The sequence below is a fragment of the Sturnira hondurensis genome, unplaced genomic scaffold (genome assembly GCF_014824575.4).
Source record: "Sturnira hondurensis isolate 20B ecotype Veracruz unplaced genomic scaffold, ASM1482457v3 Scaffold0010803, whole genome shotgun sequence".
NCBI lineage: Eukaryota > Metazoa > Chordata > Mammalia > Chiroptera > Phyllostomidae > Sturnira > Sturnira hondurensis.
The window spans coordinates 925,930-979,899 of NW_028083434.1; the positions used below are offsets into that span (position 1 = coordinate 925,930).

General features: G+C 42.6%; 2 protein-coding genes across 5 annotated transcripts; one reads left to right on the plus strand and one right to left on the minus strand.

The window, feature by feature from the left end:
• Positions 1 to 336: 336 nt before the first annotated feature.
• On the minus strand, positions 337 to 33,403 carry AIFM1 (apoptosis inducing factor mitochondria associated 1). Of its 3 annotated transcripts, none has more exons than XM_037059319.1 (16): positions 33,110 to 33,403; positions 24,311 to 24,441; positions 19,484 to 19,583; positions 18,146 to 18,270; positions 17,891 to 18,021; positions 14,991 to 15,081; positions 10,966 to 11,050; positions 10,031 to 10,107; positions 8,616 to 8,724; positions 7,744 to 7,851; positions 7,310 to 7,398; positions 6,736 to 6,876; positions 4,745 to 4,887; positions 2,920 to 3,044; positions 945 to 1,141; positions 337 to 603 (listed from the first exon to the last, which is right to left on the minus strand). In XM_037059319.1, the coding sequence occupies exons 1-16, from the start codon at positions 33,213 to 33,215 to the stop codon at positions 532 to 534; spliced, it is 1,830 nt and encodes a 609-aa protein (XP_036915214.1). In that variant the 5' UTR covers positions 33,216 to 33,403; the 3' UTR covers positions 337 to 531. The 3 variants fall into 3 exon arrangements, with proteins under 3 accessions (XP_036915214.1, XP_036915213.1, XP_036915215.1); XM_037059318.1 differs by lacking the exon at positions 24,311 to 24,441 and adding an exon at positions 25,620 to 25,762; XM_037059320.1 differs by lacking the exon at positions 24,311 to 24,441 and having other exon boundaries at positions 33,110 to 33,197.
• Positions 33,404 to 38,454: 5,051 nt separating this feature from the next.
• On the plus strand, positions 38,455 to 49,283 carry RAB33A (RAB33A, member RAS oncogene family). 2 transcript variants are annotated; one of them, XM_037059322.1, is made up of 2 exons: positions 38,455 to 39,207; positions 48,703 to 49,280. In XM_037059322.1, the coding sequence occupies exons 1-2, from the start codon at positions 38,950 to 38,952 to the stop codon at positions 49,156 to 49,158; spliced, it is 714 nt and encodes a 237-aa protein (XP_036915217.1). In that variant the 5' UTR covers positions 38,455 to 38,949; the 3' UTR covers positions 49,159 to 49,280. The 2 variants fall into 2 exon arrangements, with proteins under 2 accessions (XP_036915217.1, XP_036915218.1); XM_037059323.1 differs by lacking the exon at positions 38,455 to 39,207 and adding an exon at positions 44,980 to 45,312 and having other exon boundaries at positions 48,703 to 49,283.
• The last annotated feature ends 4,687 nt before the right edge of the window (positions 49,284 to 53,970 follow it).

The following is a 53,970-nucleotide window of genomic DNA, read 5'->3' on the forward strand; positions in this document are numbered from 1 at the left end:
GCCATGGTTCCGTCTTCCAGGAAGTCGCAGACCAGCAGGGAGACATAAACGAGGGACAGGTTTGGAAGGGTCAGGAAAGTCTTCATAGAGACCAGGACCTGCCCCAGAGGAGGGGAAAGGGGTCAAGCACTGTGGGAAGAGACTACAGCTGGTGCACACAGAGGGGTCCACAGGGACGAGATAGAAGTTCGGGGAAGTGAAAGGAGGTTGGAGTGTGGAACAGGGGATACTAGGCTGAGAACAATCATGTACATGGTAGTAGCTCCAATTTGCTTGCTCTCTGATACGCACAGCTTTTCTCCCTTCATCCACCCGCTCCCTTTCAAAGAGAGCAAATTTAATTTAGAAGAATCAGATTTTATTTAATGATGTAAACATTAAGAATTTGCCTACATCGTTGAAATACTCACAAAGGACATGACCATTCACACTCATATACACAGAGGAACTCTGCTGAATAAAAAATGCTCCTTTAGTCATCCACACTGCTGCCAGGGACAGCAAATCGCTTGCCTAGTTCACTGGGGGGTTTCAGTCTTCATGAATGTTGAATAGTTTAGCTACTTCATTGAGATCTTCGTGTTGCTCACCGTCCTTAATGATCTGAGGGAGAGAGGAACAGTGGGTCACTAACACACCACCTGCATTCTGGCTGTGCTGAACAATGGGGCAGTCTGAGGCACAACGGGAGGGAGTTGTGGGAATAATTTTCTACTAACCCCAAACAAACGTAGGCCAACTCCCAGACCACCCAGCCAGATCCCAAGTGAAAGAGAAACGTTTCTGAGCCAAGGCTGTATCTTTGTTCTGCTCAGGTACAATTTGACCTGGGTGTCTGGTCAAATTATACCTGACCAGGGTATCTGATGAAGAACAGAATCCCAAGAATGTTATTTTTGGCCTGCTCCTTCCATCATCCTCTAAGAGCTCTGACAGGCACTTACCTTCCTTGCTATTGGCATTCGGTTGAAGATGTTCCACAGTACAATTCCCACCACCACTTTGTCCCTGAGGTAGAAGATGACACCTTTGCCGTAGTCCTCCCCTTCCTCAGGGACCTGGGGGACTGCCGAGTTGCTGGGAGGAATGGTGATTTCTGAGGCCTCCAACTCTGTCTCACTCTCTGATCGGATACCAGTCCCTACGGCAAACCCCCCCAAACAAAACAGTCAAAACGAAACAAAGTCAGTTCTTATGAGCTTAGCAAATTCTAGAAGGAAAGTGTTTTCCAATACCTGCTTTAAGCTGCTTCTAGATGATTTGTTTTTCTATGTTCTCTCAGTGAAAACTGGCCTTCAGCCTCTCTTCATTGTCAAAGGCAACAAAAGCTCTTTCTTGCCAGCTTGTGGGCACTGCATCAATCTGACTCAAAACTTCCCTCCCTTAGTATCTCATTTTAAATTTATGCTATGGATATTTCCTGCTTTCCGGATTTCTTCAAATGGCAAGACTTGCTCCTGTCCTCTGAGAAACATTCTAGAGTTACGTGGTCCAGTACAGTGGACCATGTAACTAGCCTAGTCAAATAACTAGTCTAGTTAAAATTAATTACACTTTAAAATACTTTAATTAAAATTAGGTGAAATGTAAAATTCAGTCCCTCATTTATACTAGCCACAATTCAAGTGCTAAATAGCCACATGTGGCTAGTGGCTAATGTATTGGACAGAGCACAGACAGAACAATGCTATCATAATGGAAAGTTCTGTTGTACAGTGCTACCATAGAGACACTCGGGCCAAGCAGGAGAAGGCATTTCCATGTGGAAAACCACAGTGGAGCTGTTTCCTCCTGTTGAGGGCAGGGACAGGAGGCTGCATGGGGAAGGGGCATCTTATCTTCTGAGAATGACCAAGTTCTAAGTAATGCTGTTCAGTGGACAGAGGAGTGACCTGGAGTTTCCAAGTCCCTAGGTTCCCCTCCTGGATCCACTTCCCAGGAGAGGTCAGAATTGAGGAGGAGGTGATGTGATCAACTTAGATTACACAGAAAAAGGACCTAAATATCTATATAATGTCGTTTTCTCCTTCCTAAAGAGCGACTTGTCCTTGAAATACCTCTGACAAGAGGACATGGGGGTTAAATAACTTCAGCCAAGGTCATGGAAGGGAGAGAGAATAGGCCTAGGAGTTAATGAAATATGTGTGTGGGAGAGAAATTCATTCTGAGAGAGGTGCCTCCCATCTAAAGAAAATCTGGCATTAAGATCTAATAAATGGAATTAGAGGTAGCTCAAGATGTACTCAGCCCACTTCTTCACTGCGCAGGGCCCATGGGGGATAGGAGGTTCTAAACTAAGGCTCTCAGGCTTAGTTTTTAGGGTTAGCAGGAAGAAGGGGAAAAAAAGCAAAACAAAAGTGAAACCAAAAACATCTAATAAGTCCAGGTTTCCTTTATCACGTAGGTCTTCCTATTCCCTAGAGACAAACTAAACAACAGACTAGCTGAGCTGGCCACTGTCTAGAGTCTAGGATGGAGACCCACAATAGCTGTGCCTCTGCTTTGACCAGGATACCTCATTTTGCCAGCTCTCAGACCACAAAAGAGTGGGACTTTGGGTTAGGTTTATTTTATTTTTTTAAGATTATTTATTTTTCGAGAGAGGGGAAGGGAGGGAGAAAGAGAGGGAGAGAAATATCCATGTGTGGTTGCCTCTCATGCACCCCCAAATGGGGATCTGGTCCACAATCCAGGCACATGCCTTGACTGGGAATTGAACCAGTGACCCTTTGGTTCACAGACCAGCACTCAATCCACTGAGCCACACCAGCCAGGGCAGGTTTGGTTTATTTTAAAGCACGCATGAAGAGACACTTTCACTGACAGTCCTCCCTGGCCAATACAGAAAGCCCTTGTTCAGGAGAATGCGGACCACTGCTTCTCAACACTCTTCCAAGGGAAGTGGTTGGTCTTCCTTACCTGACTGCTCTGTGGCAGATCTTGGGTTGTCTTGTGCAGAGGCTTTTGCAAAAACCCCAACTGTGGGCAAACTACTGTCCACAAGACCAATAGCTTCATAGCCAACTTCAGGGCCCAAATCACTCCTAAGGAAGGAGAGAAAAGAGGGTGTTCTGTCATGGGACTGTAAAGAATGACACAATAGGACACTTTTTTAAGACTCTTCACTTTTATGCTACCCAAAGAACTTTATGAGCTTTACAAGACAAACACCAAATTGTTCTGCATCCCCCTAGGGCACTTGGGAATAATTGTGAGAAAGCGTGATTCTCCTAAGCAACTTTTACTTTGCTTAAAAAGCCACTATAAATATCACATATCCATACAATGTTCTGCACTTTCTTCAATTTAGTCATGCTTTTATCCCATACCACGTTTGGGGAGCGATGGGTTCCCTCCATTGACTGTTCACAACTTCTCCTAAAACTGCCCTTTAGAAGCTTTAAAGAGTGATCCATATTTATGGAATTCAGAATCTGAAACATTTTATGGTTTCACTAACTGACAGTATTTCCTCTTAGCCTCCATTTTTCAAGGTCAGAATGCTTTCTATAAAGAGGTACCTTCACCCACTTGGTCATTTTATTTTAACTATTCTGGGAAAGTTTCCCTATCATCATCATCATCATCATCATCATCATCATCATCATCTTCATCATCTGTTCCTAATACGCCGCTAGGAACTTCACAGAATATTTACAGCACACACACACTATGGTTTTGTAATCATCTAGGGTACTTGAGCTGTTTTGTTTCTGGCGCTCTGCATTTTGTTATCTTCTTGGCCACAGAAGCACCTTGGACTGGTGTCTTCAAGGATGAAGTCTAGAATGACCTCTTGCTTTCTGTTCCCGAGACCTAGCTGAGAATTGCACAGCTATGGACTACTCTTTTCCTAACTGAGTTAGCTTATATGTATTGACCCTGAAATCTATCTGCTATGTTTTTGCTGCCCACTCATAAAACTGTGTGTGATCATCCTAAAATGTATTCTCAACAGCTGAGAATTTTCCTTAGAGGTTTCTGAAACCTTCCGTTTTTTTTTTTATGGAGCCCACCTTTCAAATCAACAAGATGAGAATGTGGCCAACAGGGCCGGCCCCAGTACTCAGGAATGTCTGCTGCTAACTTTTTGCTATCCAGGGAACTGCCTATATATCCCTTACTTTGAACTCTTGATCTTAAGGGTTACAAATGAGCGGGCTACCTTTTTTTCTTTTTTTAAAAAAATATTTTATTTATATATCTTTAGAGGGGAAGGGAAGGAGAGAGGGAGAGAAATATCAATGTATGGTTGCCTCTGTTGAGGACACACAATGTATCATGTGTCCCCTGCCAGGAAATGCAACCCAGGCATGTGCCCTGACTGGGAATTGAACCGCGATCCTCTGGTTCGCAGGCCTGTGCTCAATCCACTGAGCTACACCAGCCAAGGCTCTTTTTTCTTTTTTATCAGCATGTAAGGCTCATTAGGGTTAGCAGCAAAGAACAAATTAAAATACACTCTCTCTACCTAAGAGCACACTTTTGTACCCCCTACTATAGTTTGAACTCTGAGCTATGTCAACAGAAGTGCTGATGCCCTCTCCATTCATTCAGCTAGTCTTAAGTTATGCTGAATGGGACCCTTTAACCAGACAGCTGCTTGGGGGTAGAATGCGTGGACATGAGTTGGAATCCTACCCTCATATAAAATGAATGGACCCACAAGGAAACCAAACCATAACCCTGGTTCCATTAATTCTGTGTTCGAACCAGTTCAGTCCTCAAGGCACAAAACTATTACCAGAACATTGACTGATGCCAGTATGGCTTAGCAGCTCCAGTCATATTTTCTCCGGCCAATCTTCCACTCACAACAGCATGATCATGGTGCTCTACTCGCCTCCTACCCAACTTTATGTCATAGAAGCATGCAGCATCTCCTGCCTGCAGAGACATATACATTACATGAGCACGTGATAAAAAAAAAGCAAGTTAAAGACAGAACATAAACTTTTGGGGCTCGAAAACACTTGTGATGCCACCTAATTAATGTTTTCCATCTACAGGCCAGAATCATATATACGCTATCAAAATAGTTGAGATTCTATTTTTTAAAGATTTTATTTATTTAAATTTGGAGAGGGGAAGGGAGAGAGAAAGAGAGGGAGAGAAACATCAATGGGTGGTTGCCTCTCACATGCCCCCTTACTGGGGACCTGGCCTGTAACCCAAGCATGTGCCCTAGACTGGGAATCGAACCAGCAGCCTTTTGGTTCACAGACCCGCGCTCAATCCACTGAGCTATGCCAGCCAGGGTGAGAGTCCATTTTTTAAAAAAACTATTCTATGCTTCCACAAAGCTAACCTAAATATTCTATGCTCTAGCTCATAATTATTTCTTCTCATTTTGCCCTTAACAGAGACAGGATGTTTAATAACCATGATTTGCAGAATATTCTTTCCTATGTGCGGAAACAGTTTTTAGACATGAATGCCTCTTATCTAGAACTCTTTTCCAAGATAAGATTTTTTTGTGTTATTCAGTATTCATTCATTCAACAAATATATAGAGTACTTATACTATACAAAGCATTATACTGTCTGAGTTGCTTGCCCCAAGGAGTGTATAACATAGCTGAGGAGGGTGCAGCATTGTTCCTCACTGCAGTGCAATGCAAACAAGAAATGTGCCATTGTACAGGTACAAATTAAGTGAGCTCAGTGTTTCAAAGAGAGAGAACCTACGGCTGCAGGTAAATAAGGCCAGTTTTGTGAAGGAGGTGGTATGTGAGCTCTCCAACCCTTTGCTCACTTTTGTGGCTATTCAGGTTCCCCCAAAGACGTCCCTAAAAATTCGACACATGAGCAATAGTGAAATAAACTATAAAATCCACTTATTAGAATAGTATACAGTCATTACACTGTTTAGAGAATCTGAAGCAATGTGGAAAATGCATCATAATGTTAAGTGAAAAAGAAAAGAATATAAATATTTATACATAGTATGCTTGCTGTGACTGTCTCCAAAAAAAAAAAAATTTATGCACAATAAAATGAAGGGAAGGAAATACACCAAAAAAGCCAGTGGTTACTGCAGGTGATTTCTAGGTGATGTCTCCCTTTCTCCTTCTTGTCTGTCTACCATACTGAGCATGTTTTTCTTTTATAACAAGTTTTTTAAAAAATCCAGTACATTTTATCTAAGAAAAAAAAGCTTTAAATGAAAACACCCTTCAAAGTTTCTATGTTCTTAGCTGTAGAGTCCACAAACACAATACACTTGTAATGCTCTAACAATGGAGAAATTACTTCATGCTTCCGACATACTATATAGTCTTGTTTGTATCACATCTGATTGTTCAAAACAGCTAAAAATAGTTCTCAAGGAAAATGAAAATGGAGTAACTTTCTTTCCTAGAGAATGTCATAAAATTGCCTCATCCTCTAATCCCTGGACTCACGTTCAGGCAGAAGGAACAACAGATGTGTCTGAAAGCTGTGCACACGCCCACCAGGATCATGCTGATGGCTGCTGCCAACAGCAGCACTGGAAGAGCTCTAGTTCTGTAGGCATGTACAATGCTCATTTCCTTTTGCACTGGCTTACAGTGGGAGACCATACTTGATCTTGTAAATCAAGCAGTTCATAAGTATCTGTTCTCTACCCATGGCTTCCAAACATTCTGACCCTATCATGCTAAGGTACTAAATGAGCTTTAGCACCCCACTGGGTAGACTTGCTCTGAAGCTGGGGACAAGGAACCATGCTTGGTCTTGGTGTAGCATACTTACCACCCAGATGTTAGAGCGTGCTTGGAGCTCTGCATTTACCCGGAAGCCACCAAAATCTGAATCTATCTCTAGTCCACCAGTCTTGGCCAAATCAACATTGGGCTCTAGGCCCACAGCTGCCACTATGTGGTCAGTTTCTACCTGAGGGAAAGAAAATAAATAATTCAGTCAGTCACCACAGTTTCCCTGTATGCCCATGGACATAGCAACTGCACATAATGCCATTAAGAATGGGACTTTGTATTTTTTAAAAAACCATTGCTTCATTGACCTCTGGTAAAGTCTCCTGCTCCACACACTCATACCCCCTATCACTTGAAGAGAAATCTGTCACCTCCGGTCTCAAAAATCTGCGATAAGATAGTAAAGGGAGACGGAAAAGTGGGTCACAGGTGTCCACTCTGGTTCTCATCATTCTTATTTTAATGCAGGGACAGTTCATTCAGAAAATCATGACAGGTTAATGGTGGCTGCCAAGAAAACTAATCTACTGGTATCAAATGAACAAGTAAGAATGAGGAAGGGGGAGGGGAGGGCTAGAAGGTCATCTGGCAGCCTTTCTCCCTCTCCTTACCTTCCGGCCATCTTTCAGCTTGATGAGTAACTTGCCACCGCTGACTCCAACTGATTGCACAATAGCATTGGGCAGCACCTTAACCCCCTCTGTGAAGGCAAACAAGACCTGAGGCTGAGCCTGTGAGCGTACCACCTTCGTGAAAAGTAGGGAAGCTGACTAGAGGCACCCCCTCTGAAAACCACTAATCGCCCATATGCAGGCAACCTTGGGGCACCGCAAGGACCTATGCATGTAGTTCATTTTCAGCACTTCTGGGAGTTTGGTGCGTAAGATTCAGAACACCTACATGAACTTAGCTGGCCGGAGAATGGTGGAAACATTTCAACCACTGGGTGATATCGCTTATGTCAAAGGGGTTCGCAAAGAAGTAAACATGGCATTAGGCCTAACTCAGAGGAAAGAGGGGCAGCATATGGAAAGAGTCTCTCTACCTCGTCTGACTTTTTCCATGGTCCAGTTGCTGAGGTATTCGGGGAGGACCTTTCCCATATTTCCTTTTTCAGGAAAGAGTTGAATCACTTCAGTGCCTAAGGCTTGAGCTGGGAAAAAGAAAAAGAAAGAGTAGGGATAGCTGGGGGCGAAAGCCGGTCCTAAAACAGGAAGAGAAGTAAAGGAGTGGCAGGCAGGCAGGCAGCCATCTACTATGGCAAGGACAATGTTCTGACCCAGGTGAAAGCTCCCACTTGTGGGGCACTGGGGCATGAGGGCATTCACAAAAGCCAGCACGACAGCTGCCAGAACTGTTGTCCCTGGCTTAGAATACATATTGTGAACTCAGGCCTCACCTCAGGTTTACACAAGTGCCGTGGCACCTCTGAATAGTAAGCACCCCACTGAGAAGGTACCCCGATTTCACATAGCTTAGGAGAAGTGGGTGCCCTGAAACATTCAGACTGGAATTCACAGATGTGTCAAGCTGGGAACCATCATGTGTCTGAAGGAAGTCTTTGACTTTTACAGGGAGCAGCAGTTCAAAGATGCGTCCACTTCTGTAGTTTACACTGCCTTTACCATCTTGATAACTCACTTTCCTTATTCTTTTATTTCTAAGGCCTCTTAGCCTGGAAGCTAGAGAAAAGGAAAGAAAGCACTGCTACTCAGTTGCTCAGATAGCAGCTTTGTGGTCACTAAAGGATCCCTCATCGGAACTAAGCTCAGACAGAACTAGCTTCTTAGAACACCAACCTTAGTTGAACTTTTTCTACTGATCCTAGCAAATGCATCTCTGGAGTCTGTGAGAGCCCTGAAAAGCGTGTGATATCAGATCATAGGGTAAAAATCGAGGTCATTCCCCAATACTCACCTTTTCTGCCAAGAGCACAGGCCAGTTCGCTACCAAGGAAGCCTCCACCAATAATCGTAATCGACTTGACTTCCCGGGAAATCTTCTCTAAGGTTCTAAAGTCTCCAATCTGCAGGATCGCACCAGTTTAGTCCATTGATTTCCCAAAGGGGCACAGGATGACAATACCAGGAACCATCTCCTGCTAAATCTTCGACAACGGTGATTTGCACATACAATCTCCTTATATAAAGTGGCTCAATTATAGCTCATGTGTTATTTTTAAGAATTAAAGTAGTGTTTTCATTTTAATACCTTTTGTATCAAAGAATGACATAGCTTATGGGAGGCACTGGCTTCTCATATAAGTAAAGCTGGGAACGTTTGTTTCCAAAAAATAGGTTTTGTAGCTGAAATGCCTGAGTTTGAAATCCAACTTAGCCATTTATTGCCCAGGTCACTTCACCAAGCCACTTACCCTTCTCTGCTTCAGTGACATCTACTATAAAATGAAGAAAATAAACTGCAATGGCTGAGTTTTTTAATGAAAGATAAAATAGATGATACATAAATAAAGCATCTCCTAACACAATGGTCAGAAAAGGGAACCCTAGAGAGGACAGGTGACTTGCTCAAGGTCCCACAGCTTATTAGTATCTTTTAACTACGGAAGTCACATTTTGGGACAGCCCATGATATTAGTGTACATTTCTTTTTCCACTATCACACTCCTAGCAAAAGTGGTTTTCAACTGGGGGCAGTTTTACCCCTTCACCCCATGGGACATTTGGCATTTTGGGCTGTCACACTGGGCGTGGGGAGGTGCTGCTTGCAGCTAGTGGGTAGAGTTCAGGGACACTGCTAAACATCCTGCAAAGCACAGAACAGTCCCTCATAGCAATCACCCAGCCCAAAATGTCAGTAGTTCAGAGGCTGATAAACCCAGTTCTGACAAGAACTTAAAGGACGGTACAAATCTTTTCAAATACCCATAACAGTGGCTAGAAAATTTAACAGTTTTCATAAGCAAAGCACGGTGATAAGCAACCCCCCTCTTCCTTCCTCACTTAGGTACTCTTATTTTTTCTCCCCAAAGTCTCCACTATAGAACTTGCGATGAAAAATGCCAAGAGACTATAAGGAGTTGCAATGACTCAAATGCATCAGGAAAAAATAACATAGAAGGGCAATCGGAAGGAACTATAGCAAGCAATGAAAATACCAAATATATTTTTCTCCTAGGAGCTTAAAACCCTTGAATGAGGTATTTGAGGTGCAGAGAGAGGAAGTGACTTGCTCAAGGCGAAATAACCAGTCTGTAGAAGAGCCATAAATAGAACTCAAATCTTCCAATTCCTGGGTGGGTACCTGGGGACCATAAATTTATGCTACCTCTTCAAAACCGACACGATGAAAGCACTAAAGCAGACAATTACCTTTCTGAAAAGTGTTGTTCTACTCTTCACCTCTGCTCCAGCCCTATCAATGGCAGACAGAGTTCTTGGAGTGCCTCCTGGAAATAAGAGGAGGAAAAGCCTTCAGCCCAAGCTGAAGCAAGAGCTAGCCCAAATTATCTCCCCCACAAAGGTGATGCTGTGGTGTGTGTATTCCTGCTGGTGCTACAGCCATAGGATTGGAGGCTTTGTTTTGCTGCAACTTGCAGCAGGCTTCTGTCAATTTCCCTTGAGAAGCACATTCCAGAGTATCTCTTCAAAGGTCCCCCACTTTCCACACATATGGTCACAAGGCCTCACTTTCTGCTTCCCTCCCGGTTCTCTTTCACTAGTTTCTCACCAGACAGCATAGCTACTTTGTCTAAGAACTGCTCCAGTCTCTTTTCTTGATTTCTGATTGGCACTGAGCAATGAACGCACAAGGCTATATCACTTTCTGGGCACAGGGCAGCATGTAGGGGTTAAGCAGGGAGCGTAAAAAAAAAATGCAATCCCCCTTAATATCTATCCATGCTTTTTGGGGGAAAGAACAGCAAGGATAACCCCAGAAGGGCTATTGATGGGATGCCTAGAGGTAGCTGAGCTTTGTACAAAGATAAAGAAATCCACTTCAGAGAGTCTGGGTTTTGGTGTCCTTAAAATTAAGTGATACTGCCCTGGCTGGTATAGCTCAGTGGATTGAGCACTGGCCTGCGAATCAAAGGGTCACTGGTTTGATCCCCAGTCAGGGCACACACCTGGGTTGCGGGCCAGGTCCCTGTTTGGAAGTGCATGAGAGGCAACCACACATTGATGTTTCTCTCTCCCCCTTCCCCTTTTTCTATAAATAAATAAATAAAAACTTAAAGTGTACCTTCTATATTGACACTTGAATGAGCTATATATCAGGGAAGAAAGGCATGTCCAGAAATACTCACCTGTTGCAATCAAGCACTTCTCATAGGTTATTTGAGAGCCATCATTAAGTTTCACCAAGTTGCCTCTCACATCCAGCTGTACTACCTGGTCCAGACACGCACATACACACGCACACAAAAGATTTGAAGATAAATTAGCTTCAAGCCATTTTTATTGAGATATAATTCACTTAACATAAAATCCACCACTTTAAAGTGTACCATTCAGTGGTTTTTAGTATAGTCACAAGCTTGTGCAACCGTCACCACTATAATTCCAGACCATTTCCACTGCCCCCCAAAGGAATCCTGTACCTCTTAGCCATCACCCCAATGGGAAGAATTAGTTGTTAACCTAAGATAATCAATCTTTCAGAAACCATTTCTGGGTAATCACTGGCACCACAGCTTCTCGTACCCAGTTTCCTGTGGCCCTTGTCCCCTAAGCAACCGACATGAGAGCAAGTCCCTACAGTCCCAAAGTTCCTACTCAATTTGTGGAGATGAAGAACAGGGACAGACTTTTGTGTTTGGTGCCTTGGAACCCTGACTTCCTTGTTAACAACTCTCCTACACTGTTGCCATTTTTACAGGATGCTTTGTCCAACTTCTAGCCCTCAATAAAACTTAGATGCCTCCCAAGACTTCTTATCTTCCCCCCAACTCCTCCCTGTCACAGGGCCAGGAGGGGCTGTTGGCTCCTGCTGCTTCCAGATCCTGGTGTCCTCATCTCCTTTCGAGGGACAACTACCTGTATCCCTACAAGACACTGTTATCCAGTCACCCCCTAGCCACTCCTCCTCATTCACTGGAGACCTCTGAACCTGTACTGAGGTCTCATACTTTACCTCTGAGCCACCTCCAGAATCTTGTTATTGCTTGACCTCTACTTCTACTTCAGACACCCCACTCTTTGGTCACAATTGTCCATCCTTCCAGCTTCCTGTCAGTCCCATTGTCATCTATACTTGCTTTTGATTTTCTCTGTTCATCCGGCAGGTTATTCAACCTCAACTGGGCTAGTGGTAGATCATCCAAACTGCTCTCTTGCCAGACCCCTACTTCCCTGTACCCTATTTCTTTTTATTGTGAAAAGCTTGAGCTTTGGAGTCACAGAGACTGGGGTTCCAATTTCTGCTCCACTCCTTACTAACTTTGACACCATTCATTCAAGATATATTTATTAAGCACCTACTACATGTCAGATATTGCACTAAGTGCTGGGGGTACGATGGTGAGAAAGACAAGATATGTTCCCTGCCTTCAGAGTCTAGTAGCAAAGACAATTTAATGAGCACTACAAGCAAATATAAGAAATCAGCTGAGAAATGCTGTTATAAGGGCAACAGAGATAGTTCTAGGAACATAGAACAGGCACACTCAATCAAGCTTTCTGGAGGCAATGACATACACTGAGATGAGATGGATGAGCAGCTTTTTAGCCCTCTTTGTTTTGTGGTGGGTGAGCTCCCTCTTCAATCCAACCCCTCTACTCAACCTTCACACACTTCACTCTCGCATAACCACCTGGCATCCTAGTTTATTGCAAAGACAAGTGAGGCCCTTAGATGTGATCTGTCTCAGCTTCCTATAAGGTTCCCGCCTCCCAACGCCCAAATAAAGACCATACTTTCTTCTGGCTTCTGGAATGAGTTGTCTTTTCCATTCTGTTTCTGTGTCTGACCCCCATTCCTTCCTTTCTTTCCCAGAACCTTCCCCTATTAGTCTCCCATTCATTCCCCTAAGTCTGTCCCATCCTGAAAGTCTCACCTTTGATTCTAGATCCTCCTGAAGCTTTTCTCCAACTGCCATCACCCTGTTCTCATTCAAACCTTTTGAAATACTAGTTTATCAACTCTTTTCTAACTTCACAATGATATCTGAGCCACTAATCAAATGGGCCATTTTATAATTCTTTTCTTACCAAATTCCTTTGTTGAAGTAACATCGTACACCACATCCTCCTCCTTGAAACTCTCTCTGATCTTGGCCCCTGCCCTGGGCTCTCCTCATACTGCCCTTTAACTTCTTTCCTAGTCTCCCTAGCGGACTCTTCTTAAGCCCGCCTCTGAAAAGTTAGGTTCCCAGGGTTCCATCCTTACGCTCCTCCTGTTCTGACTACAGAACTCTGTGGGAGACCTCACCCACTCTCATGATTTCAACTCCTACACATATGTGGATAATTCTTGAATCTCTGTCTAAGCCTAGAACCCTCCTCTGAGCATCACGGTCATATATCCAACTGCCCACAGAACAGCTCCACAGACACTCTACTTCATACTTAACAGCCCCAAACTGAATTTTATTTCTCTGCTAAGCTAGATCTTCCTCTTGCAATATCTCTCTTGGCTGGGGATATCTGAACACCTACCACACAAACTGGAAACCAGAAAGCCATCTTTGCCTCCTTCCTCTCCCTCATGTTCCACCTTCAATCTATCGCCATGACTGTCCAGTCTGCCTCCTAAGCATGTCTACAGGGTTCCCCAACTCTTCACCACATTGCTGCCAGGAAGCTACACATTGATGTTGGTAAGAGCTTGAGCTCTGCAGTCAGAATACTGCAGTCAGACAGATCTGGGCTCAAATCCGGTCTCTACCACTTATTAGGTGTGTGATCTTGGGCAAGTTATTTAACTTTTTAAAATCTCAGTGTCTGTCTCTATAACATGGAAATAGTAACAGTACTTACCTCATAAGATTATTGTGAGGAGAAAATGAGATAATACGCATAAAGTGTTTTGAACTGTGTTGACTTCATCATCACCCCTAATTTGGGCCCCCATCATCTCTCACCCGGACTATTGCAATAGGGCTTTGAAATGGTCTATCTCTAAATAGTCTTGTCCCCCTGAAATCCATCCATGCTCATCACAGCCCATGGAGTGGTTACTGAAAATTCAATCCAATGGTATTATATCCTCATCTAAGACCCAGCAGCTCCCCAGTACCTATGGCACAAAGTTCAACCTCTTTCACACGACAGAGCTCTCTGGGATCAGGCTCCTGCGTGACTTCTCAGTTTCATCTCTTGCCATCCCTTAACTTGTACTTTCTGCTCTCTCAGTACCTACGTGCTTGTTTCCCTGCACCCAACATGCTTTTCCATATCCCCGTGCCTTTCCTTATGCAGTTCCTTTTTATTTGCATGCTCTTCACTCTCATCTTGTGAATGCCTCTTCATTCCATAATATTTCCCATTCTATAAGACCTCCTCCTCCAGGAAGCCTTCCCTGAAATCATCACTATACTGAGCACACTTCCCAGTATAAGTCCCACAATATACTGTGCATATCTTTCATATTCCATATCTGTTTGCTATGATTATCTGTGCATATTTCTATGCACAGATAATCATGTTAGCCCCTACAGGGCAAGGGCCTGTGTGTTATTTACACATAGGGGATACTTTATGCTCTGGATCTCATCTAGTCTTGTCTTTGCTCTTGATAACCCTTCCCTCTCAACTCCTCTCAACTGGAACACTGCCATTAGTTTACAAATATACTCTAGTACCTCCCATCAACAAAAGTGAAACATAACACAACAATACAAAACCTTCCCTGCACCCCACAAATGCCCTCTAATACCTGCTCCCATTACTCAGACGCTTATCTTTGTAAAGTCTGACAATACTTCCATACTGACCCATGCCTGAATTACTTTACTATCTGGAATACCCACTCACCAATCTCTCATCACCAATAATCCCAAGGAAATGTTAGTGTGCAGAAATAGGAAGAAGGGAGAAGGGCAGAGATGCAAATCAGGAGAGGGACTGGCTTCAGGGTCATGGCCCTCAAATGATCTGACCTCCCTGGGAAAGGTTAGTTGGCATGCTACTCTAGGTTCAAAGGTGCTTTTCCCAAGAAGACACACTAAGCATTGTAGACTGACAATATTAATCCTAAAATGATTCAATCCTTCTTTGATAAACTACAATGGCAGGGCAGATGTAAACGGCACTGGGAATACAAGTCACCATACTCACTGCCCACATGGGCACATACGTGGAGCCTGACAAAGGAAGCAGCCTACTAGCTCACCTTCTTCCCAGTGAGGACAGCCACACCACCATTCTCAATGTGAGGCAGGTCATGAGCAGAGACATAGAAAGAAGGTGGCTGGAAGTATATGCTGTACAGAGAAGAAGGAAAAATGTTATACACATATGGAACTGCCATCAACTTCCCCCATAAATGTAGTAACGTTGTTTCCATCATGAAGCACTTTTAAACATTTTCCAAAGTAAATCTCCATGGTCACTAAATCTTGGTCGTGACTTATACATACAGAGGTATTTTAGAGCGGTAGTTCTCAACTGGGGGTAATTTTGTCCCTCCCCTGGGGCAAGTACATTGGGTAATGTCTGGATATATTTTGGCTCTAACAGCTTGGGTGAAGGGATGTATCTAGTGGGCAGAAGCCAGGGATGCTGCTGAACGTGCAATAGTCCATAGACCACCCCCATAACAAAGAATTATCCAGCCCCAAATGCCAAGTACTGAGGCTGAGAAATGCTGCTCTGGATATAGGTTCATTTCAAAATGAACTAGGTTTAGCTTCTGAGATGATTTTGCCTCAAACAGTAGGCAGTAACTATGAAATATTAATTAAGGGATGGTAAGATAGTTGGAAGTATGCATCCTGCTTGAGAAAGGAACACGATAGTGAGGGTGAGGGAGGTGGGAAGATTTATGAAATCTGCTCAATATCAAAAGGATCACTAATGACAAAAAAATTGGGACCCAAAGTACATGGTAGAAAGAGATCCAAGTCATTCCTTAGAAGAAAAATGCTTTCTAAGTCTCTTATGTAAACATTTAAAAAAATATTTCATTTATTTTAATCAATAGGAGTTCCAGCAAAGATAGAAGCGTAGGTAGAAACCCTTTGCTTACTTGCACAACCAAAAGGAGGATGACAACTAATCTGAAATCAATAAACAACCAGAAGTGCCAAAAAATCAAACTGCATGGAACTCTGACAACCAAGGAATTGAAGAAACAGTCACACAGAACAACCAGACGGGGAAGGCAGCAGATAGAGAGAAACCGCTGTGAGGAGGTGGGGCTGGCTGTGGTGAGAGGGCAGGCTGCGTGAGCCGGGTTGACTTAAGGGGAAACTGAGACTCAGAGGTGGCAGTGAACTATGGTGGTTGCCGAGGTGGAAGAAACTCCCAGTCTCACATGAGAGAGCTCACTGAAAAGTGTATTAGAGATGAGCAGGCGAGCTGCATTGTTCCCTCTCTGCCCCCACCCCCCCCACCCCCCGCCAACAGGCAGTGCCGGGTAACAGTGCAGCAAGCAGGGTTACTCTGCCCTGGGTGAATACCTAAGGCCCTGCCCCCTTATTACTTAACAGGCGCCCCAAGCAAAGAAATATGGCCCAAATGAAAGAACAGAGCAACCTCCAGAAAGAGAGCTAAGTGATGAGGAGATAGATAACCTATCTGATGGGGAGTTCAAAACCCTGGTAATCAAAATGCTCGCAGAACTGACTGAGCTTGGTCACAAAAGGAAAGAACAAATGAAGGCCACCCAAAGTGAATAAAGCAAAATATTCAGGGAACCAACAGTGACAGGAAGTAAACCAGGACTCAAATAGATGATTTGGAACAAAAGGAAGAAATGAACATCTGACCAGAACAGAATGAACAAACAAGAATTCAAAAAAGTGAAGAGAGCCTTACCCACCTCTGGGACAACCTGAAATGTTACAATATCCGAATTATAGGAGTGTCAGAAGGAGAAGAACTAGAGCAAGAAATTGAAAATTTATTTGAACAAATAATGAAGGAGAACTTCCCCAACCTGGTGAAAAAAATAGACTGCCAGGAAGTCCAGGAAGCCCAGAGAATCCCAAAGAAGTTGGACCCAAAGAGGAACACACCAAGGCACATCATCATGAAGTTACCCAAGATCAAAGATAAAGAGAGAATATTAAAAGCAGTAAGAGGAAAGGAGAGAGTTACCTACAAAGGCGTGCCCAAGAAGGGGCTGGAAAGAAGTATTCAAAGTCATGAAGGGCAAGGACGTACATCCAAAAATACTCTATCCAGCAAAGCTATCATTTAGAATGGAAGGGCAGATAAAGCGCTTCTCAGATAAGGTCAAGTTCAAGGAGTTCATCATCACCAAGCTCTTATTATATGAAATGTTAAAGGGATTTGTCTAAGAAATTGAAGATCAGTGTACAACCCATGGGCATAAACTAAGGGTAGGGTGCTGGAGGGTTGGGGGTGGAGGAGGGATAAAGGGGGAAAATTGGGAAAACTATAATAGCATAATCAATAAAATATAATTTTAAAAGATTTTATGTATTTATTTTAGACAGAGGAGAAGGGAGAAAGAGGGAAACATCCATGTGTGGTTGCCTCTTGTACGACCCCTACTGGGGAGCTGACATGGCCAGCAACCCAGGCATGTGCCCTGACCAGGAATAAAAACCGACGGGAATCAAACTGACGTCCCTTGAGTTTGCAGGCTGGTGCTCAATCCACTGAGCCACACCAGCCAGGGCTTGTGTAAAAATTTTAATAAAGAGGTTCTTCTTTAAAATGTGCCTTCTCCACCCCTACAATTCTGAATATCTGCTAGGATGTGAAAGAAAGTTTTATAGAACAGTGTCTTAGAAGTGACAACATAGGCTATAAACTGATTATCCCTGGAAAAACCTAACGTAAAAGTCCTAGAAACAGGACCATTAGTACTTCAGAGGCCAACATTACACCTTCAATTGTTGGTAGATTTGGTAAGAGAATATAGGGCTTCTACCACTGTAACCTGTTGTCCCTAAGCTGTACCAAGTGTGTACCCGAGCAGACTCCTGTGTGCAGCCATGCTATCCGTCCTATGCATTGCACATGGTCCATGAAAAATCTTGACCTACTCCCTCTTTTTAGTTGAAGTTGGTAGTCAGGCCCATTCTACATAGGCGAACACACCTTCTCTCTTTTCCATTCCACTGTTTGAATCTTAGTGTCTTTGTGACATTTGGATCATCTGAAAACCACAGTTCTTTTGAAAGAGGAGGTCGCATGTACGGCAGTTCAGGATCTTCAGATACAATCAGTACCTTTAGACACAAAATAATACTTTTCAGAACCAAGTCATTTCACAGGCAGATGTCAAAGTGTTCATATTGGATAAGTGCTTGCAGACTATACCCTCTGTGACAAGCAAGACAGTATGTGCCTTACCCTGGCCCCAGGATCCCGAGCCCGGATGGATCTGGCCGCAGCAAAAGCAGCAGTACCTCCACCAATGAGCAGGAATGGAACATGACTTGGTACCCTGACCTGAGGAACTGATTCTCCTTCTAGAGCTGTAAGCAACAGACCAGACACGGTGAATTTTCTTAAAGTCTCAGATGACTCCTTGCCACCTCAAAAAATAAACCACCTTATCTCAGTCCTTTACATAATGCTCGCAAAACACTGTATGTACACATTTTTCGTAACAAACTTCTCAACATCATGATGGGCCAGGAAAAGCCAGTATTCCCTTCATTTCATAAGTGAAGAATAACCGAAAAAGTAATGAATGGTTAAGCCAATGTCATTCATTTATTAAATGTCAGAACTAAAACCTAGCTTACATGTTTAGCTATTTCTAAAATCTATTAGAGAGTATATATTAAAAGGTTTCTGTCCCCTTTGGACCAATTTCCTAATGACTAACAGGGAAATATCAAGTTCAGTTTCACTTTTCTAAAATCCTAACCCGAGGATATGTTTGTTGATTTTTTTGTGGGCACAACAGAGTGTGTGTTCGTGTATTTTTATTATGTAAATTTCTCTCTTTTTGGATTTAATCTTTATTGTATTCCTTGATTTTTAGAGAGAAGAGAAGGGAGGGGAGGAAGAGAGAAAAACACCAATCAGCTGCCTCCCACAATGCCCTGACCAGGAACTGAACTCACAACCTTCAGGGCCAGTTTCACCTTATATTAGCAATAAAGGGCGAAAAACCCAGAAGGTCAACTGGGGATTATTATACAATGTTCAAGAACAAGGATGTGTTAGTGATGAAAGCAATGTACATCGCCCACCCAGGGTTGTGGGGCTTATTAAAGGATTAAAACATTCCTCTCTGAAAAACCAAGCCAGCTGTGTGTGATGGAAGTGCCAGCTAGGGTTATGTGCTTTAGAAAAACAAATGCAGAACAACTGAAAACTCCAAAGACTCAAAAGGGTAACAAAACAGACCAAAAGAATTTTGTCACTGAAAAAAAAGGCCTTCATCTCTTTTCCAGTAACTTTCCTCTCCAAGCTTGCCTTTTTAATGTCAAGCTTGCCTGTTGAGAGTCTCATATGAGAAAAAAAAAACAACCAATCATGGTCATCATTAATTTTATTCTCAAACACAAGTTCCAGTCAAATACTTTAACAAGTGGCTGCTGGGCCTGGGGTAATACCACGGTCTCTGGAAGCTTACAATAGCCCAGCATCAGCATTGCCTATAAGATATGCACAAAGCATAGAACCCAAACTGTTTATAACTTTCCCTTCAGCTATGGAGCCTCAAATCATAGTTACCAGGTGATGTGGCCATTTTCTGTTTCTCTTCTGGCGTCAGCCCTAATCCTGAAATTCTTTCATTATATCTTTTTTGGTCATCTCTTATATGCTTGTAGACCTGTAATCCAAACATGGAGAAAATTGATTTCCTTACAGAGCTAGATCATACCATTAGTCATATCATTATCTCCCAATTAAATGAGAAGCTTTTGTCTACATGAAGTAAGTTCTTCTGTGAACATCACCAAGGCAAAATTATTTTCTGAATACATAAAAAAATATTAAGTGTGTACACACTTGGTGTGGAAAGAATACAGGTTAAGAAGATGAAATTGTTCTAGTTTCAAATTTCCTTAGGGTCTATGTGAAGAATTTTCCTCATATTATATTTTAATTCTGAAGGTACAGATAAAGAAATCAGAAAAACATTTTACATTAGAAGAATAAAGTGCTAGGAAGTACTGAACTTTAAAAAAGGGATTTTGGACTTTGCTGGATACTGGTTGTGGAACCAATCTGTGTAATCGAGGGTTGGAAGCTGGGCCATAAATTTCCCTGACAAGTATTCTGAGTTTGGTCCCTGAAACATGATCACCTGTATCCTAGAGTGATGGATTAAGTAATCACTGCCTCAGTGGTCTACCCTTTCATTTCACTTAGATATTCATTATGGGTCAAACACCTTGCTTAAGTACCTGTGGTATTTTAAAAAAAGACTATTTTCTCTATCTTTTCTAATTGATGAAGGGTACCTTAGCATTATGACTAGTGTTTTTCTTTTTATGTACAACATCAGAATTGGAAAAAATTTTTAAAAAGCAATAGGCAATCATGACTTGTTTTTAATCATAGTACTTTTGCTCTTTTGTATCCCACAGGGTCAAGAAGACAGAATTTAAGTGACACTATGTCAATTGGAACCCCAGATTATTAGTTAACTGGAGAAAGTAAGCAAAATCAGAGGAAGGGTAATTAAACATTTTTAAAAGACTTGCTTGTTTACTTTTAGAGAAAGGGGAAGGGACGAGAGGGAAAGGGAAGGGAAGTAAAAGAGAGGGAAACATCAGTATGTGGTTGTCTCTCGAGCGCCCCCTACTGGAGAACCTGGCCAGCATCCCAGGCGTGTGTCCTGATTGGGAATTAAACTGGTAACCCTTTGTTTCAAAGGCAGGTGCTCAATCCAGTGAGCCACACCAGCCAGGGCTAAAATATGTTTTAAGACTATTTCTACAAGCCCCTTACAGAGCAGCCTATGAGGCAATGTGCTGCAATAAAGGACCTGGCCCCTGAGACCTCAACGTTTAGCAGCCCCAAATCTTCTAACACATGATATGGATGGTTTAGAAAATTAAATACTGTATGTTAAAAGACCATGGATATTCCTTGAATTTGCCACTAAATTCAACAAATAAACTGAATTCAGCTAACATTAACTAAGAAAGTTTTTTTAATCTTGGCATTAGATATTATACATGAATCCAGTATTTGCCCATTATATGTACATATTTTTTTCTTTCTTTTAAGAAAGGGACTTTTACCCAAAAAGATGGCTTAACCTGGTCAACATGAGTGAACAGAGAAATAAACTGGGGTCATGTTCATATTGAGTGGGACAAACAAAAATAGCTTAGGCCCTGTCATACCTCCTGGAAGCTTCACACATTGCCAGGAAGAACGAACTAAGAAATATCTTGAGGTTTAGTGGGGAAAGGACAAGAATGAAGTTTGTCATCTATTTATAACCTTATTTATTTATCTTTTAAGTAAATGTTCTGATACAAAAACAAGTTTGCAAACACACTAGTTAAAAATTTATCTTTCCCCCAAGTGTTTCTGTATTCCCAGTTTGCAATGATTTCTAATTAGTGGCATGACTGTATATGTAAGGTTAAGAAAAACTACAATATGAAAAATATTAGTGGAAACAACTTTTTGAAGCATATGAATGTGCCAGCATTTAGTTAACTTAGAGGAAGTTGAAGGAAAACAGGTCATTTTCTTTGTGAAGCAACATGATCCTATCAGTTGAATAATGGCAAGGGGCACAAATACCAAATCTCATTATATATTCTTTTTTAAAAAGATTTATTTATTTATTTACCTTTAGAGGGGAGGGGAAGGGAAGGAGAGAGGGAGAAAAATATCAATGTATGGTGGCCTCTCATGAGTCCCCTGCTGGGAACTGGCCTGCAACCCAGGCATGTGCCCTGACTGGGAATTGAACTGAGATTGTTTGGTTCACAGGCCTGCGTTCAATCCACTGAGTTATGCCAGCCAGTGCCCTCATTACATATTCTAAAGGCCACTTAGCTCTGTTCACTGATAAATAACAGCACTGAGATTAGGGATGTGCCTGTGGTCCCAGAGAATGTCACCAGCGAGAGAGGGAGGAATGCTCACATCCATGCCAGTCAGGAATTCTTATCTGCAATTTAAGCTGAAGTGTTGTCCCAATCAGTATTTTCCAAACTGAGGTTGTAACCTAATAAAGAGCCGTAAAGTCAAGTTAGTAGGTTATGACCAGTACAAAAAAAAATAGGTGCCCTGGTTGGTATAGCTAAGTGGATTGAGTGCAGGCTTCGAACCAAAGGGTTGCTGGTTCAATTCCCAGTCAGGACACAACCTGGGTTGTGGGCCAGGTCCCCAGAGGGAAGCACATGAGAGGCAACCACACATTAATATCTATCTCCCTTTCTCCTTCCCTTCCCCTTTTCTCTAAAAACAAATAAAGAAAATATTTAAAAAAATAGAATAGAAACTATTGGAGTCTATTACACCTAGTAAGTATTATTTCGAAATTTCCAATTTTACATATTTATAGTTATATAATGGTTGCAAGATAAAATTTATTTCTTCCTGTGGATTGTAGTAAAAGTTTTTTTTTTTTTAACCCACTAGTTTAAGGTATAGACCCCGGGCAAACATTTCAGAAAAACCTTCCTTGTTCTTAGTACTACTCCCTTATTTTTGGACGGTGGAGTGGGGGGAAGGTAAAGGGCTCCCCACTCAGAAATTGCTAAGGTAGTGCAGGAACATGTCCTCTCAGTGTGAGAGAAAAAAGTTGTAATGAAACAATGTTGTGGACTGAATGCTTATATCCATCTCAAATTTGTATGTTGAAGCTCTAACCCCCAATGGGATGGTATTTGGAAGTGGGCCTTCTAGGAGATGATCAAGGTTAAATGAGGTCATAAAGGTGGGGGTCCTAATCCCATAGGGCAGGGGTGTCCGACTCATTTTCACTGGGGGCCACATCAGCCTTGAGGTTGCTGCGTTCAAAGGGCGGAATGTAATGTTAGGAATGTGTAAATGTAACTACTCCTTAACAGTTAAGTGAGAGCTGAGCACCGCCTCTGGGCAGAAACAAGGCGCTGGGCCAGATAAAACAAGATGGAGGGCCGGATTCAGCCCGCGGGCCTTGTGTTTGCCACCTGTGTCACAGGGCTACTGAAGGGGAAGAGAGAGCTCACATTCTTTTCCCCATGTGAGGACACGGGAGAAGGTGGCCATCTGCAGGCCAGAAAGAGTGCTCTCATCAGAACCTGACCATGCTGGCACCTTTACCTTGGACTTTCGATTGTAAGAGAATAAATTTCTGGTGTTTAAGCTTCCTAGTCTGTGATATTTTATTATGGCAGCCAGAGCAGACTAATACAAACACTAAACCACTTGCAGCCATATCTCATTAACTCTGATGTCTGATTTTAACAATTCTCTGTAGACTAATACCAGTTTCAGAGAAAAATATCTAAGCCACCTCAGATCACATTTTCAGTGATTTAAAACCTAATATAAAACTCTACCAAAAAAAGTTAGAAAATGACTGTAGGTAGACAAAAGCTTATCATTTAACCTGAAACCACTATAATATAGTAGCTTTATTATTACCAGTGTTGGATAAACACAGAGGGCAATGAGGTATTTAACTGAATGGTTTGAGAGGTACCTGTGCTTCATAGATATTTCTAAGGCAGGAGAAAGCAACAGTGACTGGCCCTGTCTTTTGGCCTGGTATCAACAGAGTTGCCTGGCCAGCTACCTGGAGGCCATCCAACTCCGGTACAGCAACATAAAGCAGAGATTTAATAGGTTTAAATTTTACAAACATGTCAGATGCAAACACTTTAAATCTATTTTTGAGTGAACAGAATGGAACTGATAAGAAAAGTTGAGAGAACTATGAAATGGAAAAGTTAAGACTTAGAGGGTATCTGAATTATAAATGAGAGGCATCTAAGATAGTAATCTACAGGAACATGTTAGTTTATAGCACTCCAGTCACTCGTTTGACTAAATTAGAGATCACAAAGGGACACTGCCAAATGAATTGACTTTGCAATAGAAGCTGGGGGTGAGTGGGGAGGAATTCTATGGCTTTTTGGACCTCCTCAAAAGCATTCAGTAAAATGCCTTTTAAAATTGATTGTTTCCCAAAAAACACATCATTTTACCTAAAATGCTTCAAAATGGATGGTATTCAAGTTATCTTTATTTGCTTAGTCAACGTTTACTCTTGGAGACTATCTTCTTAGATACGCAGCACTAAAGCACAATATAATTTGGCATCATAAAACATAATTATGAAATTGAGAAAAAATTTTAAAGGGTTGATGATGAGTATTTATAATACTCATTAAATGTGTGGCTTTAGATACATCCAGTAGGAGTTCAACATTTTGAAGAACGAGATTTGAGGACTCCCTAGTGACTGACAATGTCCCTTTAACAAATAGCTAGAAAGCACATGCTATGAATACTTCATTGTATTCTACTGGATCAGGTTTTCATTAGTGCCATAGTCTCACCCACCATGCCCCCAAATATATTTTAGTGTAAGCATCTTACATAATGAACTCCTGCCCCAGTGACTGTTGCTCCTACAATTAAGAAGTATACTAGTCTGCTGCCATCTTTCCCAGAAGCACCTGTAGACGCTAGTGATCTAGAAGGGGATCCTAGGTGATGACACGGCACAACTGTAGGTAAAGATAAGGCCAAGAAAGAAACAAAAGGAAATAGAAAAAGAACTAAGTATCAATGAAGAAACATTCAACACAAAGGCAGGGACACATGTTTGGTTACCCTGTGCTAAAAATGGAAAAAAGAAAAAAAGCCGCTCCAGAATTGGAAGAGAAATGTGTATTTCCTTAAAGTCTGTTCCTGACAGAGCTTACCTATTTTTTACTTTAATTTGACTCGCAACTGGCAAGAACTACCTACTTTTCTTGTACATTTGGAAGTCAGGTCATGGTATGAAGATCTAGATAACTTCAAACAATTTTCATGTCTCTTTTTTTAACCTAGTGATCAAGAAGCAAGACAAGTCTGCTGTCTTACCAATACAGAAAGAACTAAAATTGTAATGGTGTCCGACCATTTCCTCTCAGTAAGTAAAACAAACAGCTTCCTTCAATCGAGGGTGCTGTTATCTAAGTTGGTTTTCTCAACTTTATATGATCCAACTTTAGACTGATTTGCTAATTTATACTGATCTACTTAGTCACAGTAAACCCCACTGAGTTAAAAAAATGTACAAAATAATTCTTGTGTGACCAACTAAGCTGATCAGAGTTCATTTAAGGAAATATAATTGTGCTATAACCATGTAGAAGTTAAAACCATACTTCTTACCTCACACAAACTCCATTCTAAAATTGGAGATACTAGGACTACTTCTATAATTTAGGCTTTCAGTGAGATTCAGGGGTAGTTCAAATTAAGAACACTTAGTATTTGAATTGAAGGCTGTTGTTTTTGTTTTTTATGTCTATCCCAAGCTGAGGAGAAAGAAAATATTTGACAAATGGGTCAAAACAAAATGCTGTGCTAAGGAGCTGCAATGAATTTCGACCTTAATCAATATCCAAGAGAAAAGGTACAATTATTGCTACTTGGTCAAACCTAAGAAAACACAGTGGCTTTCAAGTAAAAAGACAAGTGAAAAGTGCAAAGATAATCAACAGGAGATTACATTTCAGTCATTCCCAAATTGGCTCTCATAGGGTATCAGACAGTAGGCATGTTAAAAGCTTATTGGAAATTTTTTCAAAAGGAGAAAGGGCAATCAGTTGCAGAAGTTTTAAATCAGAGTAGTACTGAGTCTATTAGTGGAAACTGTTTGGCAGCTTCTTCACACAAGCTGCTTTCTACTTACATATGCACCAGCACCTATTGTTGATAAGCCCACAAAAAGGACTAACACAGAATTATCGATTTTGCCCCCTGATGCACCAGAGCTAGCCATTTGTCTTGTCATCTGGAGTTCTAGAGGAACATGCCATCGCTGGAACAAGTTGCCTAAGGGATACAATTTATTAAGACACACACACATATAAAAATAAAATAGTTAATACATATTTATGACTGAATGTCAATGCATTGTATAAGTCAGGACTTACTGCCCGCTGGCTGGATGACATTGCTGTTAAATGACCATGAAAAAAGACATCAACATTGTACACGCAAATATAACAGATATCAGAATGCACATTCTTTACATGGTTAGTGTTCTTAAGAATGCTGCCCGGGGAAGAAAGTCATAGCTTCCAGAAAGGATCATGAAAAACATACGTGCAGTTCATCAAATACTTCTCTTTACTTCTTCACCATAAATGAAGTAACCACGGAGAGATGACTGGATAGATATAAAAATTACAGGATACCTAGGATATTATAACAGCCACTTAAGAATACATCTAAACAGCTGGTTCAAACCTTGCACAAAATAATAAAACCCTGCCACAATCTAACCAAGACACAGTTCAGTCTTGCATGAAAAGTATTATGTCTCGGAAGACAGAAATGTTCAAGCTAGGAAGAAAATCAGGAAAAAAATTAAGTGTATTTACTCCCAAAGAAATGAAGAATTTTGAACTATGACGTATTTTATAGAATGACAAAAATAGAATATATCCACCAACTACTTGGTTCTTAGTCCTCTTAAATAATACAAAGTGATGTTGATGTAAAATTTTGTGTAGCTATGCAATGATCTGGTGATCATAACAACTCTAATACAGAAATGTCAAGAGTTTTGTAGATTTCTTTGTCCAGGAGGATACTGGCATTATCAGATGAAGGGAGCTCTCAGAATATTCTATGCTTGTGATATTTCTTGTGTTAACTATTGACCTAGAGCAGGAATTCACACACTTTCTCTGTAAAGGACCCATAGCAAATATTACAGGATATTTTATGGACTTTTTTGCTTTGCAGGATGTCCGGTCGCTGCTGCAATCCAGTTGCTGCTGCAACTGTTCAATTCTGCTGATGTTGAGGAAAAGCACCACAGGCAATATAGAAATGAATGGATGTGACTGTGTTCCAATAAAACTTAATTTATGGACACTAAAATGTGAATTTTAAATCACTTTAATGCATCCCCAAATATTCTATTTTCAATTTTTCTCCAGCCATTCACAAAAGTGTAAAAAACATCTTAGCTCAAGGAGTCATACAAAAGCATTCAGGTTTGGCCCATGGGCAGTAGTTTGCCATCCTGATCTAGAGTAGTGGTTATAAAACTTGCATCAGAATCCTATGAAGGGTTTGTTAAAGCACAGATGGACAGAGACCAACCCCCAGAGTTTCTGAGTCAGGGGATCTGGGATGGGGCTCACAAATTTGCATTTCTCACAAGTTCCCTGGTGATGTTGTAGGCCTGCACTTTAAGACCACTGGTGTAGAGGCAAGTAGATATGTTCTTGGTCTGATCAGGCTGCAGGAGACGAACAGAATGGGTACTTGTCATAGCATTCCATGTACTTACAGAGATCAAAAATAGGGAGCTTTCTCCTTTGCTTTCACAATGTTGGGGCACAGAGGAATAAAAACACATCCAGCATAGGTCTGCAGTCTCTTACTTGAAATTTTTAAAAAGAATTATTTCCTTTTTTAAGATGTTATTTATTTATTTTTTAGAGAGAGGGAAAGGGAAGGAGAAAGAGAGGGAGAGAAACATCAATGTGTGGTTGCCTCTCGCACACCCCCTACTGGGGACCTGGCCCACAACCCAGGCATGTGCATTGACTGGAAATGGAATCAGAGACCCTTCGGTTCACAAGCCCTCACTCAGTCCAGCCAGGTGAGCCACACCAGCTAGGGCTCTTACCTGAAATCTTTAGGAACATGTGCATTGCAGAACTGCGAATTGTTTAGTCTTAAGGATATAGTGCATATACCATATAGTAAATAGGACCCAGCAACCCACAGTGACACACATTCATGTTTCTATGACCAATCACACAGAGTGAATAAACAAAAGATTCCAAGTAGGCTTGCCCCAGCTCAGGTCAGGTTTTACTGGCAAATAAGTTACAAAAACTTGATTTTTTAGTCTATTTTGATGTCTCAATTATAGATAAGAGACTATGGACGTATATTCTTAAGGCTAAAAACATATTTTTCACTGTTTTTATTTCTTACCTGCTTGAGAATCCTTTATTACCTTATGAAATAAAACAGTTTATATTTGGAAATAACAAATCATGAAAATAAAATCACGTGCAAGGGTAGAGTAGCTTCTCTCCATCTGGGCAAGCTCTAGATATTCCAAAGTCCATAAAATGATGAAACATGAGTAGAAACCGAAAACTCTCAGAGTTTAGAAAGTGAAACTGGGTAGAAAAAGTTCCAGGAGGTTTAGTTCAATGAATACAAGTTTAGTTCAATTTCAGTGAGTTTTGTCTCTCACCCCCACCCCATTTGTTTACTGAAAATAGATGTTTTTTTTAAGTTCCATTTATTTCCCTAGAGAAGTCTAAATCCAGAAATTCTAACAACTTTATTTCAATATAACGGTAGTGTGTTTACTCTGTTTGCTTTTCACAAACTGATAAAATTAAGAGTGTTAGATTTGAGGAAGTTCAGAAGATTTTGCCTCAATATACCCCTAAAAAAGACATTTAAAAGTAAACTGATTTTTAAAAAGTAAATTGGTTAACATTTAAACTACTGCTTGAAAAGAAATATAATGCAACATTATTGTCATTGACAAACCAACTTTTAGCATACCTACAAAGTGACTTTAAACATTGTGAAAGGTGATAAGTATTGTATGGATGTTGATATTTCCCACCAATTTTCTTTTACCCATTTTCTTTTACTTCTACACCTCTCCCCATCCCTGGAGCTTCAATATTTTAGGAAATTTTACATCATGACTGAAACATGCCTTTTCACTTGTCTTACTAACGTGGGAAAGCCAACATACTCCTTGACTTCTCATTATTGCACCAGTCTACTTGTTTTAGATTTTCTTCAGTCAGACCACAGATACTTTCCTCCTCACACTCAGGATTCAATTCTTTTTTTATCTGATACATTCATATATTATAATTGCCATTGCAGTGATAGTTAGCGTCTCTATCATATCACATTATCATTTCCTTTTTAGTGGCTGGAATAATTAGGATCTAGTCACTTAGCAATTCTGATGATTATAATATAATATTGTTGTCTAAATTCACTATACTGTGCAAGGATTCAATTCTTGAATTGTTGTTACACAGCACCACAGTGCCTAACAAATAGTGGGTGTTTGCTCAATAAATATCTGTTAAATTAATGAAGGAAGGAACTAGAAATTCTTCTGAATTCTAGTGATAAAGAATAAATATTTTGAAGAATTCTTTGCAAAGAAGTTTTAGCCATATCCCGTTTATTCCAGGTTAATAATAAATCAGTAACCTCAAATACCAATGACTAGCATTAGAATAGTACCTAAGTCATCACCAGTTCATTTCTACAGATGTCATAATCTCTTTTTTCCATATTCCCGGAAAGCCTTTTCCAGAAATACTTTCACGCAATTGAGGTACCTAGGAATCTCAAATAGAGCAGTCTATATACTCTTGAGTCTTGTCTTCTGAATGTCAAACTGACTTTTCTGATATGGATAAAATGCAGGACAGCATGAGTCTACATGACCTGTTCATTAGGCACCTCTTTATAAGGAATCCAACAACTACTTACCTTTATCAGCCTCTTTTTATTTTTTTTAGCATCAATTCATGGGATTTTACAAGAATCAGGACAGTAATAACTATAATAGAGTGTGAACCACTCTGAAGAAAGGCACCAGAAGAAAAATGATTCAAATGACAAAAAAGAAAAAGAAAAAGAAAAGAAAGAAAAAAAGGAAAGAAATAAATAAAAGAAATGTAACTGTTCTGCAAAGGTAAGTCTTACAGTACTAGGGTTCAGTCACTGAGAATTTACCCCATGATAGAGGCTGTACAAAATGCTGAGGACACAAAAATAAATAAGACATACTCTCTGTCCTCAGGTAGTGCATAATTTAGGAGGGGAGAATGGCTGCCACTACTCTGAATATCAGAAGATGGGCTTGAACCACACGATTGCGGTTCGATTCCCAGTCAGGGCACATGCCTGGGTTGCAGGCCAGTTCCCAGCAGGGGACTCACAAGAGGCAACCATACACTGATATTTCTCTCCTTCCCTCTAAGGATAAATAAATCAATAAATAAAATATTTTTTAAAAGAGCTTGATTGAGACACAGTCAACATAGGAAAAAAAAGAAGATGGGCTTGATACACATCATAAGAGACTCACTCAGTCTATTTTTTTTTTTAATTTTTAGGTGAGCGGAAGAGAAGGAAAAGAATCATTATTCATTCAAAACAGCATTTCCCAAACTTGCCGGATGATATGAATTACATTAAGGGGCTTGTTAAAATATAAATTTCCAGCCCTGGCTAGTGTGGCTCAATGGATTGAGCACCAGCCTGCTAACCAAAGGGTCACCAGTTTGATTCCCAGTCGAGACACATGCCTAGGTTGCCGGCCAAGTCAGGTCTCCAGTAGGGGGCGTAAGGGGCGTGCAAGAGGCAACCACACATTAATGTTTCTCTCCTCTTCCTTCTTTCCCCTCTGTCTAAAATAAGTAAATAAAGTCTTTAAAAACATATGTATATACATTTCTAGGCCCCTCTCCTGGAGATTCTCATTTGGTGGGTTTGGGGTCCACCCTCCCCTTGATTTATATGAATAGGCAACTTTAGAATGCTCTAGAAGAAAGTTATAACATGCAGTAACTCTTGTAAACTGTTAGAAAATATGACATTAATCAGTTGCAGAAAAGACTAACTTGCCAAAGATTTTCTTCTGGAAAATTTTGCCTAAGCAGAAAGAGGGGGTAGAAGGCTTTTTTTTAAATTTTAAATATTTTATTGATTTATTAATTTTTATTTTTCTAATTTTTAAAAAAGATTTCATTTATTTTTAGAGAGGGGAAGGGAGAAAGAGAGGGAAAGAAACATCCATGGGTGGTTGCCTCTCACGGGCCCCCTACTGGAGACCTAACCTGCAACCCAGGCATGTGCTCTGACTGGGAATCCAATCAGCGACCCTTTGGAAGGCTCAGCTTTTAGGCTTCAAAAAAACCATCACTGAGTCCAATTTCCTTTTTAAGGAGTTAAGAAGGATTCCAACTACAGAAAAATGTTCAAACATTTGTCCCTTAGGTCAGGAATCAGTGATCAGTTTGATCACATGGGCAGTATAATGTTTGGTGACCAAATACTACAGAACAGAAAATATCCAATACCTAACCTATCTGCTCTGCAGTGCCGAAGTGACTATTAATACCTTCAATCATTTCTGGAAACAGGCAGAACATCCAAATAAAATAAACAAATAGTAGCTATTTTGATTTTATGGAAAATGCAACATAAAATGGAAATGAACCTGACAGGGGTGACAGATGTGGATGAGATCATTTTAAGGTAGTCTTAGAGCTTGCTAAAATCCTGGCAAAGAATTGAGGGGGAAAAAGGAAAAAACAGAAAAATGGCATATAAACAAACAATGCCTTTTCCTCACTGATGCAAAAATGTATGGTTGATGTGACTACATGAAAAAGAAATCAGATTAAAAGCTATTTGTAATCAAGCAGCAAAATAGGGTAAATTTGTAGTGACAGAATTGTTTCTTTTTAAAATATTAACCTCAGCCCCACCCATTTCTTATACTCTGGTGCTTGGCCAAAAGACAAAGAATAAGTGTATACAAAGAAATGGATGGACATGTCAAAAGATGTCAGAACATATTCTACAGTGTACTACCTTCCTACAAAGTTATGCAATGGGAAAAATCATTTTGAGTCCGTAATTTTTCAGTACTAGTTCTAATGTCACCAACCACCCTCAAATGTCTAAAGTCAGTATTAGTTTAGAACTTTTGGTCAGGCTTCAGAATGCTGGTAAAAGTGTGAGTTTTAAGCAAAATAATTACACAAAGTTTGAAAGGCCAACGTGGATGCAAATTTTCAGCTTACCTAAATTTATGTGCAATTTGCATAGAGCAAACTCATTTCATTGCACAAACCCATACATATAGATGACATCATAGATGCAGTATTAGTTTAAAAGCCAAGGCAGAGGTTTTTAAGTTCCAAGAGCAATATGTCTCAGGACCTACCTCAGGTACATACCCATCAAGAAACATTTTCATGAGGCATAGCAACTGGAAAAACTTTTCAAATGCACATTCCCAAAGATAACAATATAAGAGGAGTATTTTCCACTTTTTATTTTTAATTCACTCAGGTGGTTCCACATTGGAAAGGTCTCAAGGATAACTTCTGACATTGCAAATGTTAGTGTCCTCAGATGGTCATTCCAAGACTATCAATTAAAAACTAAATAAACCTGCACCTCTTACGGTGGATAATTCCTTACCTGCACGAAACTGCTGGTTAAAAATGAGCAGGCACAAGACATGCTCAAGTAAATTCAGAGACAGCTGATACACAATGGGCTAAAGGGGAACTGGATACGTTATCAACCTTGAGGTCAAACTTTAGGAAGCAGAATGGAGTTGAGGCAAGGGTATTAGGGGCCTAGAGACAGGTACCCTTTCCTTTGCTCTAGCTATTATGTGACCTTGGGCAAGAAGTTTTCACCTCTCTGTGCCTTGGTTTATTATCTACAAAATGGGTACGGACTTTAGCAAAAAATCCCTTCCACCTCTAAAATTTGATGAAACAGCTTCAGAGAAAATACAACGCATTCTGCAAACTCTTTCTTTGAAGCATTAAAGTCCACCGAGAATTACACTGACCAGATACCTCAAATTAATCCTCAGTCAACTCACCTGGTGTCTGGTGCACAACGCACTGACTCCCTACTTGCAATGTACTGTTTCTGTTTCACAGGACACTCAAATCTATGGATCCCACCTGAGATTTGGAAGGTAAAGCAGGTAATACACTAATTTACAGATGGAACTAGGGCGTGGAGCTTAAATGTCCTGTTTCAAGTCTCACAATTGGTAAATGACAAAGTCTACTTGACCTCATTGCTCTAAAAAGGTGGACGAGGAGTGGCCAGGAGGTGGCATTGGACAATACTAGACATCCAGTTGTTCCGTTATCCCTGAAGAGCAAACCCTCCCAGGAAAAGGCCTCAGGCCAACTACTGGGTTCAATTCCCTTGAAGGTCAGGTCCATACTGCTTGCAAAACTCATGGTTTGGATCCTGCCAACTCGGAATTCACACAACTGTGAGTGTGTTAAGTTTTTTCCCGGGGGATGGGGGACGGGGAAAGCTGCAAGGCTTTGGGAGCCTAAGCATCCCAGGCCCTTGGTCTACCGAGGTGGGGGTTGCCTGGGATGGGACAGTCACCTGGAAGCCGGTTCCTCTGCCTCGGGCCTCGGACGCACATAGTCCGCACCAAGGGCGCCAGGTTCTGCTTCAAAGCACCCGCTGTCAGGCTTCCACACCGGAACATTTTGGTAACCACTACTCTGCACCGCTTCCTTCCTTTCTTCTCACGCACCAACAGATGGGTCAAACACCGTGAGCTCCGGCCCACTCCCTCCGTTCCCTTTACACGCACTCCACGCAGACTCCTCCTCCCAGCACGGAGTGGGAATTGGACAGCTCACCAGGCTCGCAGGAGCAGAGAAAGGGTAAGCGCGACCCGAGGCCTACTGCGCAGGCGTAGTATTCAGCGTTGCATTGCGATTGGCCCGCCCGGGGAGAAGATATGCGCATGCACCTAGCTGCCCACAAGCTTGCGAAGTGCCCGCCGCACTTGCCAGTAAGTTTCCGAGGGTTGGAAGCAGTACGTTCGTGTGGCTGAGTGAGCTTAGAAAGCTTCCCAAGGTGGGCCTTGTGGGGGCGCTCTCCCTGGCTGTTGTGGCCCGTGCTGCTCTTGTGTCGACGGAGAGGAAACTGATAACAGCACTTCACAAAGCGTGGCTCCAGCACTGAATTTTGTTCTTTTACTTTAGACCACGAACCACTCAGCCTTTTGGATTCTGTGGCTGGACTCCACTTCCAGTCTTAACCCAGGTTCCAGCAGGGGCTCCCAGCTGCCCAGTTTCAGATTGGACTTTCGTCTTTTACAAATTGCTGGCACTTTGCCACCCAGCCCCTGTTTCCGGGGCAAGTATTCATTCCGTGCTTTTAGCTTTTATATTGTGCAATTCTGACTCCTACATGCTGTATCAAGGGCTGCAGATAGGATCCTGCTATTAATCTTACGTGCTTGGGAGCAGGATGCTGGCAAAAAGCGTTCCTGCTTCATAGACTTTCTGCAAGATAAATACTAAATAGGACTTTCGGAGTTGTGGGAGGAGTCGAGTGTGGGGCTGAGTATAAATAGGTGTTTTGACTGTAAGCCAAATTGGAAATTAAATTTTGGCCATATGCAAAACGTATGCCTTTTCTCAAAGTTTTGGGTTACATATTAATTTAACAAATATTTTAAAAGGCTTTTTAAAAAAGATTTTATATATTTTTCTAGAGAGGGGAAGGGGGAGAGAGTGGGAAACATCAATGCGTGGTTGCCTCTCACTCTTCCCCTTCTGGGGGCCTGGCCACAACCCAGGTATGTACCCTGACTGGGAATCAAACTAGCTATGCGATTCACAGGCTATCACTCAAACCACTAAGCCATGCCAGCCAGGGCTAATTTAACCCGTATTTGTTGAGCACTTGCCACTTGGCCTGTACTATGAAGGGAGGCCTGGGGGTTATGAAAAGTATAGGCCATGGTCACTGTCTAGTTGGGGAGACAAGATACAAGATCTAGAAGGTAACCAGCCATGTAATGAAAAATAAAGACATTTGCCCTGGCTGATGTTTAACTCAGGAAACTGTCTTTACTGAGGTGAAAATGACTCAGGGCTCCCTTACTCATTAAGAATAAAGTTTATCACTAGCCATCAGAGGGATGCAAATTAAAACCACAGTGAGGCTGGGATGGGAGTAAAAGGCAGAAAACTGTACTTGAACAATTAAAATAAAATAAAAAAAATTAAAAATCACTCCCCCCAACAATGAGATATCAGCTCACACCAGCCAAAATGGCCGTCATTAATAAATCAACAAACAACAAGTGCTGGTGAGGATGTGGGGAAAAGTACATCCCTAGTACACTGTTGGTGGGAATACAGACTGGTGTAGCAATTGGTGCAGTATGAAATTTCTTCAAAAAATTAAAAATGGAACTGCCTTTTGACCCAGTGATTCCACTGCTAGTAATATATCCTAAGAATCCCAAAACACCAATTCAAAAGGCTCTATGCAACCCTATGTTCATAGCAGCATTATTTACAATAGCCAAGATTTGGAAATGGCCTAAGTGCCCATCAGTAAATGAGTGGATCAAACAACTGGTACATTTACACAATGGAATACTGTGCAGCAGTAAAATAAGAGATTCTTACCTTTTGCAACAGCATGGGTGGAACTGGAGAGCATTGTGCTAAGTGAAATAAGCCAGTTGGTGAAAGACAAATACCATATGATCTCAAATATAAGAATCTAATGAACAAAATAAACTAATGAGCAAAATAGAACCAGAGACATCGAAACATGGAACAGATTGACAGCTGTAAGAGGGGAGAGGGGAAGTGGTTGAAAGAAAGTAAAGGGGTTAGTCAAAGAATGTATATGATGACCCATGGACATGGACAATGGTGTGGGGGTTGCCTGAGGGAATGGGAATGGGCTGGGTGGAGGAAGGTAAAGGGGGGAAATTGTGATAACTACAATAGCATAAACAATAAATTATTTAAAAATGTAAAAGAGAATAATGTTCAGAGCCCTAACCAATGTGGCTCAGTTGGTTGGGTGTTATTCTGGAAAGCAAAGGGTCATGAGTTTGATTCCCAGTCAGGGTCCATGCCTGGGTTGTGGGTTCAGTCCCCAGATGGGACAGGTATGAGTAAGAGAGGCAACCAATTGATGTTTCTCTCTCACATTAATGTTTCCCTCTCTTTCTCATCTTTCTAAAATAAATAAATAAAACATTTTTTAAAAAAAAGAATATGCTTCAGAAGTGCAGACAATAGGCAGCTTTTTTACCTAAGGCTGCTTTGGGGGATAAATATTGAAAATATCAACTCTACAATAAGGTAAAATTATCATATTTATTTAATATTTCAAAAGCCTTACAGATATTGCTATTGCTATTTTTGAAAGCTAATAATAAACATAGATTGACGAAGGTTAATCATATCTGTTGGTGAAAGAAGCATTGGAAAATACTATTAAATTGTGATGATAAGGTACCTATGAAAACAACCAGGTATATTTGGAAGGCAATCATTTAATGATACACAGTTAACAAAGAAAAGGCATTGTGTAGCACTTTTGATTTGTGCAATGAGGTAGTTTTCTTGTCCTTTTAATTTAAAATTACATTTCATTGTGGTTGTTTTTTTTTGTTGTTTTTTTTTGTTTGTTTGTTTTTGCAAAAGCAACTACACGCGTCAAATTAACTCCAGAAATGTAAGTGGAAGTTCCCCCCCAAATCTCACCACACAGAGGTAACAAATACTTTTTTATTAGGGCACGGAACACATTTTGAGACACCACATTTCCAGAAATTAATGTTTCTACTTTACAAATATAATGTGAACTCTCAGACTCAATGACAAGTTTTTACTGGAAGCATACATCTAAATAGTATTATTATGTGGATACTATTTTATATCCCTTGAGATTTAGCATTAATTCTGGCTGTGATTTGACAAAGCTTCTTTCCACTCTTACCTATTGGATATGCCCAATTAGTAGTTACTTCCCTCTCTTTTAAAAAATCCTCATCCAAGAATATGTTTATTGATTTTAGAGACAGAGGAAGAGAGAGAGAAAAATATTGTTGTGAGAGAGAAACATTGACTGATTGCCTTCCCCATATGTGCCCTGACCAGAGATGGAACCCACGGCATTTTGGTGTACATCATGACACTCCAACCAACTGACCCACTGAACCAGGGCGTGTCTCCCCCTTTTAATAGCTACTCTTCTGTAGATAATGATAACCAGATTCAGCTTCAAATACAGAGAGGGATGAGGCTGAAAACTATTACCTAGACATAAGCCAATCCAAAAGAAAAAAAAAACAAGATGAGTACTATTCACACCATACAATGGGAATTGATATTCGTAATGATGGCCTTGGTTTAACCAATTAAGATTAAATCCTTCTCAAGATGGTTTTGATATTGAATAGCATAATCTAGGGTTTTAGAAATGGGTGACCCATATATATGCTAAAAGAGTTAGCTATAAATATATCTGCTAACTCAACTAAAAAGCTTATTAACTAGAAGACTCCATTTCCCAAGCCACTTTGTGTAACTTGGACTTGACTGAGCAGCTGCAGTCCAACTTGCTTTCAGATCTATTACTGATACACTGAATTGTTTTTTTCTCATAGCAGGATGGATTTAGTCACGTTTGTCTCTTCTGCAGCTCAGCCTCACACACAAATGAGAAGGCAGCTCCAGGGTGTTGCTGGAATCCCTGACCTTGATGACATTAGCAAATAACTCTTATGTAGGTGCTATTAATACATGTTAATGTTACTCCTCAGAAAGATGTGGGAAGATGGGTAAAGTCTTAAAAGCAAACGCAGAAGGGGTCTACTTTATTGTATGTAAATTGTACCTCAGTAAAGTTATTTCAAACAAATTCTGAACCTGCAAAGTACTTTCAAGAGAGGGAATGCTGGTCTTGACCATGATGTGTGATGCTTAGTAAGATTTGGGAAGCTTCTCCCTAAAACCGTGAGAAAGTACTGTTCATTTATCATCTTCCAAGCATAATCTAGGCTTCTGGCAAATTAGACCTAACCACTTTTTTCTACATTCAGTTGCAGAGGGGTGAACCCTCCTAGGGGTTTCCAATTCCTTTTGAAACTCCACCATTCTGGAAGGGTTTAAGATTATATGGAGGACTCGTGAATGCAAGACATTGTGAGGTTTATGCCTTATCCAAGATCCCTCCACCTGGTCCTGGAATGGTTAGCCCCAGAAACAAAGTCCCCTTTTGCTGGAGCTGCCACCACTAGCTTCCCCCCTTCCCCTACGCCCTGTATGGCCCTCTCCCACGGCAGGCTTTCCCCATTGGCCAGTCAAACACAACCGACTGCAGCAGCCAATGAGAGCCACTCTCCTGAACATTCAGAGGATGGGTGCTCATGGTGTGATGAGGGGAGGTTGGCGCCTGGCACGCGCCCCCCTACATGTGGCAAGTCTGTAATAGAAACAGTAACCCCCCTACACATGCACACCGGTGCCCCCTGGTTCCCTCCTCTCAGCTACGTGGCCCTCACGACCCAGGGCGTATCTTGGCAACGCCCTCCCTGGCTCTTCTTCCTTGGGGCTCTCGAGTGGGGCTCTTGAATGGATTTCGCGAGTGCACCTGCTTCCTTAATGAGACAGAGCATCCCTCCGTTCCAAGGCTTAGGAGGGGTCCACGGAGGCACAGCTCAGCTGCTCGCCTCTCCGCCTCTCCTCCTCTCCGGAGGTGTAAGAGGTGTCTCCACCCCGTAGTCCACTCTCACCGAGTAATAATGTACCTAGGCCAAAGTGCTCCAAAAATGCTTTAGGGTACAGCTCTTTGTCCTCCTCAGCTGTGTCCTGGGCCCGCTGATTTTCCAGCGCTCCTAGAAAGTGGGGGTGGGGAGCCTGAGACCTATAAAATTAATGGGGACGAGGAGAAAGGAAGACCATCTCGGGGTGGCGTGTGCCGCTCTCTCCACCCGCCCCTTTCCTCGGTAGGCTTCCTCCCTGAGGTGTGTCCCTGGACTGCGGGGTGGAGACACCTCTTTCACCTCCCGAGGTCTAGGCCTAGGCGCAATGGTGGCTCAGAGCTTGACTTAGCGTCCTGTCTGAGGGCACAGACAGAAGGAGAAGGCTCGCGGCTAGCCTTCTGTCTTTCCATCTCTCCTTCTCTGCCTGGCTTTTGTGTTGGTGCCTCAGAGCCGCGAGGAGGGTGCGCTGAAGGAGGAGGAGGGGGACCTGGGGTGAGAGGCACCCCTGCACCAGCGCGCGCGCTCACAGTGTCGGTGCACGCACACACGCGCGGACACACTTGCGGACACGCGCGCACACACACATGCACAAAGCTCGCTTGCTTCAAGCGCACTAACGTGGTCGTTTTCTTTGTGTGGAACCCTCGAGGGGGGTTGGGGCCCCGGTCTCGTCCCTTCCTGTCCCGGGGAGATGGCGCAGCCCATTCTGGGCCATGGGAGCCTGCAACCCGCCTCGGCCGCGGGCCTGGCGTCCCTGGAGCTCGACTCGTCGCTGGACCAGTACGTGCAGATTCGCATCTTCAAGATCATCGTGATTGGGGACTCCAACGTAGGCAAGACCTGCTTGACCTTCCGCTTCTGCGGCGGGACCTTCCCGGACAAAACTGAGGCCACCATCGGCGTGGACTTCAGGGAGAAGACCGTAGAAATCGAGGGCGAGAAGATCAAGGTGATTCCAGATGGTCAGGTCCAGGAAGGGTGGGCTCTGGGAGGGGTCCTCGCTTGAGGTATCCGCTCTAGTGCTTGTCAAGTGTCAGGTGAGTGACTGTGTCGATGCTTGCTGAGCCCATGATGGTTGGCACCTCCTCATCCCCCTTTGCCTCTCTCAGCTGCCTGGTTCCGACCTCACCCGTTTTTTAGGGCAGGCCGGAGTGGGTGCATTCATGCCCTCTGCTCCTGCCTGGCAGCTCCTGCCAGGAAAAGCTGTGTGATTCCATCCTTGACCCTGAGCCAGGAGCAGCAGCACCTGTGAGCAGAGGAAGGTAGGGGGGAACCCTGTCCTGATCTATGGGATGGATCCCAAAGCACTATACATATCTTGAGGTCTCTTCTACCTCTTGGGTGCCAATAGGCTGCAAAATCCCAGTTTGGTTAAGCCCCAGGGCATTAGAGGGGAGTAAAGAATGGAAATCCATAGAAAAATACAGTTTATGGTTAATGTTAGGGCTGAAATGGAATGAGAGTGGAGTGGGGTTGCTCTGGCACAAAGTCAGGAACCCTTTTAAAAAAATTGAGACAGGGTCACCTACCTGCCCTTCATAATAGAAAAAACTTGTTATTTTGGAATGGTACTCCTCAAATGATATCTTCTGCATTTGTTATTATTTGCCATTACTCATTCTCTAGGTATTGTCTTCACTGGGCCTTTGTAAAAAGGCAGAGCAACTTATCTGAGGGCTGAGGGATGTGTCTTGGTCCTCCCTTCCCATTAGTTTATGAAATAGGCTAAGTACAGACATTCTTGTCTGGCCGTTTGTACTCACTGTTGGTTCATAAGATGGGGAAACTGGATAGGGCAGGAATATTTCAACATGCAGAGGACAACAGGAGGGAGGACATGACAAGGGCAGCTTCTTGTACCAGGGGAGCAGAGGGGGGCATGGTTATGGGTAAGAAAGTCACATCAAAAGATACTGGGCACTAAAGACCAACTCCAGTAGACCCACAGCTGGCCTCTTCTTGAGCCTATGGTCAGACCCTGTCAGGTGAAGGTAAACCTCCCTCCTGATGGTCAAAAGAGCCCAAATAACCACAAGGCCTATCTTCAGAGTGATACAGAGAGGAGGGCTAAGTAAGTGGGGGAAATGATGAAACACTGTAAACTCTGCAAGACTCTAGACTCCTTAGTTATTAAAATGAATGTGTTTTAAAATGGCTTCAGAAACTGAGCCAAGGTGCTGGATGTTTTAGGAAGACGGGCAGCTCAGTACTGGTAAGGAGGAATTCTTGAGAACAACTGAGACCCAGGGTCAGGAAAATAGGGCACTGTTTTGAGACAGTGATTTTCACCCCTTGGGCTTTGGGGCGGGGAGTGGCTACATTTCCTTTTTAAAGTCAAAGTAGGTATCTGTCTTTCTCCTTTCTCAGGTCTTTATGTTGAGCATTGCTTGGTCAGGACTTTCTCTTTTTTAAATATATTTTATTGATTATGTAATTACAGTTCCCCCATTCCTCTCCACCCTGCACACCCCCTCCCACCCACATTTCCCCCCCTTTAGTTCATGTCCATAGGTCATACATATAAATTGTTTGGCTTCTACATTTCCCATACTATTCTTACCCTCCCCCTGTCTATTTTCTACCTACCGTCTATGCTACTTATTCTCTGTACCTTTTCCCTCTCTCTCCCCCTTCCACTTGCCCGTTGATGACCCTCCATGTGATCTCCACTTATGTGGTTCTGTTCCTGTTCTAGTTGTTTGCTTAGTTTGTTTTTGTTTTTGCTTTAGGTGTGGTTGTTAATAATTGTGAGTTTGCTGTCCTTTTACTGTACATGTTTTTTATCTTCTTTTTCTTAGATAAGTCCCTTTAACATTGCATAGAATAAGGGCTTGGTGATGATGAACTCCTTTAACAGGACTTTCACAATTCTTTAATGTAATGTAATGTCTAGCTTCTTTAATGTAATATTGTAAGTTTCTGGAATTTCTAAAGCATGCCTTGACAATACAAAGTAGAAATATACTTACAGATGTGCCCTTAAACTCTCAAGACCCTTAAAATGTAATGCTATCACCTGTTTAAAATCAAGTGTCACATTGAGCCAAACAGCACTCTGTATTTAAGAGAGGGCAAGTAAGTCCACCTGCAATTTACATGGATGAAAAAGAAAGTGTTTGGGAATCTGGAGAAGAAGGGAGGAGGAAGCTAGAAAGTGGAAAATGGGAGGTGAAAATGAGTGGAAGAGGGTCACAACCAATGCTCTTGGGGAAAATTTTAAAAGATTCCTTTTCTTACAACAGCCCAGTACTTAGCCAAACTGGATTTTACAGTCCCTGCTAAAGATTCTGGACTTTTCCCAGAGGACAGAGCCTGTGACAGTGTGACTCACTAGAAGCAGAGCTGAGCGGAACACCACGTGTGGAGAAGTGCTCAATGCAGGCTTTTTAGGGGAAGATGATATTTCAAGAGGGCAAAGCCTTGTGATACGTACGACATGAAGGAGCTTTCTGAGGGCAGATTCTGAAGGATCTCAGGGTGGGGTGTGGGAGTGGGGACATGGTGAGCCTGCCTCTTGTAAAGTTGTTGCAACCTCAGGGTTAAACCCAGCAGGCGAAGACCAGCGTGTCTGGGGGAAGGCAGCACAGTGTGGCAGTGAGCACATTGTCTCAATAGATTTGGGTCTACACTCTGGTTGGCCTGGAGTTTCTCAAAGAACAAGTATCAAAACCATGCTAGGAGGTGACTTCCAAAGGCTCTCTCTTTGGGGAAAAGAGAAAAGTCCAGTGTGCCAGGCTGAAGTGGTCCTAGACCACAGCCAGCAATACAAGGCTGTCAGGCTATAAAATGCCAGCTCTCACAGGAGAGTGGGAAAGAGAGCTCAGTGAGCTCTTGTCACAGTCCATGAGTAGGGTGTGGCCTCTACTGGGTTGTGCCTGATTCAGCATATTTGGGACTACTGTCTTAATTACCGGGGCTATCCATATGGCCTTGAAAACCAAGTTGGTGTCTGCAGTTAATGTGTCTTCACTCCTTCCCCATCACAGCATTTATAATCCAGTGTTTCCTAGTTAACATGAACATCAAGAAAAGCCTCCAATGAGTAGGTCATAGTAATAACAACAACAACAACAACAACAACAACTCCTGCTTTTTGAATAAAGAGCCCAGACTGGACACTTGACTTGCACTACCTTTTTTTTTATCTTAACAGTAGCCCTAGGAAATTAGGACCATAATTGTCATTCCAGTTTACAGATAAGGAAAACATACTTAGAGAGATTAAATAACTTGCCCAAAGGCATTTGGATAGAGCTTCAGTTTTTGACCTTTGTGCCCAACTAAGCATTTTACTATCTCATTATCCTGCCTCCCTGTGACAGGGCCAAGTATTTTAACCTAGATTCAGAGAGCTCAATCTCTCTACCACTGCGCTCTACTCTGGGGGGAATATCTGGCCTTAGGGGAGTGTGCACAGTAGGAGGTGGCATACCGGGCGGCCAGCCTGGTGGTCTCTTCTAGGCCAGGGGTCCAGGGTTGTAGTCCCAGGACCCAGGATCCTTCAAGTTGTCTCCTTCAATTGCACCCCAGGCACTGGGCTGAGTATCTCATCTAAGTTTTACTTTTTGCACCTTTATTGTCTCACCTTAGGTGTGAGAATCAGCAAATGTTCAGAGATGGAAGAGACCCAGAGACTCTCTACTCCAACACCCTCATTTTAGAGATAAGAAACTGACACTCAGAGAGGGAAAGTGACGTGCCCGAGATCACGCAGGGCCAGACCTACAACTCAGGTCTTCTAATTTCCCTTTTGGTGCTCCTTTCACATAAATCCCTGATCTGGGCTTGTCCTCCCTTGAACCATGCAACCCATGCAGTGACCTGTGATAGGGATGAAGAGACACATCATACAGGAAAGTTGATGTACCTTCCTGACGTCGGCCTGGGTGGAGGCACCTCCGCCCCCAAAGGAAGGGTGGAGCTTCCCATAATGACCATTATGGGTGCATCTCCTATTGGTCTAGCTAAATCATATTGAACCTGTATCAGACTAAAAGCATTGGAAAATGCCAAATAGGAATGTGTGAAGGGTGAGATGGAGGAGGTATTACAGGTGGAGGCCCAGAACTAGTTTTGGAATCATTCTTTGTAAATTCTCATGGAAGCAGCCTCTCTTGCCTAGTTTGTTCCTTACACGGGCTGGGCACCCGTTCAGCCCTAGCTCTCTGGATCAGGCAAACTGTAGGTCAGCCAATGCTGTGGGCAGGTGCCAATGAGGACTGTGGATATCTCTTCCTCTGCTGACCACTAGGAAAAACACCTTCTTGTGTTACATTATCCAGTGGACGAAGGCAGCGCTAAGTGTTCCCTCAGAAGCTGCCTGCAGTCAGAATGACATCATGTCTTTCTTAGGGCTTCTGAGCTTCCATCTTCTGCCAGTTAGCTTAATGGTTAATTACCCATCAGTGTGTTTCTCTGTCTGCCTTGCTTCCTTGCTTTCTGTGCATGAGTTTCTTTTTGTCTTTGTCCAGCTAGTTAACAAAAATTATTTTCAACTCTGTCACCCACTCTGGAACTCTCCAGAAGTTACAGATGTGTTTTTCTCCCCTTTTCCATGTCTACTCTCTCCCACTGGCCACCAACAAAAGGACATTCAAGCCTCATATATAGAGAGGTGCCAGATATGTTGTTCCCTAGGGAAAAGAAATTTCCATGTCAGCTATGAGCATGTGCAGGGGTGGGAGACTTTCTGAAACTTGCTCAGGCAGCGGCAGTCCCAGGAAAATTGTTTAAAAAGCTAGATTTATCTTTGGTAGCTCCCCACGCTGTGCCCCTTGACCCTCCTCCAACATCCCTGTCACTTTGGGCCTGCCCCCAGCCACCCATGGCAGGTTGCTGGCATTCCTCTCTCCTCCCACTCCCCACTGACTGGCTTGTCCTTGGCTCTATCTCATTGTCAAGAAGCCAAGCTTTCTGTGCTTTCCAGGATGAGAACCAAGAGGTCCAAGGAGCAGTGTACTACCAGGGCAGGGCTGATGGGCCTTCTGAGACAATGGCAACAATGAACATTTGCAGAGCACTCTATATTTTGCCAAAGCTCTTTTTCCTGTGTTATTTCATTTGCCTAATCATCTACTTGGCTACTAAGCAAAGGAGCTAGAACCCAGGTCTCCCAATTCCAAAGCTACTGCTGTATTTCAGCAGTATCCACTCAATTACTTGTCGGGCCAGACATGATGCCGGAGGTTTGGGGCTGGGAAGAAGGGAGGGTGTTTATTAGGCACTGTGCCATGTACTTACAAGGAATGCTAATCCTCACAGTATTGCTACAAGATTGCTGTGGTTATCCCTTGGACACTGGTTAGCCAGTGCCCACGGGAGGACATTGAAGATAGAGTTATCTGCCCAAGGACACCCAACTGGTAGTACGTTATTGGGCTGAGATTTGCACCCAAGTTGGTTTAACTCCATAATGCCCCACTCGCCCTTGGAGAGAAAAGATAACTGACCCTTAGCCATATGCATCCTCTGAAGAGCATGCATGTGGCTAAGGGACAGTTGTAACCCCCAGGCCACCATGTGGATGCAGTGCCCATAGGAAATGAAGGATGGATAGAGGAGTGCCAGCTGCAAAAGGGGAAGGAGGTGCTTTCACTCTCTATCAGGGGCCAAGGTCTTATGAGGATGCTGAGAAGAACAGGGACATCAAACTGCCAAACAAAAAATGAGGTCCTTTGTGTGTCCCGTGAACCCGACTGCTGTGCTCTTCCTTTGTGACGGCTCTTCTGGTTTTGTCCTGTGAGCAGCCTGCTTCTCAGCTCACTTCTCACCACACAAACAGGGGCATGAAGAATTTAGGGTGGGGTAGAATTCTAGCTCTTTATAAAGAATTAGCATGGGAGCAGTGCCCCCAGTTTCAATTCTGGGCCTGCAAATAAAAGCTTCAAGGCTCTCCATGACGTTGGAAAGGCAAAGGTAGTCTCCAGCAGAGATGGCCCTCCCTGCAATTCTGGCAGCTTGGGTGGTGTACAGTTTTGAAGCCAAAGAAAAGCCAAACAGCCAACCTACTCAGCTCCAAACACCTCGCACATTCCCACCCGTGTTCTTGCTACTGGTAGGTATTTTTAGAGTCCTGAGTTCATAGTGTTAAAGCATCTGCCACATGTCTGAGGGCTGGTAAGGATTTAGCCTTGCTCAGAGGCTAGGGTGTGGATGACTCGGGCATAGGGGAGATCAGGATATTCTTGTGCTATACCTGTTCTCTTCCCATTGACCTCCATTCGTTTCCTGGTCTGCTCTCCTTTTATTCCTGTTCAGGGCACCAGAGCTGTAGAAGAAATGAAAATCTTTTCTGGCTCTGCTTGCTGAAGCAAATCAGTCTTTGAGGACTTATGTTTTTCTACATAACCAAAGTTGAATGTTCTCTCTGGAATCACCTTGGCAGATACCTTAAGATGCCAGACTGCTTGTAGTTTTGGTGGCTCAGGACAATGCTGCTCTTTGATAATGATGACAGTGACTACGATAACCATAATGATGAGTAATCTGATGCAGAAAAGATGGTTTATAGTTTAGGTGGAGAGGTACCCAGAGCACTGATAAAACAACTAGAGAACAAATAAATATATTGTTTTTTAAAAAAAGATTATATTTATTTACTTCTAGAGAGAGGAGAAGGGAGGGAGAAAGAGAGGGGGAGAAACAGCAATGTGCGAGGTATACATTGATCGGTTGCCTCTCACACACCCCCAACTGGGGACCTGGCCCACAACCCAGCCATGTACCCTGACTGGGAATCGATCTCTGTTCACAGGCCAGTGCTCAATCCACTGAGCCACACTAGCCAGGGCCAAATAAATACATTCTAAACGGTGTGGTATGGACTCAAAGTACAATAGAAATACCTAAGAAAAGAGAATTAAAAAGAAGTTGGAGAAGATTTTAGGAAGAAGGTAGAGGCATAAGCTGAGCCTTGAAGAATAGGTCAGATTTGGGTAGAGTAATGAGGGAGCAACTGATTCTGTAGGGGAAGGGTGACTAGCAAGACCATGAGTACAGTGGATGGAATGAACCAGGTGTGTTGCTGAGAAGTTTGAAATGAGGTTGGGTGGGGTCAAATTATGGCAGACAAAAATTTCCATTTGATGCCACATGCAGAAGACGGCTAACATAATTTTCTGATGAGGATGATGACATGCTGATAAAAGCAGGGACATAGGAAGGCAAGTTTGAAAGTAGTATGCAGGAAGCACTAGAGTGGAGATATTGAGAATCCAAAAGACTTCACTGTATTCCAGAAGCGAGGAGAAGAGGGTCTGGCCTTGGGACATGAAAATCGAAATACAAGAATGGGTGATTCTGCCCTGGCTGGTGTAGCTCAGTGGATTGAGCGCGGGCCTGTGGACCATACAATTGCGGTTCCATTCCCAGTCAGGGCACATGCCTGGGTTGCAGGCCAGGTCCCCAGTGGAGGGCACATGAGAGGCAACCACACATTGATGTTTCTCTCCCTCTCTTTCTCCCTTCCCCTCTGTCTAAAAATAAATAAATAAAATCTTAAAAAAAAGAATGGGTGAATCTGAAGGTTGTGCCAAAGGCATCTTGTGGCCATGTCCATAGTGGGAATGATGGGGAGCCTGGACAATGAAAATTGATGTTCCAAATGATGGCTCTGGGGTCCTGTTAAGATCTTCAGTCAGCAAGGAGATTCAATTATATTTACTAGATTATACTGATGACTGATACTCCAAATAAAGGCTATACTTTGTTTTAAGAGCCATAGTAGTCAATTAGTGGCCATAATCAAATTTTCTTTGATAACTGAGAATTGTATAGAGCCTTGGGACCATCATTCTGAGTATGAATTTCTCTTGTCTAAGACTTTGGATATGTAAAGGGAAATAGATTGGGCTGAATGTGTCGACTCCAGAGTGTCCCTTGGGAGTGTGTTCTTGTATATGTTATTTATATCAGCATTTTTCCATCAATAATTTGGCCTTTATCCTAAAAGCTGTGATTCAGAAGAAAAATCCAGTGAGGTGAATTACCTTTTACATAATGAAGAAGCGAACTTAAAATAAATTGAGCTATGCCCTGGTCAGCTAGCTAAATTAGTTAGTGTCATCCCAATATGACAGAGTTGTGGGTTTGATCCCTGACCAGGGCACAACCAATGAATACATGGAGCAATGATGCAATGCTTCTCTCTCTCCCTTCCTCCCCCCAACTCTCTCTCTCAAATCAATAAATAAAAAATTAAAATAATAAATTGAGTTAAAAGTTGAGATTTAAACACTAACTTTGTTTCCTTTAAAAAGTCATCCAAGCCCTGGCTGGCGAAGCTCAGTGGATAGAGCGTGGGCTGCAAACCAAAGGGTCACAGGTTCGATTCCCAGTCAGGGCACATGCCTGGGTTGCGGGCCAGGTCCCCAGTGGGGGCCACATGAGAGGCAACTACACATTGATGTTTCTCTTTCTCTCTTTTCCCCTCCCTTCACCTCTCTAAAAATAAATAAATAAAAATCTTTAAAAAAACCGATGAGCAAAAAGAAAGATTAAAAAAAGAAAGTCATCCAACCTCTGCCCCCAAACAAAGGGATAGATGCTTACAGTAGAAAATTTGGAAAATACAAAAAAAAAGAACTAAATAAATATTAGCTGTAGTCTCACTTCCCTCAAATCATCATTAATGTTCTGGTATATACACTTCCAAGTTTTCCTATGCATATGAATATGTTTAGTATATTTTTTAAAAAATTGAAACCATAACATATAAAAATTTCATATCCTGGTTCCATTTATATTTTGTGCATATTTCTTTCACCATTTATTCTTTTTTAATGGCTGCATAATAGCCTACTATATAGATCTATGCATACACTTTAGCAATCCTCTTCTACTGAGTATTTAGGTTGTTTTGTTTTTTAAAAAGTATAAATAACATGGTGATTAAGATTTTTGTACAAAATTTTCATCACATCTCTGCTATTTCTTTTGTATAGAATTTTGGAAGTGAAATTATAGGCTCAAAGAATTTTGAACATTTTTAAGGTTCTCGATAGTATTGCCAAATTACCCTCTGACAAGTTGACCAACATATGTCCCACTTTTTCAACTAAAAACCTTAAGATTTAGGAACAAGTATAAAGGACACATGGACAAAAACTAAGGGGGTGGAAATGGGAGGGAGGTGGGGAGCTCTTTGGGGGGTGGGCTGGGATGGGAGTAAGAGACAGAAAACGGTACTTGAACAGTAATTAAATAAAAAAATTAAAAAAGATTTTTTGACTTAATATTTTCAACTAAAAATCTTAAGAAAATCTATATGAACCATGAAAGCAACTTCTCTCTATACTTTTATAAGTCTATTCTGCCAATCCATCAAAAAACCACTTCCTGTGTTAGGGCTTGTCACCTCAGTTTTATAATGACACAGAACCATGTTTTCTCTTCTCTATTCATGTTTCCTTTTCTGACTGCAAACATGGGTTTTTGTATCTTCCAGGTTCAGGTGTGGGACACAGCAGGTCAGGAACGCTTCCGCAAAAGCATGGTCGAGCATTATTACCGCAATGTGCATGCAGTGGTCTTCGTCTATGACGTCACCAAGATGACATCCTTCACCAACCTCAAAATGTGGATTCAAGAATGCAATGGGCATGCCGTGCCCCCGCTAGTCCCGAAAGTGCTTGTGGGCAACAAGTGTGACTTGAGGGAACAGATCCAGGTGCCCTCCAACTTAGCCCTGAAATTTGCTGATGCCCACAACATGCTCTTGTTTGAGACATCGGCCAAGGACCCCAAAGAGAGCCAGAACGTGGAGTCAATTTTCATGTGCCTGGCTTGCCGATTGAAGGCACAGAAATCCCTGCTCTATCGTGATACTGAGAGGCAGCAGGGGAAGGTGCAGAAACTGGAGTTCCCACAGGAAGCTAACAGTAAAACTTCCTGTCCCTGTTGAAGCCAAATGGTGTAAATACAAGCTCAATTATCACTAGAGGTTTTTTCTTTCCTTTTTTTTCCGTGCCTGCATAATGCTGACACCTGCTTGTTTCCATACAAATTGATACTAAAATAAAATTTGTATAGATTATCACATGCCTTCATGCCTTGCTTTCCTCTGAGAAGATATTTCTGATTGTGATGAGTAGAAGAGGCAGCTTACCTTACTAGAACATACCTGTGCCAAAGCATACTCCCTATCGGCCTCTTATGGCACCTGAAGATCTCATCATCTGAGTCACTCCTTTAGTGGGCAGAAACACCCAAAGTGGGTGGGATATAGGCCAGATATGTTTTTCTGGAGTGCCAGGGCAAGCAGCAGGATAGAGAAGACTTGAAAGATGTTGACTCATCAGTATTTCCTATATTCCCTGGATATCAAGAGGAGGCTGCTCTCCCTTTATTCCCCAAAGTTTAAAAATAAGCATAGATTGCCCAACGGGCCCAGCCGCTTCCAAAGTAGTTACAGCCTTCTTCCCATTTTCCACTAAGCACTCTCTGACACCAAAAGTGTTTTTGCCCCTTGCCCCTTTCTCGGAGAGGGCATGCTCAAGCTAAGAAATATCTATTATGCACCAAGATCTTTGCTGTAGGCTGTGGAGGAAACATAACAAGAGGAGGATTCAGCCTCTACATTCAAAGACCTTTTCATCTAGTTGTGGAAACACTGTACATACTGAAACTACTTGGGAACAAAAATTAGATAGCTGTATCATCAAGTGCACAGCAGTGTTATGGGAATTGAGAGCATTGTGTACTATTAGGGAGGGTCACTGAAAAAGAATTGGACTTATTTTGTATGCTGAATAAAATGTAAGATTTGGATTGGTAAAGGTGTGGGGAGTGGGCAAAACTCAGGAGGCAGGAATGACTTTGGGGGTTGAACAGGAGGACAACTGAAGTCTGAGCCCACTTGTAACAGGGTGCAGCCAAGAGGGGGCCCCAAATAGGGATTTGGAATGGGGTCCAGAACCCAAGGTGTCCAGGAAATATTAAAAAGATATATAGGATGTCCTCACCCTTTCCCCCATTGGGGGAAGGGACACATGGAGTAGGGCTATTGGGAGCTGTTTTTTTTAAAGATTTATTTTAGAGAGATGGGGGAGGAAGGGAAAAAGAGAGGGAGTGAAACATCAATGTGTGGTTGCCTCTAGCACACCCTATACTGGGAATAGGGCCTGCAACCCAAGCATGTGCCCTGACTGGGAATCAAACTGGTGACCCTTCGGTTTGCATGTCAGCACTCAATACACTGAGCCACACCAGCCAGGGCTGGGAGCTATTTTGTACAGCAACAGTTTTGCAGCCAACCTCTGGCATACTCATTTAAGATATCTATAACCTTTAACTGATTTCATAGATATGTTAAATAGCTGTGGCCATGCCTTGAGCCAGGGGAATGGAAATGACTTCCACCCTAGATGTAACTGACAGGCAGTTCCCCCTGGTTATAGCACCTGCGTGAGAGCTTAGAGAACACTGGCTTCATGACATGGAGCCACACCTGCCCAGACTCATGATGGCAGCCCAGTAAACTTGTAATAATACAGAGATACTGGCAGGTGTAACTGATTGTAGGAAGAGTCAGAAATGAGGCTGCAGAGGAAGGTTGGCATGGGAATTTAAACCCAGACTCGGCAGGCATGTGAAGAGAGAACCACGTGGTTTTGGCCGAGTGGGGACCCCCACAACTTTGGTGAGAATGAGGGCCACGTGGCTTTGGGTTGCTCCCTTTTGCCACGTGGCTTAGGAAGCAGGAGAGACTTTGCCTGGAAGAAAAGGGGTGAAAGGACTCTTGCTGGTGGGCCATGAGAAGGTGCCACATGGCTTTGGATTAGCTGGAGATCCTGGTGGTGACACAGCTGATGGTGCCAGGATTCTGAATCACGGACTTCTACTTCTTTTCCTGAGTTATGGTACCTCAGACTGGGCAGAGGGAGAAGGAAGGAAAGAAGTGTGTCTGTGGGTATCCTAAAAAACTTTAATATTTTAATGAAGACATTGGGTCACTACTTTAAGTCCGTATAGCTTTAAATAAACATTTCCGTTGTCACAAATCTCTGGCATTGAGAGATGTCTTTCCTATGGCGGCAGACATAATGAACCTAGTGGGGGGTCCTTTTGGTAATAGTATAGTGTACACCCCCTTGGCCCTGTTTTGTAACACACAGACACCTGAGCAGCCTTAGTGAGGAGCCCAGTGTGGGGAGGCCTGCACATCACACAGGACAGTCTGCTGCCTTTTGAGCCAAATGGGAGCTTTTGGTGGCTCTCCAGTAGGAGTCTTGTAGGCATTTTTGTATGGCTGATCCTAGGGATGTGAAAGTTCCTTGTCCAATTGCTAAAGTAACTAAATGCTTAGGGGCTACAGTAGCCCCAAGTAGATCTCTTTACTTGGGGAATCTCCTTAGGGTGCCTCTGTTGTCAGAAGTCTGTGGAGAGAGGATTTTAAGCAGACAGGCCCTGAGCACCTTTCTGTGGTAGGTGAATGCAGGTGTGCTGCCTGCCCTCTACCCCTGCCAGCAAAGAGTAATAATCCCAGATGCACTTCCCACCCAAATAGTCTTTCTGGCCCTTCCAAGTTGTCCCTGCAACCTCCTTTTTCCCACACTGGCTAATCCCCCACCTCCAGCCAGCCTCAGGCTCAGCGTAGCCCCCAAGCTGGTTCTCATTTCTTGGCTTCTGCCTGGATCCCAGTCTTCAGAGTCTGCCTAGTATCCCAGTGAGGGCTGTTTTCTTCCTGGTTGTCCCCACCCAATGTCCATCCCCCTGAATCTCACCCAAGGGGCTGAGAGCCTGTTGTCTGTTGGCGAACTGCCTGCTAAAACCCTGTAGCTATCCATGCTTTCCCTCATAGAGTACACCAAGGACTTGTCTCAGACTTTAGATACTTCCCAGGACATTATCTGCCGTTGTGGTGTCATTTAGTCCTTGTGACCTTGCCGCAGAGCCGGGCCACCTTTCAATAGCTGCATGTATATTTGTGCATTCTGATGGGTGCATTTTAGTCTGCGTCTTGATCTGTCTTAGACAGGCAGCCCCCTTAGTGCTGTAATGGGCTCAGAATGACAACATTCCAACTCCTCTAATGATTGCCTCTTCTAGACCTGGATTGCCTTTGACACACTTTAACAAACTTCTACTGAACACCTACTATGTGCCACTGTTTTCAGCTCTAGGGATGGATACATGGGTGAGCAAAATAAAATCTTGTTCTCATAAAGGAGACAGACACTAAATCAGAAATGAGACACATAAATGAGATAATTTGGGAGAGAAATAAGCACTCTAAGGGCCATAAAACAGAGTGAATGAATAGAGAATAAGGGTAGTGTGGGGAGGGGAACATATTAACTAGAGTGGTCACAAAAGGCATCTCTGAAGAGATAATATTTAAATTGAGACCTGAATGAAGAAAAGCAACAAACTGCGAGGTCAGGGGTGAATAGAACCCCAAATAAAGGAAATAGCAAATGCCAAAGTCCTGAGGCAGAAGTAAGGCTGGTACATTTGAGGAACAAGGAAAAAGTACTGTGGATGAGCAAGGAAGGGAGAGAATGTGGAAGATGAAGCAAAGAAGTAGGCAAGACCAGGCCTCTTGGGGTGGGGTTCTATTTAAATGCAGTGGGAATCCACTGGAAGGTTTTAGTGTCATCTAGATTCAGTAACCTTTGAAAAGATTCAGCGGGCTTGCTGACCTGCAAGAGTGGCAAGCCTTCACTTTTCATAGCATCTCTGAGAGAAATAGACACGGTTTCCTGGGTGACTCCCAAGTGTGGGCTGCAGGGCTGCAGCCTCCATGATAGCTGTTCCCCACCTTAGAAAACAGACTTGGAAAACTTCTCCCAGATGTTCACCTTTTGGTCCTATTTAAGGCTCTGATGGTTTTGCTGTGAAGAGCAGGCACCCACTAATCCTACCTGCCTCTATCCTCTGTGCCTCACCTGCTTGATCCTGTCCTTCCCTGAAATATGACATTACTGTCCCTCAGGTGCCTGAGGACAGCCAAGAAGTCCTGGGGCTCCCCACTGTGACCCCAGAAATCAAGAGAATCTCTGGGCTCCATTCTGGGGCTCCCATTCCAAGAACTTTCTGCTGGCACCAGAGATTTGTGACAAAGGTGTTCAGGCCTCCCTCAGATTAAGCAAGAGGACTTGGAAATGGGCTGTACGCAGGGTACACCCAGAGGAAGGGGACTCCTGAGACCAGAAAACCATGACACCCTTGAACTTTGCCATGAGAGTGGTGAGAAGCAAGGGGAATTCAAGGGAAGCACAGAACAATCCTGGCTCCTCATTCAGCCTCACTGTGTCTCCAGAACAATCCATGATGGCCAAAAGCTCTCTTCTACAGTTCCTCTGCACTTTCCAGACCTGTACACTTGAGTCTTCATTGGTGCTACAGAGACAGGATCAGGAGAAATAACTACCAACATTTGAATGCCTATTATATGCCAGGCCCTGTGCTACAATATTTTACATTCTTTCACTGGCTCATTTAATGCTCTTTCAACCCTATTAGGTAGAAATAACAATTTCCATTTTACAGATAATAATATGGATGTCCCGACAGATTTAGTGGCTTTTGCAGGGTGTTAAGTAGTAAAACAAGAGCTGTCTTACTTCAAGTCTAGGTTTTTTGTATGATATCATACCACCTTTCCAGCTGGTTCCCTAGCTGCAGGACCCTTTAAGGGATTGCAGGGTGATTCCAGCCACTCCCCCTGACCCATGGGGTTTTGGTGAGCAGGCCATTCAATAACCAGGACTGG

Bases quoted from the DNA above. Each gene is read 5' to 3' on its own strand.
- RAB33A (XM_037059322.1), top strand. From the start codon at position 38,950: ATGGCGCAGCCCATTCTGGGCCATGGGAGCCTGCAACCCGCCTCGGCC. The intron at 39,208-48,702 runs GTGATTCCAGAT...TGTATCTTCCAG, and splicing joins TCGAGGGCGAGAAGATCAAG to GTTCAGGTGTGGGACACAGC.
- AIFM1 (XM_037059318.1), bottom strand. From the start codon at position 33,215: ATGTTCCGGTGTGGAAGCCTGACAGCGGGTGCTTTGAAGCAGAACCTG. The intron at 18,271-19,483 runs GTAACTATGATT...TGTTGCTTACAG, and splicing joins GAAAATGGCCACATCACCTG to CTCTAGAAGGAGAATCAGTT. The intron at 3,045-4,744 runs GTAATAGTTTTG...CTCCTTCCTTAG, and splicing joins TGGCATCAGTCAATGTTCTG to GAGTGATTTGGGCCCTGAAG.